This window comes from Daucus carota, chromosome 7 (assembly GCF_001625215.2).
Source record: "Daucus carota subsp. sativus chromosome 7, DH1 v3.0, whole genome shotgun sequence".
NCBI lineage: Eukaryota > Viridiplantae > Streptophyta > Magnoliopsida > Apiales > Apiaceae > Daucus > Daucus carota.
Window position 1 is genome coordinate 25,178,854 of NC_030387.2, and position 70,732 is coordinate 25,249,585.

At 35.5% G+C, this 70,732-nt stretch overlaps 8 protein-coding genes and 1 pseudogene across 11 annotated transcripts in view; 8 read left to right on the top strand and 1 right to left on the bottom strand.

Annotated features, from left to right (window-relative positions):
• The first annotated feature begins 10,472 nt into the window (after window positions 1-10,472).
• On the top strand, window positions 10,473-17,316 carry LOC108193959 (uncharacterized). The gene is made up of 9 exons (XM_017360823.2): window positions 10,473-10,777; window positions 10,913-11,079; window positions 11,174-11,258; window positions 11,349-11,390; window positions 11,743-11,911; window positions 12,206-12,258; window positions 12,399-12,623; window positions 15,183-15,229; window positions 17,049-17,316. Exons 1-9 carry the CDS (start codon window positions 10,712-10,714, stop codon window positions 17,101-17,103), a joined length of 909 nt encoding a protein of 302 aa, XP_017216312.1. The 5' UTR covers window positions 10,473-10,711; the 3' UTR covers window positions 17,104-17,316.
• Window positions 17,317-18,494: 1,178 nt separating this feature from the next.
• Window positions 18,495-22,847, top strand: LOC135147819 (G-type lectin S-receptor-like serine/threonine-protein kinase B120). The gene is made up of 7 exons (XM_064081449.1): window positions 18,495-20,581; window positions 20,964-21,074; window positions 21,161-21,387; window positions 21,469-21,679; window positions 21,755-21,992; window positions 22,078-22,225; window positions 22,327-22,847. Exons 1-7 carry the CDS (start codon window positions 19,291-19,293, stop codon window positions 22,630-22,632), a joined length of 2,532 nt encoding a protein of 843 aa, XP_063937519.1. The 5' UTR covers window positions 18,495-19,290; the 3' UTR covers window positions 22,633-22,847.
• Window positions 22,848-22,989: 142 nt separating this feature from the next.
• Window positions 22,990-26,680, top strand: LOC108196814 (G-type lectin S-receptor-like serine/threonine-protein kinase At4g27290; annotated as a pseudogene).
• A 370-nt stretch (window positions 26,681-27,050) lies between these two features.
• Window positions 27,051-31,305, top strand: LOC108194781 (G-type lectin S-receptor-like serine/threonine-protein kinase At1g11410). The gene is made up of 7 exons (XM_017361720.2): window positions 27,051-28,604; window positions 28,889-29,014; window positions 29,120-29,334; window positions 29,419-29,629; window positions 29,742-29,979; window positions 30,074-30,221; window positions 30,524-31,305. Exons 1-7 carry the CDS (start codon window positions 27,284-27,286, stop codon window positions 30,833-30,835), a joined length of 2,571 nt encoding a protein of 856 aa, XP_017217209.2. The 5' UTR covers window positions 27,051-27,283; the 3' UTR covers window positions 30,836-31,305.
• A 3,945-nt stretch (window positions 31,306-35,250) lies between these two features.
• Window positions 35,251-35,890, top strand: LOC108194782 (serine/threonine-protein phosphatase 7 long form homolog). Its single transcript, XM_017361721.1, has 2 exons — window positions 35,251-35,346; window positions 35,435-35,890. The coding sequence occupies exons 1-2, from the start codon at window positions 35,251-35,253 to the stop codon at window positions 35,888-35,890; spliced, it is 552 nt and encodes a 183-aa protein (XP_017217210.1).
• Window positions 35,891-41,330: 5,440 nt separating this feature from the next.
• Window positions 41,331-45,321, top strand: LOC135147865 (G-type lectin S-receptor-like serine/threonine-protein kinase At1g11410). The gene is made up of 7 exons (XM_064081880.1): window positions 41,331-42,769; window positions 43,404-43,529; window positions 43,615-43,835; window positions 43,917-44,127; window positions 44,209-44,446; window positions 44,529-44,676; window positions 44,810-45,321. Exons 1-7 carry the CDS (start codon window positions 41,467-41,469, stop codon window positions 45,119-45,121), a joined length of 2,559 nt encoding a protein of 852 aa, XP_063937950.1. The 5' UTR covers window positions 41,331-41,466; the 3' UTR covers window positions 45,122-45,321.
• Window positions 45,322-45,851: 530 nt separating this feature from the next.
• Window positions 45,852-49,305, top strand: LOC108194783 (G-type lectin S-receptor-like serine/threonine-protein kinase At1g11410). Of its 2 annotated transcripts, none has more exons than XM_064081881.1 (7): window positions 45,852-47,292; window positions 47,460-47,585; window positions 47,682-47,818; window positions 47,889-48,099; window positions 48,202-48,272; window positions 48,370-48,439; window positions 48,529-48,669. In XM_064081881.1, exons 1-6 carry the CDS (start codon window positions 45,996-45,998, stop codon window positions 48,427-48,429), a joined length of 1,902 nt encoding a protein of 633 aa, XP_063937951.1. In that variant the 5' UTR covers window positions 45,852-45,995; the 3' UTR covers window positions 48,430-48,439; window positions 48,529-48,669. The 2 variants fall into 2 exon arrangements, with proteins under 2 accessions (XP_063937951.1, XP_017217211.2); XM_017361722.2 differs by adding an exon at window positions 48,796-49,305 and having other exon boundaries at window positions 45,863-47,292; window positions 48,202-48,439; window positions 48,529-48,676.
• Window positions 49,306-50,727: 1,422 nt separating this feature from the next.
• LOC108194197 (small ribosomal subunit protein mS79 (rPPR3b)) lies at window positions 50,728-51,912 on the bottom strand. Its single transcript, XM_064082006.1, has one exon. It carries the CDS (start codon window positions 51,910-51,912, stop codon window positions 50,728-50,730), a length of 1,185 nt encoding a protein of 394 aa, XP_063938076.1.
• Window positions 51,913-60,699: 8,787 nt separating this feature from the next.
• The window catches only part of LOC108196445 (sphingosine kinase 2), a 13,927-nt gene continuing 3,894 nt past the window's right edge, over window positions 60,700-70,732 (top strand). The window contains exons 1-5 of one of the 3 annotated variants that reach the window (XM_017363740.2): window positions 60,700-61,260; window positions 63,184-63,306; window positions 63,387-63,487; window positions 65,467-65,539; window positions 70,590-70,676. In XM_017363740.2, the coding sequence (XP_017219229.1) occupies window positions 60,933-61,260; window positions 63,184-63,306; window positions 63,387-63,487; window positions 65,467-65,539; window positions 70,590-70,676 (712 nt within the window). In that variant the 5' untranslated portion in view covers window positions 60,700-60,932. Of the gene's footprint in view, window positions 61,261-63,183; window positions 63,307-63,386; window positions 63,488-65,463; window positions 65,540-70,589; window positions 70,677-70,732 lie in introns of those variants that run through there. The other 2 variants (XM_064081483.1, XM_017363741.2) reach the window with 2 other exon arrangements.

The following is a 70,732-nucleotide window of genomic DNA, read 5'->3' on the forward strand; positions in this document are numbered from 1 at the left end:
ATAGGACTTGTGAATTTTTCTTCAACTTTTCCTCGGGCTTGCGAATATCTTTGTATGATTGTCATAATTTTAGTTGTTATATGCTGATCTGATAATTATATGATATTGCGTAGGTAATTATTATTTTATCTTAGTTAGATTGTGATCCATGACAATTATATGCTTATTTGTTTCATGATTGACTTTGATAGAATAATAGAAGCATGATTAATTCATCTTTGAAATATTTGATTGGTATCTTTTCTTGATGCTTTATTGATGTTTTATTTGTGAATTGATTGTGATGTATTGGCACTGGTGAAATATTGTTGCATATTTCTTAAAACCACTAGTGCAAATATATATTAGGTGTTTAATATTCTGAGTACAAGGGAGACAACAAAATCTTTATTTTGTCTCATATTTATGTTCTGGAGTGGTGAGTTTCTTCAAAGAAATTTTCTTATCAATTGATTTCAACAATTGGTATCCACTACTCTATTTCATAAATATTTCTTAGAATATTTTGCATCTATACATGTAGCGTCATAGGACGAGACATTGATTATCTTGTATTTGTGTACTTGGTGATCTTTGTCACTTGCAGCGTCTGTTTTGACGATGTGCTAGTATGAGGCTTTTTCACTAATTAGTGTGGCGAGTGCTTTATACACTGTAGCGCATAAATTTTCTTGTTTCCTTTTTAAATTGTAGTGAGAAACAGGAGTCTGTGTCTTTTTCAAAGACAAGTTCATCTAAACTTTTTATGCATAGATTGAGACTCTCGTACTCAAACTAGTTTTTTAAAGGAAAACTTTATTTCTTTCATCGGTTGTGATTGTCATTCTTTATGTAAATCATTTTACAGTCACAGCTGATTCATTTTTCTCAAAAGATTAAATGCAATTGCTTTCATTCAAAATCATAGATTTTCAAAAATGCATTTATATCTCTTTCTGTTCTTCGGAACTTAATCAGCCTTTCGGCTTTCCTAAATAGTTATAAGGTTGAAAACCAACAATCTTTATCCCAGACTATAAAACCAAATTCAGAACACATCCCAACTTTCCCCCTGGAGTAATAAGGAACTTATTAGACTAGAGGTCAATGAGGGAGAAACTGTACTTGTTGCAGCAAATAAGGATGTGAGGGATAGTGTACCCACAGCTCTACCTCTCAAGGAGAAAAAGGTGTTTTTGAACTTGAGGTAACTGTTGCTCATCTGTATTCTCTCAAAAGAATATAGAGCTGAAAAGGCAATAAAACAGTCTCTGGAATCATTCTCTCAACAGGATGAGTCCATTGAAATTCGCTCGTCAGCCAGAGCATCTTGTATTGAGTCAAGCACATCATCAGTAATCACTCTGATGAAGAGCCTAAACAAAAAATCTTATGGACACGATACAAGAGAATGCACAGTGAGGTTAAAGGTTTTGTTCCAGAAGCAACTTCTTCATTTACCATTTTACGGTAGATAAGATGGTTGATGCCTTTACAGGTGTAAGGAGGAAACGAGGATCTCAATTGCCAAATCTTCAGGATTCTCGTCTCCCTCCCCAGATAAGAACAGATCTGGATCCAATCGGAATGGATTTCCTATTTATAGGAGATCGGCAACTCTCTGACTATGAGTCAATTTATTGATGAGTCAGTTGAGGATCGGGGATTTACGAAACCCCATTGCACCGCCAGTGACCTCTCTTGAAGGGGCTATGGTGATTTTCTCATGCAGGTACAGAAGACCAAACTTTGAGTGCTGCGAGAAACACTATGAGCCAAACACTGAGAGTTAAACACTTGGTGAGATTCTGAGAAGAACTAGTGAGACATCAGAATGAGAAATATGTGAGCATGAGTGAGTGCAAACACATAGGACTTTGAGAAGAGTGAAACACTTGTGAGGTACATATAATAATTGGTATTGAAAGCTCACAAGTTGTTGAAAGAATTGACGGAAGCAACTATGGTTCATTCCATTTCACGGTGTGAACTTATGGTTGATGATTCACTTGAATCAAGTGTCTTCACAGACATTGAGGAGGACTTAGGCCTTTGCCATAATTAAGCCTTTGTCTAACTTCCCAGAGCAAACAACTCTGGATCCTTAATTGGATAAGCCACTTAGTGGTTGGCAACTTGTGGACCATGATTCGGATTTATCTGATGAGTCTATAGGGACTGGGAATTACGAACTCCCATTGCACCACCGGTGACCCCCTTTAAGGGTAGCTAAGGTGATTTTCTTGCAGGTACTCAGCATTTTGGAAGCTCAGTATTTGTGTGGAGGGATACACTTACAGAACTCGTGAGTGACACCCTTACCCAAAAAACCGAGAGAAAATTGAGTGTTGAGTGATACACCTGCAGAACATTTTAGTGAGACACCCACTAATTACCAAATTTATACCTAAAGACAAAGTGGATGTTGTTACTGGAATGTCAGTTCTTATTCCTTACTTTTCCGTTTGGAACCTATTCTTTCAGCATAGGCACCAACCCAATCAAAGTAAACCCTTCTTCTGAACTCTTTCTTCGAACCCAGCTTTAGCGTTGTTTAGTTCTCTACGGGGATATTATCTTTTGGTACAGGATGTATTGGACACGTTCCTTGACCATATTTGATACCACATATCCTCGGAGGATTCCACAACTAAGGGGGAGAATATATTTAGGGGGAGAATATATGAAAGGGGGAAGAAAAAGTAAGTTAGCTTTCTTCTGCTGTCTACAACTAAGGGGGATTAAACTACTCTTTAGATGTGTACTACTGAGGGGGAGATTCTTCTTTCAACTAAGGAGGAGGATTGATCTTTCATCTAAGGGGAGACAACTACTTATCACTAAGGGGTACCTGATCAAGGTAATGGGAGGAGAAGTAATAACAACTCATGTACACCTCACCACTGTGTTGTATCTTTATTCAGGTGGTACGTGGTATGATTCCTAAGAAACAGTGGTATTGGTTCACCACTATCTCTGACAGAGGGAGAAGCATAAGCAAAGACTTGTTCTTTACTTGTGAGGATTCATGGTGATACATCTATTCTTCAGTAAGTGGTAGACAGGAACTTATTCATTACCACTGGAGAATTCAATGAAGCTGCTGATTGTTCTTTGCATAATGGAATGTTTTGAATTCTCTTCAAGACAAACTATGAGGATGATCTGGCAGGTAAGCAAGAACCAGAGAAATAAAGGTGATATGCACATTTGTTATTTCTATTCATGAAATCTGGAAATGTATTATATGATCCAGAAACTTTGTAGCATTATTTACTAGTCCAGGATTTTACTTTTTCTAGTGTTAGTTGAGTTATCCTCCAGAGGATTTGCTTGTTATGATTAACAAACAAATAGGGGGAGATTGTAAGTCTAAATGTAAAGACAACCCTATCTGTTACATAGGGATGATAACTCAACAATAGAACAGGACAAGTAAATAACACTACGCCTGCACCGGAATCGGAAGATACGAAGACAAAGGTTGAAGAAGCCATCTACAGTCTTGAAGGAATAAGTTCACTGGAAGAAGTTCATTAATATGTTCATGCCTCGGTGAAGAATAAGGATTGAAGTATTCAAGATTGTGGAAGCAATGAAGATGTTGTCCAAGTACTCGAAAGATTTCAGTGCAACCCCTGAAGCAAGATATTTCTATATATCTTGGTTGGTTATTTATAATCAACAAACTGAAGCATAAACTAACCCGGAATGACTGATCAAGTATATTATCAAGCAAAGGATTCAAGGAATCATTTCAGTTCGAGTCGTTCGTGAACCAGACCAGTGCACAGGACGTCAGGACGTACGAAAGTATTCAGTGGATTCGATCAACGAATTAATTGATCAAGTCAATCGAGCTGCTCCAGGATATTGCCAAAGGAATTTATTAATATATATATATGTATATATATATATATATATATTAATTGTGAATTACTTGAACATAAATAAGTCAAGTAATTATTTAAACACAATTAATTCTATATATATATGTATATAAATATATATATTTTAATAAGTGTTGCAAATGGAAGTCTAAGGCAAATTCTTCTAAGTATACAAACAATGCATATACTGTGAATGAATCAGGCGCCAAGTTTGACTGGAAGTCAAAACTTGCGCTTGGTTTATTCATCAGGATATTGGCTAAGTAGTGTTACCTGTATACTGAAGAAAGGAGCGCAACATTTGACCAAAAAGTCAAATGTTGCGCCTCCTGTCATCTTCCTTGGCGCAACTTCAAGGTTTACTTAGATTTCTCTAAGTCATTTACACTGTCTTCCTTCTTAAGCGCAACTGTTGACCTTTGGTCAAAGTTGGCGCCTCCTATACAAGGGAAGAGTCAAGTGCATCTATTACTTAGAATTTAATCTAAGTCTTGTCCACTGTGAAGCTCTTGGCGCAACCATTGACCAAGGGAAGGCGCCATGTTTGACTTTTCATTTAAGCATTACTTAGAATTTTATTCTAAGTACTACAAACCATATACTGTGATGAAGTCAAAGCGCAAGGTTTGACTATCACTGGTCAGTGGCGCATCTTTGGTACATTCTGGAGTTAGATTTATTTCTATCAATCTAATCCGTCCAGGACGAACTCAAGTCGTCCAGGACGAACTCGTTAACCATGGTTAGTTGTTGGAAAGTCTATAAATAGGGCTTTGTGTTTTCATTTGAAAACAACTACACACTTTGTAAAGTGCACACACTACACACATACGAGAGCTTAGATAGAAGATCTGTTTTGATAGGCGTTTGTGTGTAGAGTGTATTGTAGTCTCTGCAGCCAACCTTCGGGTTTGGATTTGTAGCACCCTTCGAGGTATTTATCAATATACAGATATACCTTGAAAATATTGTGTGTTGGTTTAATATTTTTATATCCTCAGAAACCGACCCAATAAATATCCGGAACACGAAACCCATTACAGGACTGCAATTTGTTTATCCGCAAGATTCGAAAGAATTTTAAATTGTAGTGAGTATCGTATTCAACCCCCCCTTCTACGATACTTTGGACCTAACAGCTTTGACTTTGGGCGCACACTTTTAAGTGCTTTGACCAAGTAGTTAGAAATATAATTTTTTTAAATTTTTTTCCTCTTAATAAAAATATATAACTAAAACTTTTATTCACAAAAAAATAACTTAAAATTAATAACTTTTACTACTCGGTCAATCATCTAAAGAATTGTGCCAAAAGTCAAAATGTCAAATAAAAAACAGGGGGATTATTAGTATTTTTTAAATTTTCTTTCTCAGAATAAAAATATATAATAACTAAAATTTTTATTCACAAAAAAATAATTCAAAAATAATAATTTCTACTACCCAGTCAACTCATCTAAAGAAGTGTGTCAAAAGTCAAAACGTCAAATAAAAAAACAGATGGATTATTAGTATTTGCTACATACTCCCTCCGTCCCCTGATAGTTATACATTGAGGGACGCGGACCCGAACGCGGCAAGGACTATAATGCTCCTGCAAAATGTAGTTGTGTAAATTTTTTTTACAAATTTTCTTTTTCTAAATTAAAGTTTGGGATATCATCAATAACATATATCAAATTAGTAGTTAATAATGTATAATGATTGATAAGATGATCTAATAATAAATAAATTACTCCCTCTATTTTTTTATTTGACACTTTGACTTGGGACACACTTTTAAGTGCTTTGACTAAGTAGTTAGAAATATTATTTTTTTAAAATTTTTTTTTCTCTTAATAAAAATATATAACTAAAACTTTTATTCACAAAAAAATAACTTAAAAATAATAACTTTTACTACTCGGTCAATCATATAAAGAAATGTGCCAAAAGTCAAAATGTCAAATAAGAAAACAGAGGGATTATTGGTATTTGCTAAATACTCCATCCGTCCCCTTAGATAGTATACATTGAGGGACGCAGACGCGAACGTGACACGGCCTTTAATGCTCCTGCAAAGTGTAGTTATTTTTTTAAAAAATTTTCTTTTCTGAAATAAAGTTTGGATGTTAAATTTTTATTTGGGAAAAAAAAATCCTCAAAACAAAGTTACGGAACTATATTTTATAAGAGTATTGAAATGCGTATCAAGCAGTTGAAAATAAATGTATAGAATTAAATGGGACAAAGGGAGTAAAGCAGTTGAAAATAAACGTATAGAATTAAATGGGACAAAGGGAGTATTAATTAAGACATAATAATTAGATACAATCAATGACAGATATTAGATATGTAGTTATTAGTAATTAATAATGTGTAATAAATCAAATGAAATAATTATTAGTGTAGATATTAATGATTAAATTGGCTCACCAAAACCCATGTTGTAGTATTATACTCCCTCCGTCCCCTTTTACATGTCCCTTTTGAAAATTTTTTTTGTCCCAAATTACTTGTCCACTTCTCTTTTCAAAGCAACTTTTTGTATGTTTTTTCAAAATGTAACAACTTCCAATGTTTGACTAGCATATATATATACACAACTCTATCTAATTCATTACATTTATTAGGGATATGTATGAAAACAAGATATCCACCTAACATTTTCTTAAGATGCGTTTTTTTTGCAAAAGGGACAAGTAAAAAGGGACGGAGGGAGTATATATAATAGATAGATTAAGCATTGTATGTTTAATTTAAAGAATCAAACTAGTGCAATAAAGAAAAAGCTCGTAGAGGTTAGCTCTTCAATAAAATATTACTCAGGCGGAGAAGAAAAAATCCACCTGAAATCTTGAAAGAGCCTTTATTTATTTTTATTTTATTTGTTCTTGATTAATACATTTATCTACCTATAAAAAAAATTTAAAAATTGTATTCAATCCTTCTTCTGCAATCTTTGTATTGTTAAATAACATATTACATTTAAACAATATTTAAACATTAGTATATGATTGTATTTTACAATTTAATTATTATTTAGACATAAAGATCTATCAACTTTAAAAACGTCAAAGCTCATTTTAAGATTGATCGATTATAAAATTAAATAAATTATTGTCATGGGCAATTGAATTGGATTATCACTAAAAATTATATCAATTTTAAATCAATTAATATAGAGATTAAAACACATAATGATAAAGAATTAAATTATAGAAATAGGACATTGTTTATTCAAATATAAAATGACAAATACAACAGCATTTCCTCCTCTTCGTTTCACATGTTATGATTTTTTTCACAAATTGAAAACTTTAATTTATTTAAAAGGAAAAAAAATTCTATTACAATAATATTTTGTACGACGGAGATTTTTATATAATTGGAATGGAATAATTAGAGTGTTGGCTCTCTCTATCATAATTTTAACAAATAATATTCCAAATATCACATCCAGTAAAAATGAATCTAAATATCGTTTCAAAACGCAACTTTAAATTGTGTTTATAAAAATTGCTAGTATTTTTTAAAAAAACAAAAATCGCTACTTAAAATGATTTTATGGGTGAAAAAAGTTATTTTAAATTGTATTTTGATTACAAAACGCTATTTTATCTTAAATTACTTATTTTTTAAGTTCGAAACGCTACTTAGGTTTTGAGTTCAAAACACTGCTTTAAGTATGTTTTGGAAGTAGAACGTCACTTTATCCTGTATTATCAATTTTTTGAAGGTTATGACCGTGAGAAGTTGAAGTTGCAATTTTTTTTATTTTTCTAAGTATAAAATATAAGTTAAAGTTGCTTGCGAAAATTTTTGATAATTTTTTGATCGTGATATGAGGACATTTTAATCCACAACTATGATATTATGGACTCTTCATAAAATATTAAGGATGAAATAGTGAACAGTGTTCCTAAAAAAAATACTGCTAGTGTATAAAACCCAGAAAACAAAAAAATTGCAAAAAGAAATACAGGAACACTAGTGAAAGTGAATAACATGAGTGATTTGGGTGAAATGTGAATGACAGTATTAATTTAAACTAGTTGAGAAACCGCGCGTTGCGGCGGCCTATAAAAATTATATTAATGATTCAGTATTAATATTTGTAGAGTACAATAATTTTGTGGTTGTTTATAAAAAGTATATTAATGATTAAAAATTAATATTTGTAGGATAAAATCAATTTTATATTATAAAAATCTTGATGTAATATCAATACTAATATATAAAATTGCAAAATTTGGACTATTCACAGTGAAAAACTGAAAATAAATTTCTACACGTAATTAACAATTTAAAACACGACGAATCTTGATTTTATTTGTGTTTCTTTTTTGAAAAGTAATCATGTTCTTACATTGTCACCTTCCTTCAATTTTTTTGGATTGATTGTGCACAAAAACATCTAACTTAAATCCGTGAGATAGCAGTCCATAACTACCCTTGCGTATAACAACCTTTATTTTTTTAATATTATATAAACAGCATTCATTTAAAAGTTGCTTGAACGGAGCAAACAGATAATGCATGAATAATATTTTCATGTGTACAAAGTAAATCATAAAAAAATTAACAACAACAAACATGTCCGATGGACAAAACAAATATTATAAAATAATAACCAATAAACATACATCATTAATAGTTAATTTATTGATATCATCCATCAATATCATGTCAAGACTATATTCTTCACCCGTGTTTGGATTTGTCGACTCCCACGTAACGGTCTGTAACTACCTTTGCTTGCAACAACCTTTATTTTTTTTAGTACCGTATAAACAGCCTTCACTTATTATTGTAGAAGAACGGCACCACCGAGTTAGAAATCGAGCCATAGAACTATCACTATCACCAGAGAGAGGTAGGGTTGTGATATTGAGAGAGAGGGTTGTGTTGAGATGATCCAAAATCCTACAATCTATAGGGGTATTTATAAGTGCAGAGAGACTTGTATGATACTCTTTCCCATAATTACATAATTTGAAACAAAATCAGGTTAAAACTTTCAAGCTGCTATATTCCATAAATAATCTGAAACAAAATCAGATTCTAAAATATCCGAAACTAAAAAAGATAGTTCTAATTTTTGATATTTTTCATCCGAAAATTCCAGAAAATTAGAAAAATATAACGGAGCGATGTGAGAGGCGCCACCTACACGCCCGTCGCTTCTCCTTTATATAGAAATGAAATCAGATTAAAACTTTCAAGCTACTATATTCCCCTGAAACAAAATCAAATTCTGAAACTTGCTTCTAATATATCTGAAACTAAAAAAAGGTAGTTCTATTGCTTCTCCTTTATATAGAAACAAAATCAGATTAATACTTTCAAGCTACTATATTCCATAAATAGTTTTAATTTTTGATATTTTTCATTCAAAAATTCCAGAAAATTAGAAAAATAGCACGGAGCGATGTGAGAGGCGCCACCTACACGCCTCTCGCTTCTCCTTTATATAAGTATATTCCTTTATATAAGAGCATCTCCAAGAGATTCTTAATGCTCCTAACTTGAGATTTGAGGAGGGAGAGGAAAAATGTTGCTCCAAGAGACTCTTTAAATCTTAAGAGCCTCTTGTTTCTCTCTACTCTCCCCTCAAAGTTAAGAGCTACCACATGACTCCTAACTTATTTTTTCACAATAAAAGAAATCTTTCCTTCCAATTCACCTCCATCTTTCAATCTCTTTTGTTGTAGTAGAGTCCAATATATGAATAAAATATGAAATAGAGAAGAGATGTAGAGAGTATTGTTGGAGTTTACGCTCTTAGAGCATCTCCAACGGTGCTCCTAAATCATTCCTTAAACAATAATATAAAATGTGGCTCCTAATAAGTTAATACACTAAAAAGCATGAGAACTCCAATGGTACTCTTTATACTTGTTCCTTATTCATATTTTATATTTATTTTATATAAATGAGAGGAAAAAGTTAACTAAAAGAGAGAGAAGATTGAAGGGAAATTAATATAATATTGGGTTAGGAGCTACTAGATACTCTTTAAAAGAAAGGAGAGAGAGTAAGCTCTTAAATTTTTAAAGAGCATCTAGGAGCCCATTGGAGCACTAAAATTTGATTTGCTCCTAAAATTTAGACTTAGGAGCTTGTTTAGAGAGCCCCTTGGAGTTGCTCTTAACTTTGTTCTAAATTGCTAAGAGTCACATTTTTTATATTATATTTAGAAGCCAACAAGGAGGGTCTTGGACATGCTGTAAGTATATTGATGATTGAGAGCAGCCAAACAAACACGAAAGCATGGAAGGCAGTGAAAGAGCCATCTTTGATTCTCTGAGAGCAAGTCCAACAATGTCCTAGTTAGAGCCCCAAATATAATATAAAATATGATGTCCTAGTGATTTAGGACATGGTTATGTAAGTTCAACTCCAACAATGTGCCTTATTTTCAATATATGTTTAATATTTTATTATTAAAGTATTCCTTTCATCATTAAAACACAATATAAAGTAGAGAGAGAAAGAGGGTGGATATAAAATTTTATATTAAAATATTGGATAGGACAAGGAGAGAGGTGCCCTATTAATAGGGCTTGAAGAGGTTGTCCTAGTGATATAAGGCATCACTAGGACACTCTTGAATCAACATTTTTCATCAAGTGCCTTAAATTATAACTTAAGACAAGTTATAGGGCTTCTCTTGGACTTGCTCTAAACCCCAAACCCCAACTCTTTCTCGGCGAGATTTTCAATCGAGTCGACGATTTAGTCGATGGATCCTTCCATTGCTTTCATCAGTCTCTCTCTCTCGCGCGCGCACACACTCAAACACAAACACTTTCAGCACAATTTTGCCTAATTTTACGTCTAATTTGCATTTTCTTGATTATATGTTTAAGGAGGCTTCAACTGTACTCAAAACTGAGGGCACTGATAGAGCAGATGAGCTGAAGAAAGTGAGATTTTACGTCAAATTCTCATCCCCCCTTTTTACTGCTTTCGATGTTAATAGCTATACGGTGCAAGTTTTTTTTTCCCCTGGTTTTTGTTGGGAGTTGTGAGTTCTCATGGGTGTTTGTTTTAATTTTTAGGGTGTAGTTTATTCTCCATCAGCTTCAAGGCTGTGGAGACCAGCTGCTCAGAGAAATCTCAGAAACCAGTGGGCTAACTTGTCTTCTTATAAACACAAATGGGCCTCTCTTTCTTCTTCTGCTCGTTCACATGCCACTTCTTTTGTTAATTATTCCCTTTCCTTAAGGTATTATTTTCAATCTTACTTTTATTTAATCAAACCCCAAATCATCTTTGTATTTTGTGTATGTATATCTGCTTGTTTTCTTCTTGTTTTCTAGGTATATGGATGCTAGGGATTTGGGCGTGTTGACTGATTTACCTGGTATAAAAAACAAAGCTTCTCTTAAATTGTTTAAGCAGCAGGTCATTTCTTATTACTACTTTTTTTTTCTTTCTTTTTTTTCTCCTCATATTTAAGCTTTGAACTACATTGTATTTTTTTTTGATGTTTAGGAGCTTCATAGGAGTAAGCTTTTAGCTTCTTACAGGAATATGGTACTGGTTCTCTACTTGGATTTTTATTGATTATGTGAAAATTTCAGAGCTTTTGTTTATCTTATGATCGTGGAAAACATAAACAGTTATGCTTGCATTGTATGTAATTGTTATGCAACAACTACTGCATTTGCATATTGTATAGTTAGAGCTGCTTCTTCAATAAACAATAGGCTATAAATCATAATTTCAGTGCCACATTTTTCGATTGGCATGTTAGATTAAAGGGAACTTGCAACACGTGGATGTCTTGCTTCTGTTGCATCTTATCCTCTCTTATATTTGTATCATCATTTCTTAGTAAATTAGTAAAAACCAATACATGTATACTCATTTGTGTAAATATATACAGGTCACTATAGTGAATCAAATGGTGAATTCTGGTGCTTCGATGAGATGTTTCCTTAAAGGGGTTGACAATAGCTCAATTTTACAATATTCAAATTCTTCTTTGAACAGTACCGATGTTGGTGATGGAGGGGGAATCCCGGCCTTTACATTTCGGTCAATTTCTTCTTTCGGCATGTTCTTTAACTTTAAGTATATTCGAGCTTTTGTTACTATTTTCCCATGTTACTATATTAGTTATTATACCAAAGACCTAATATACAAATTACTTACAGTTAAAGTCTCCTGGAAAAAAAATAGGCACAGATATATTTGCCATTATATTAGAAACACAATGTCCAACTTGTCTAAAATGGTGGTTTTAATATAATTCTAGCCAATACCTTTGTAATTAGCTCATTACTCTTAAAATTCCTTAAAAATTTCTTATCAATTTACCATTCTAAGAATACATAATTTTATTACAGAGGAATTAGCAGAGGAGCTTATACATATGTTTATTCTGGAACTCAATTTAAAGGTATATTGCACCTTTCGCACGTCGCTGCAAGAATAAAATGTCTTATATATGAATTGGGCTGGTCAGTGTGGTCACTTATCCTTCTTTTTGTTAATGGTTGTTGTCGTTTGGGGTGTTTAATTGTTGCTATGGAACCGCAGCGGCTGCTAGTTATAGAGTTTATTTCCATCATTAATGAGGATGTCCAAAAAGATAATGAACTGTGCTGGCTGGACGAACTATATTCTGGCGAGTTTGATGACTTGAGTAAATGCAATTTGTACTCAACAGAAGCTTGTGCACCACTTCTTCCAAATATAAAGGGGAGAAAACCAGGTAAGCTAAAGCTGCAAGCAGAACACCAGCCAGATGAAGATGTTTTACAGGTAATGTCATCATTTCAATTTTTATATAAATTGTCTATCATTTCCACAACAAGAGTTGCACTTCAGATATAATGTACTTGGTATGCACTTCAGATATAATGTACTTCAGATATAGTATATGACCAAGTACCAGCACCTGAGTAATTCGATTAGTTGCAATAATAGAGATAAGTTCAATAAACTTATTTGGAGTAAGACCCTACAAAGTAGTTATTTGTCAAAAAAAATTCCTATTATGCCTATGAAACAGAGATCCTTCTTAAGAAAGTAAGGATAGTATGTAACGATCTTTGGAAATCAACTAACTTCCAATTAGTTATCATTTGAAGTGCTCCACACACAAGGAGCAGCCGCTGGGATCCAAAGGATTGCATGAATCAGATATTTGTTTCCCGCCATAAAACCTTAAAATTTAATTAACAAAAATTCAATTAATTAAAAAATAGGAAACTGGTCCACAGCCACGGGTGGATAGGGACCGGTTTCCAGCCATCAGATCACGTCCCTCCATTTTGTGATCCTACGGCTAAAAAAAAGGCTCCCCGCAATGAAACATTGTAACCCCGCAAAGAAACATTGCGAGTATGAAAGACCCCGCAATAAATCATTGCGGGTATACAAGTCCCCGCAATGTTTCATTGCAGGGAGTCTCTTTTTTTTTTCCCTGGACCCTTTTACCCCTCCCTGGACCCTTTTACCCCTCCCTTCACATATCATATGCCTTGTAGAGTTTATTATATTAAATTGTTATCATTTAACATTTTTAAATTAAATTAAAATATTGTTAAGGTTAGAAATAGTGAGAAAATTTTGATTTTTCTTAGTACAATATATGAATAATTTTTCTATCTAATTTCTATATATTTTTATCTTATTAACTATTTTATGTCTTTTTGTTATACTAATAATTTTACTTATTTGAATACTACTGCTTGTTTTTTAAATATATCGAACACATGTTTGAACTATGTAGTTCACATGCTCTTTTAAGGTTAATTAACTTTTTGTAGCTAAAGTTGAATTATTTTATTACGAATTATTCACTTTTTCCAATTCTCTTTTGTACTGGTAGTGTTTTTAAATGTACTCAAACATATTCAAATCCAAGATAAATATCGAAATTATGAATAAACATCACTTAAATTGGTTGAATATTAGTAAGAACACATATAATTGGTATTTTTTGCTAGAATTTAATAATTTTTGACAAATTATTAACTTTTTCCAATTCTCGTATGTACAAGTAGTTTTTTCAAATATACTCGAACAAATACAAATCAAAGAAAAATATCTAAATTATTATTAAATGTCACTTAAATTGGTTAAATATTAATAAGAACACATATATTAATATTTTCTAGCTAAAATTGAATAAATTCTTACAATTTATTGAACATTTTCAAATATTTTGAATAAAATAAGTAATATTATCTTCCCCGCAATGAAGCATCGCGGGGACAGTTTACCTAAATTTCATACCCGCAATGAAACATTGTGGGGATTATGTACCCCGCAATAAATCATTGTGGGGTGTTAAATCTTCATTTGAAAGGTGGCTGTGTGAGGTGGATAGTGTATTTGTTTTAAAAGACACCCGCCATGAGTCATTGCGGGTAGTTTACTTTTTAAAAGATACCCCACAATGAATCATTGCGGGGAGTATGTTATACTTCAAGCCACATAGCTCACGATTCGAACACTTCACCTTCCAGTTCTAAGACAGATAGTAATGCCAGTTGTGGGGTGATATAATGTATTAGTATAATAATTAAAATTAAAATTTTAAACAAATATAACATATAAAATAATTAAAATTTTCAAATAATAGTGAGAAAAAATAATTTTGTAATTTAAAATTATAAACAATTAAATATTTTAAAATATTTGTGATATACAAATAATTTAATATTAATGTACATTCTAGTGATATAATTATTTTGAATAATAATCTTTAAATTTAAATTTTAATATATATATCTTGAATTAATGAAGTTAATCGTATATTTAAAATGAATGAAAATAATTTAAAATGAAAGTAAAAATGTTAACTAAATCTGAAGTAGTGGAAGGATAGTTTGGGGAAGTAAAATGTTTCAGAGTTCCCCGCAATGAAACATTGCAGGGACTTAAGTACCCGCAATGTTTCATTGCAAGGACTTAAGTACCGACAATGAAACATTGCGGGGTCTTGAATACCCGCAATGTTTCATTGCGGGGAGTCTTTGTTATCCAATGGCCCAGATCTGGTGGTTCCCTATCCAACGGTGGTTGTATAACAGTTTTTATCATAAGTATGAGGATAGAATCTTATACAAATATATAGTGTCACCTGATCCATCTAAGTGTATAACAATATGTCAATATATCTGTCTCAAGAATAACGACTTTTGGTTATATGGTCATGTGGAGAATTGACAATTTCTATTTTACTCTTACTACCTTATTTCAATATCAGAATCCAATCTATCCCCCTTTCTCTATTTTATTGAATGACAAATATCAGTATATGTATGTTGTATATGATACATTCGATTGAACAGTTGAGTGTTTGTCTTGCAGGTGTACTTGACAACTTGGCTTGCAGATGTCAATATGGATAAATGCAGGTAACATTTTATCTGTTATTATTACAAGAAAGATGAATTTTGAATAGACGAAGCCATGGTTGTCACGTCGATAAGTCGAGTTGAGTCGATAAAGGTCCAGCTTATCGACTAGTCGACTAGTCGTAGACTAGTCGAAAAGTTAATTAATATTTAATTAAATAATATATGTGTTATATATGTGGTTTCCTCTTATTAATCATATGTATATCAATCACAAAATAGATATGTTAGTTACAAACATATCTTTTTTCCCCTTTCATGTACACACATTAACACACTACACACATTAATTGTACCAATATATAAACAGATTATAATACATGTATATTCAATTTAATCAACTTATGCATACATAAGCACATACACACACAAAGATCTATAAACTTAGATTAACATATTGATTATTGTTGATTTTGAGCAGGTTCATATAATTTATTTTTTTCATTTTAATTTTTGATTGAATTTTGCATTTGTCAACCGACTAGTCGACCAAGTCGAACGACTAGTCGATAAGTCGACCGACTAGTCGACGATTCGCAAGTCGACCTCTCCAGTCGATTTTCTCAACCCGACTAGTCGACTAGTCGCGACTAGTCGAGCGCCGTGACAACACGAAGGAAAATAATTCTTCTTTGAAGATTAAATATGTATTAATTTTCTCATATAATAGAGTTTCTTTTTACCAAATTCCTTTTTTGGTTCTCTATAACTTTGTGTGTAATTTGAAAGCATCAAACTGATAAAACCAAGAACTCTAAATTTTCTTTTGTAGATATTACATGGTTGTGGGAATAGAATGGGATGGTGTGAAGGGATAGTGTAGGGGTTAGAGATGGACTAGAGACGGTGACTGGGAAGAGTTTAAAGGAAATGGTGTAGTGTACAAGTAAGACAATGGAGTGGACAAACTAAAAAGTAAGGACAAAAGCAATGTAAATTATGCAGAATGGTCTTTCTAGTATCAGAGACGAGTGTTACTTTAATACGACTGCTAACTTTGTTGAGATGAGTAGTACGTTAATATGACTGATAACTTTGTTCTTCTTTCTACAAAGAAAGTAGTAACCACAAGCATCATAAGTAATGAGAAAGACATTACTGGATTCTGTGAAACACCAACACTAAGTTGTCTAATGTACTGGATTTATATATTAAGTTTGGGTGTTTCTTTAGTTGTGACGGTTAGTCAAATCTATGCTAGAGTTTTGACTTTTGATAGGTGGCTAATAGAATATAGTGGAACTACAGTCGGATTGATAGTGACGTAGAATGGGAACTGGCCCTCAATCTAACACGAGGCTTCGTGGAAAGAGGCCAAGAGGGTGATGTGCTTGAGCTCTTAGTCCATAAACACTAAACACATACTTGTAAATTCTTGTACACTAGCTTTTAATATGCTATAGTACCTTGTTGAGGTTGGGATTACACTTTAAGTCAAGCATTACTTGAAGGACTGTCTATTATCTTTTTGTCTAGAGTCCTTTATAAGCTACATTTCTAAATTCTTCGAACATCAATGATTTGGCTCCTGACTATGATTCCCAGTTACCAAGATTTCAGGTTTTGGCATAAAACATGGTGGTTATTATTTGGTGCAACTAAACTGCTCAGTTCCCACAAAATACTTGTGTGAAAATCATCAAGTTCCCTCATGTTTGCATTTCTCTTTTGTATGAATTTGATGAATATGATGAATATGTATAAATGAAACATAGAAGAATTTACCTACTTATTATGGAAGCCATTTTTCTTTTTGTCACTATTTTGGATATTACATTCTAATTGACTATTGGTCATCTGTCTTATTTTTTTTAATCAGGGTGGATGAAATATTTACTTCTGTTGCGGAGGAAATGAATGTTACCCTTGTGTGAAACTGGTGTTTGTAGCAGGTAGAGCAACCAGAAGCAACATATGACGAATTAAAATCCTTTTTTTGGGAGGCCTCTATTCTGGATTTTGAGAGGCTTGGTTGGGGGTTAATATATTAACAGGATGAAAACTCAGGCTTAACAAGAACCTTTATATCTGTACATGTAAGAATGTTGAATCAAGATGTGTGAATGAATACGAATTAGTGATATACACACTTGGGGTCGGTGTCAGTTATGGAAACTTCTCCTATCAGCCTGACAGATAAAATCTCAAAGAAACTTTAGAGTCTGATTTAATGGACTCAACCAGAGAATTTCACAACAGACTCAAATCTGTATAAATGCTGGCAAGAAGAACAGGTGCTAGTGCAATGCTTCCGATGAATAGCAACATGGAAACTCTTCGTAACTATGTTACTATCACAGATATACAAGCTTGTTTCCATGCTTGTTGATGCTTGGGCTTCAAATTCTGTACCCAAACCTTCCATTTTTCTGGGGTTTCCCTTGTGTAACCTCAATTCATATTTTTGGACTTGATGAAATGTGGGGTTTGATGGTATTAGGCTATTAGCAGTGGCCAAAACCATATGCAAAGATTATTACAGTATTGTCATAATTTACTCTCTTTACTTATTGTTTTATACAAAACCAAATCAAACCAAACATACTCAGTATATCCCGCTTAGAGCAGGGTTTGAGGAGGGTAAGATGTACGCAGTCTTGCCCCTGCCCTTAAAGCAGAGAGGCTGTTTTCGTGAAGACCCCCGGCTTAGTGTACAATAAATAATATAGTGTGTGATGTAATATTAATATACCTTAGCCCATAACTTTCTTCACATGGGACTTATCTAAACAGTTCTCGTTTGTCGATGATGGGTGACAATGATCTGAAACGGAGATATCAAATTGGATAAGAACTGCCACTATTTGCACAATCTTTTGAATTAACTTGATTTCTTCTTGTGTAATCCATCTATGTCGGTTTTGCTTCATCAAATCCTTCGACGAAACAACATATGTGATGATCCATTAGTACGCATTAAACCTTATCAAATCCTTCGACAAACCAACATTCGTGATGATCCATTAGTACGCACTAAACCTTATCAAATCCTTCGACGAACCAACATTCGTGATGATCCATTAGTACACACTAAACCTTATCAAATCCTTCGACGAACCAACATCCGTGATGATCTATCTTACCAAATCCTTCGACGAACCAACATCCGTGATGATCTATCTTACCAAATCCTTCGACGAACCAACATCCATGATGATCTATCTTATTGTTTTATACAAATGGTTCACTAATATGGGCGGATTAAAATATAATTTACTCTCTTTGCTTATTATTTTATAGGGTTCACTAATATGGGTGGATTATTGTCATAATTTACTCTCTTTGCTTGTTGTCTTAATCCGCCCATATTAGTGAACCCTTTGTTTCCTACAAGATCCCTCTACCAATCCATACATGCAACTCCAAAAATTATACCATTCCTAAGTCGTGAGCATTTTTTGCTACGTGTCTTATTAAAACATCGTATCTTGTCGAAATTTCAGGACTATTTTCTAGTACTAGGCGAATACTTGCAAGTCAATCTTCAATCTGTATCCAATTGCTTGTCTTCACAGACCTCCCAAATTATGTTCTGTCAAAAGGGACGAATTCTTGACCTTTATATTTTAATTTATACTTTATCTTGCATTTAAACGTTAGTATCGAATAAAATCAATCTCCGTTTTGTATTTCTGTGGATTCCAGTTATCTTTAGTATCTACTGTTGATTGTGTTGTTATTTAAATTTATAAATTCCGCATTTCAGTTAACGGGATGTCAAGAATTCGAGTGTGGATGTGAGTAGTTATATTTCGAGATCACTCTATAATGATGTTGTTTATTGTCATTTATGATCTTAATGGTTTGTTTCATATTGATATAAACTATGGTACAGTTGTATAAACTATAGTACTGAATTGAATTCACTGTTGTAGATATATATCATGGTTCATTTTGTGTAGTTTATAATTTGTTGACCAAGTTTTGTGCACATTAGACAAAAAATTAGGATAACTTGTAAAAAGAATGATCCATTTCTTTGAATCATTAGCATTATTTATCTTTATTAGAAACATGGCTCTCCCTGTTCATCAAGTATGCACTGCATCAGATTGTGAATTATGGGAACCGCATTCAAGAACCAGATTAGTATTTGTCTATTCTTGCACTTGCTGCTCCTCCATGTTTTCCCTTTAGTTTCACAAGATGCAAGCAGTGATAGAATTACGCAAGGGCAGTTATTGCTTGATGGCCAAGTGATCATCTCTGCTGCTGAGAATTTCGCGCTTGGGTTTTTTAGCTCGGGGAATTCTACTAATAGATATCTTGGAATATGGTATAACAAAATTCCGGTGCAAACTGTTATTTGGGTAGCAAACAGAGATAAACCAATTTCTGGTACAGCTGGTATTCTGACAATTGGAGATGATGGTAATCTGATGGTTTTTGATGGAAGTGCAAGTATATGGTCTACCAATATTTCTTCTGCAACAGCTAATTCGACTGCAGTGATTACAGATTCGGGTAATTTGATTCTCTTGAGAAGTGAGAATGTTGGTGATCAGAGTAAGGCATTGTGGGAAAGTTTCAGACATCCAACTGATACATACTTACCTGATATGAGAATTTATACGAATGTGGTAACTGGAATTGGTACTTCTTTCACTTCGTGGAGAAGTGATGATGATCCAACATCCGGGAATTACTCTATATCTCTTGATCCTCGCGCTTCACCACAGTTAATAGTTTGGGATGGACACAATCGACATTGGAGAAGTGGACACTGGAATGGTCTATTGTTTACAGGGCTTCCTCGCATGACAGCCCTTATATTGTATGGCTTCAAGCTTACTAACGAGGGCAATGGAAACATATATTTTACTTATGCTATGAAAAGCAGTTCAATTATTACTAGGTTTAAACTTGGGTGGGATGGAACTATTGATCAGTTTGTTTGGGATGAAGGACTGAGGCAATGGAATGTATCACTGTCAGAGCCTTCAAATGATTCCGAGATTTACAATTACTGTGGGAAGTTTGGAGTGAGTAAGGCAATGGGTTCCCCTATATGCAGTTGCTTGGAAGGATTTGAAGCAAAATATGCAAGTCAATGGGAGAAAGGTAAGTTTTCTGACGGATGCATTAGGAAGACTCCTCTTCAGTGTAACGTCAATGGTACAAGTGATGTGTTTAGGGAAGTTCGAGGCCTGAAATGGCCTGATTTTGCTGATACTGCAGCAGCGGATAACATTAATAAATGTAGAGATTTATGCGTGAATAATTGCACTTGTCATGCATACACGTTTGCTTCTGGAATTGGGTGTATGATATGGAGTGGTGATTTAGTTGATCTGGAGCATTTTGGTGAAGGTGGGAATTCATTGTATGTTCGTCTTGCCAAGTCTGAACTGGGTAAGCATAAACTCATTTGCTTTTGCATTCTCTTCTTTTTAACACAATTTTATTATATATTCTTTAGTTTATATGAATAATATGGTTTTGCATTTGAGCTGATTCTGTTAATTTTGTCTTGCCTTGATTAGACAATTTGTGAAACGAACTTTTAGATGAACTTTGTCTCTTTCCTCTAATGAGATTTTCTTATATTTCTCGTCATTAACATAATGTAAATGCAGTATGAATGCTAGTGATGCTATATTTCCTGCAACAAATACCATCTTGAAATGGCATATTAACTGATCTATCCATTATCATAGTGGTGAAATTTGTGATGTTGGTTTCTTCCAGTTCTTATTCCTTTTATAAATTTGAACTTGGTTATTCATAACCTCAGGAAGTCGGAAAAAGATATCCACTGTCTTATGGATAGTAATTGCTGCAGCAATAACAGTTTTCGTAGGAATGATCATTCTGATATTATGGAGGTTCAGGGGAAAACTGCTAGGTAATTACTTTAACATAGCTTAAAATATTTTATGTTCTTTCAGTACCGCAACAATATAAGATCATACTTGTAACCCATAATCACAGGAATCACGACGTCAGACAGGAAAAACAATAAGGCTATACATGACATGAGCTCCACTGTCAGAGGACTCTCTGCAGTTTTCTCAGAAGCTGATGATATTGCATTTGATGGAGAACACGGAAATGTACCACAGTTGCCCGTATTCAGTTTTAATGACATTGAAATTGCAACCAAAGACTTTGCCAACATGAATAAGCTCGGAGAAGGAGGATTTGGGTTGGTATACAAGGTATTATAGTATATTAAGCATGCTGTTCAGATTGAAGTATGCTAAGAAGTACATGGTATAAATTATTAATTCCTGTTTCAGGGGACCTTACCGGGGGGAGCTGAAGTTGCCGTTAAAAGGCTTTCAAAGTGGTCTGGTCAAGGTTTAGGGGAATTTAAAACTGAATTGACACTAATAGCAAAGTTACAACATAGGAATCTAGTTAGACTACTTGGTTGTTGCATTGAAGGAGAAGAGAAGTTGTTGATTTACGAGTTCATGCCTAACAAAAGCTTGGATTCGTTTCTATTTGGTATGACAAACTTATAATTCTTCTTTCTTATGTTACATATTCTACTCTGTATTCTAATCACTTGTCCGGTTACAGACTCATTCAAAAAATCACAACTAGATTGGAAAACTCGCTTTGCAATTATTGGAGGCATTGCACGGGGGCTTCTGTACCTTCATCGTGATTCTAGACTACGGATAATTCACCGAGATCTAAAAGCTAGCAACATTTTGTTAGACGAGGAGATGAACCCGAAAATTTCTGACTTTGGCATGGCCAGGATCTTCGGGGGGAACCAAAATGAAGCAGCTACAGTCCGGGTTGTTGGCACATAGTGAGTATCTTTGCCATCTCTTAATATCAAATATCATCCCTTTTGTCACCAACAGTAACATTAGTTATAACTTATAAACTTGCAGTGGCTACATGTCCCCAGAGTATGCGATGGAAGGTTTGTTCTCAGTTAAATCCGATGTGTATAGCTTTGGAGTATTACTACTAGAACTTGTCAGTGGTCTGAGGAACAGTAGTTTTCACTCACCCGAATGCTCAAATCTTATTCGACATGTAAGTCCAATCATTACCTTATTTTCATCCCCCCCCCCCCCCCCCCCCCCCCCCCCCAACCTCAGTCCATGGATAACGCAACCTTATGAAACATGTTTCAGGCTTGGAGCCTTTGGAAAGATAATAGAGCAGCAGAGCTGATAGATCCTTCCATTGCCGGATCATGCTCAGAAGATGAAGCGCTGAGATGCATAAATATAGCAATATTATGCGTTCAGAGTGGTGCAGCTGACAGACCAACAATGTCGTCTGTAGTGACCATGTTGGAAAGCACAAATTTAAATATGACAATGCCAGGAGAGGTGGATGTTTGTTTGAAAAGCTCCAAGAGTCTGGATTTTATAATGGAATGTCACGAGAACTCGTCATCCATTGAAGTGCCAATAACTGAAGTGACCGGAAGGTGATGGTCAGTGTTTCAAAATTGTGTCCCAGACATCTCTTCATCTGCAAGTAACCAAAATCTTTGACTTGTATGAAAATAATGCTATATAATGATCATCAATATAGCCTACAAACCATTTTCAGTTATAATAAGCATCAATATGAACTTGTATACATGTAGAACTGTACAAGTAAGAAATACAATATCGCAGTTAAAAGACTGTTTGTTTTTTTATCTTTAATGTTTTGTCTTTGTTCTATTAAGTTACTACTATATTATTAAGTTCTGGTTCATTTTCATGTTGGGATGACGATATCGTAGAGTGTTAAACTTATGCAAAGACTTTTGATAGTCTACTGCAAAGACTTTCCTGTCATGTTATCAACAAAAGATAAGTAGATGTGGTATGAAAAAATCTAATTTGCTGTTTAAGGTCGGCTGGTCTTTGAGTTTTATATGTTCAACTTCAACATATCGAGCATCTGATTGACTAGAAAGAGAGAAATGCATAGCCAGACGAGCTCTCAGACCATATTTCTACAATTTCTTTTTCTTCTTCTTCTTCTTCTTCAAACTTGCAGTTCCACCAGCATCATCACCTCAGATAAACCTCTAAGTGATGGCCATGTTTTGGTTTCTGCAAATGAAAGATTTGCTCTGGGATTTTTTAGCCCGGGAAATAGTAGCAGAAGATATGTGGGAATTTGGTACTATAAAATCTCTGTGCAAACGGTTGTTTGGGTTGCCAACAGGAATAGCCCTATTACAAATACATTTGGTGTTTTATCACTAGACAACACTGGAAATCTTGTTTTATTTGACAGCCAGAAGCCAGATGTTGTCATGTGGTCGAATAATGTTTCAGACTCATCGTCTATGGTTATATCCAACTACACAGCCCAGCTCTTGGACACAGGGAATTTTGTGGTACCTGAAGAGAATAGTAAAAATGGTTTTGTGTGGCAGAGCTTTGATTTTCCAACAGACACTCAACTTCCGGACATGAAACTTGGAGTAAACCGTAGGTCCGGTCTCAACTGGTTCCTGACTTCTTGGAAGTCACCTGATAATCCTGCAATCGGGTCCTATTCACTTATGATTGATGATAACGGATCTCTACCTCAGTTGTTTCTGTATAGAGATGGGATTCCTTTTTGGCGCGGAGGACCTTTTAATGGAATTCGATGGAGTGGTGTGCCTGAGATGAATACTAGTAATTCCTTGTTCAGTGTGAAATACTTAGATAATTCTGAGGAGGTATCCCTAGAGTATAGCATGCGTAACGCCTCAATTATGTCGAGACTAGTTGTTATAGAGTCGACTCAGAGGATTGAAAGAAAAACATGGCACCAAGATGTCCAGAACTGGGATGACTTCTACCATGCCCCCAAGGACAACTGTGATTCTTTTAGTCATTGTGGTGAATTTGGTGACTGTAATAGTTCCAGTGCGGGTGACTACGAGTGCAAGTGTCTTCCAGGGTACGAGCCAAAGTCTCCCCGTGACTGGGACTTATGGGATAGCTCGCAAGGCTGCGTTCCAAAGCGAGAAGGCCTAATGTGTAAAAATGGGGAAGGATTCATAAAGCTGACTGAAGTGAAGCTACCAGACACAACTAAAACAAGGGTAGACAAGAACATGGATATTAAAGCCTGTGAAAACTTGTGTCTAAACAACTGCTCCTGCACGGGTTACTCCAGCGCTGATGTGAGTAGAGGAAGTTTCAGTGGATGCATTACATGGTATGATAAACTGGTAGACTTGAAAGAGTATCCAAGTGGTGGCCAGGATTTCTATTTACGTGTGGATGCTGTCGAGTTAGGTATTCTCTTTTATAATGAGTAATCTTTGAATGACAAAATGTTTAGAACATCATATTACAAATAATTGTTTCCTGTCAAGTCCTGCTGGTTCGTGAATGCTGATAACTTAACATGGTAACAGATTCAGATTAGCTCCTAGTAATCCGCTCTTTTCTTAACCAAGTCTTTGTCATATGCTGTATTTTTGCTTATTCTGATAACGAGTTTCCTTTTATGCTATGCGTCTACTTGCAAACTGAAGAAAGTTGGAAAGCCGGGGCCTCAGCTCCTACTACTCCTCCAGCTAAAAATTCAAAGAAGTCGAAGAGATTCCATGGCAACATCAAGGTCTTGGTTATTGTGCCGCTATGTGTTGCCATTTTGGTATTGCTTACTGTCACATATTGGTTAAAAATGAAGAAGACAGGTAATTTTTCCTGTAAGAATAAAGTTTTGTTCTATATTTGATCAATTTCCTGCACTCACCACATCATTGATCGTATTTATGAATAGTTCAGCGAAAGCAGAACTTAAGCCTGATCAGCAGTAACATTCATAAACACGCAATACCTGTCCTTGACTCTCCAACTGGAGAAGAGGACAACGAGATAGGGACAAGTACCACAGATGTGAGAATCTTTTCTCTGAGCAGTATAGTAGCTGCAACCGAAGATTTCTCCCTTTTGCACAAAGTTGGAGAAGGTGGTTTTGGTTCCGTGTACAAGGTACTCTACAGTTTGATCAATGCACTTGTTTGATTTGTATTAAATGTAAGTACAGGTATTATGCTCAAGATTCATCGCAATTTGCAGGGTAAATTGGATAACGGACAAGATATTGCGGTGAAAAGGTTGTCAAACATGTCAGGGCAAGGAATGAAGGAATTTAGAAATGAGGTTACGTTGATAGCAAAACTTCAGCACAGAAATCTTGTCAGACTTTTTGGATACTGCACTCAAAAGGAAGAGAAAATGTTAATATATGAGTACTTGCCAAACAAGGGCTTGGATTGCTTTCTTTTTGGTATGATTGAGCCTGAATCTTTGAATTTAGATGGTATATTTATCATCATAGTAATGACCTGTTTTAATTATACTGTTCTGAGTTTAAGTTACTGTTAATTTTGTTTAGATGAAGAGAAAAAATGCATGCTTGATTGGGGGAAACGGTTTGATATAGCTCTGGGCATAGCACGGGGAATGGTATATCTTCATCACGATTCAAGATTACGAATCATTCACAGGGATTTGAAAGCAAGTAATGTTTTACTAGATGCCAACTTGAAACCAAAAATATCAGACTTCGCCACTTCGGTATGGCTAGAATAGTTGGAAGTGATCAAATTGAAGAAACGACAAGGAGAGTGGTTGGAACATAGTTCGTATCACTTTCACTTATTTATATCAAATTGAATGATGAGGGAACTCAAACCTTCACCATTTCCTAACTAACCTGAATAAGTAACTTTGACAATTCTATGTTGCAGTGGTTATATGTCACCAGAGTATGCAATGGAAGGACATTTTTCTATAAAGTCCGACGTTTTTAGCTTTGGAGTTCTACTATTGGAGATCATCACAGGAAGAAAAAACAGCAGCTATTATACCGAAGACACAGTTAATTTAATTGGACATGTAAGTATCAAACATTTGTACGCTGTTGACGTGAAATCAGAACATGTTGCATTAGTTATTCATGAAATGTCCTGTAAATAATTTCTCCCAGGTTTGGGATCTTTGGAAGGAATCTAGAGTTATGGAGATAGTTGATAAGGCGCTTGGTGAATCACATGATCATGATCCTCAGATATTAAGATGTTTTCATATAGGACTATTGTGTGTGCAAGAATCTGCTACTGCAAGACCAAGTATGTCAGAAGTGGTGTCATGTTATGCAATGAGATAAGTCTTCCACCTCCTGGCCACGCTGCGTTTATATTTAGAACATCAGATAGAGGTCCTACAAGCACGAGTTCTACCAGTGTTGGAGCCATTTCTAACAATGAGCTCACAATTAGCACAGTTAAAGGTCGCTAAGTCTCATTCAACTTGGCGACACTTGAGCATTAAGAACACATATGTCTGTTGTAGTTACCGCCCAATAGTTTTGTGTAGTTTAGACATGATTATGGCATAGCTTTGTTCATCAATAAGCAAAGTACTGTACTTCAGGATTTTTATAGGCCCGTAAACAATTTAGATTGTAAAACTATAGCGTTTTGTGGATATATATAAGTTATGACTTGTGCCATTGGAGATGCTTAAAATTCTACCAAGCAGTAGACCATGTCAGAAGGAGACCTCTAGGAAGCTATCAATTTTGGAGTAATTATGAACATGACGAATCATCAGCCTTTTATAGTTGATCAAGTCACTGCCACGAGGGAAATTTTTCACAAATACTTTACAGAGCATAGATATGTATTACAAGTACAGTTTTCAAACACAGTAAACATGAAATCCAAGTGCTGAAACTTCTTCATCTGATGATGTATTGGCATTAAACTTGATGGACATGATGACCAACTTGCACATCTGTCCTTGTTGCCCCGAACATTAAATCAGATACTAATATCACTATGTGATGTTCCAATCTATCTAATTAAGGCTTCACAACGGTTGCACATACATATTCAGAAGATGCTAAAGAGATTCAAATGCAAACACAACACGAAACATACAATACTGCAGTGTAATTTTCTCATCTGCACCACTCGTTTACATCCACTTATCTGTGACCGCGTCATTAGGCCCCTTTTCCATTATATAAAGGCGACGCATAAATATTTTTTGGTTGAAAATAACTTGCAACCGAACATGATCACTTGAGAGTACTTGATCACAGAAAAAATTTGCTTTTAGTGTCTGATAAATGAGTAAGCCTAATACTGTAAGAACTATGTTTTGCTGCCGACATTTGTTTTTCATATTTCTTCTCCTTGGATCCTGTACTTCCACCAGCATCATCACCGTCGATGAACCTCTTAGTGACGGTCATGATAATGTTTTGGTTTCTTCTGGAGAAAGCTTCGTACTTGGATTTTTTAGCCCCGGCAATAGTAGCAGAAGATACGTGGGAATTTGGTACAACAAAGTCTCGGAACAAACGGTAGTTTGGGTTGCCAACAGAAACAATCCAATCACCAATAATTCCGGTGTTCTGTCACTAGACAAGACTGGCAATCTTGTTTTATTCGACAGCCAGAAGCCAGACGTTGTCGTATGGTCCACGAATGTTTCAAGCTTGTCATCTTTCGGTGAATCAAACTACTCGGCTGAGCTCTTGGATACAGGAAATTTGGTAGTTCATAACAGCAAAAATAAAGGTTTTGTTTGGCAGAGCTTTGATTTTCCAACAGATACTCTGCTTCCGGACATGAAGTTTGGAGTGGACCGGAGGTCTGGTCTGAACCGGTTCCTGACTTCTTGGAAGTCATCCGACAATCCAGAAGCCGGATCATATTCATATATGATTGATATTAATGGCTCGGTGCCTCAGCTGTTCTTGTATAAGGATAAGGATCCTTTTTGGCGCGGGGGATCTTGGAATGGTCTCCGATGGACTGGTGTACCTGAATTAAGGTCTAATTTTATTTTCAAGGTAAGTTATGTTGACAATGCAGAGGAGGTATCTATAGTTTATGGCATGCTTAATGCTTCAATTATATCGCGAATGGTTCTCAATGAGTCCACTGGTACGATTCAAAGATCAACGTGGCACCCGGGTGACCACAGATGGGATAACTTCTGGTCTGCACCACAGGACCAATGTGACTACTTTAGTCATTGTGGTGTGTATGGGGATTGTAGCCTGTACAATTCAGGTGAATATGAGTGCAAGTGTCTTCCGGGATTTGAACCAAAGTCACCGCGTGATTGGTACTTGAGGGATGGCTCACAAGGTTGTGTTCAAAAGCAGAACAGCCAACTGTGTAGAAATGGGGAAGGATTTGTGCAACTTGCTGAGGTGAAGCTGCCTGACACGACGAAAACAAAGCTAGACATGAATTTAGGTAATAAAGCGTGCGCTGAATTGTGCTTGAAGAACTGCTCGTGTACAGGCTACTCCGGGGCTGATGTCCGGGGAGGTGGTTTCAGTGGATGCATTACATGGTACGACAAGCTGGTCGACTTGAGAGAGTATTCAAGGGGTGGCCAGGATTTCTACATACGTGTTGATGCGGTTGAGTTAGGTATGTTGTTTTCTTCTATTCATTGGTTTAGTCATTACATCATATTAAATGCTACTAGGTCTTTATCAAAATAGTTAAAAGTCACAGATCAGAATCAACACATGATGCACAACTACATCCACCTGCAACAATCAATGCGATGACTACTTCAGCTAAGAACTACTCCTACGTTATACCACACGACAAGTCAAAGTGACACGTAAAAGGGGATGGAGGGAGTATGTTATGTCATCCGGTTACAATTTACTTTATTTGATAGCAAGTTCTTCTTCTTTTTTTATCAGCTAAAAATACAAAGAAGTCCAAAAGAATACAAGGCTATGTCAAGGTCTTAGTTCCTGTGCTACTCAGTGCTGTAATTTTTGTTCTGTTTGCTCTTGCATATTGGCTAATAACAAAGAGGAAGAAAGGTAAGTTTCTAATTACACTGCTAGTGCATAAGATATGTTTTATACTTGCCCTTTAGAAACATTTCAATAATTTGACTGGACCACTGACTGAAATTTGGGATATAGCTTTGAGAAGGAAGGAGGGTATGATGTGGTTTCAGAATGATACGAATAAGCGAGGTATATCTGTGCACGGATCGTCAATGGAAGAAGAGGTTGATGAAATAGAGACAAGTAATGTTGATGTAAAATTTTACACCCTAAGCACTATTATAGATGCAACAGAAAATTTCTCCCTTGCTAACAAAGTCGGAGAAGGTGGTTTTGGTTCCGTGTACAAGGTACTCTGTAGTTTAAATTTTGCATCCATTTGATTAAGAGTAAGTACATGTACATGGACTTATGATGCTTATAAAATGTTGCAGGGTAAACTGCGTAATGGCCAAGAAATCGCGGTTAAAAGATTGTCAAACACGTCAGGGCAAGGAATAGAGGAGTTTCGAAATGAAGTTACGTTGATAGCAAAGCTTCAGCACAGGAATCTTGTCAGACTTTTCGGATACTGCATTCAAAGAGAAGAGAAGATGTTAATATATGAGTACTTGCCGAACAAGGGATTGGACTGCTTTCTTTTTGGTATGGCTCAACCTTCAGAATTAAATTTATCAAGCTTCTTTATCACCAGAAAGATTAAATGTAACAATACTGACATTTACCTAATTTTATTTTACTCTTATGTTTGTTTCAGACAAAGAAAAAAAATCCGTTCTTGATTGGAAAAAACGATTTGATATAACTTTGGGTATAGCTCGAGGGATGGTATATCTCCACCATGATTCGAGACTAAGAATCATTCATAGGGATTTGAAAGCAAGTAATGTTTTGCTTGATCTGAACTTAAATCCCAAAATATCAGACTTTGGCATGGCCAGAATATTTGGAAACAACCAGGTTGAAGAAACGACAAGAAGAGTAGTGGGAACATAGTACGTGTTACTTCACTTATTATTATATATATATATTCAATAAAATTCACATCAAAGCTTAGCATCCTTAACATAAACATTTCACTGATTGCAGCGGTTATATGTCACCAGAGTACGCGATGGAAGGACTATTTTCAATAAAATCCGATGTTTTTAGCTTTGGAGTTATGCTGCTGGAGATAATTACAGGAAGAAAGAACAGCAGTTACCAGTCTGAGAATTTTATCAACATGATTGGACATGTTAGTAACAATCTTTCCCATATTCTACACTCTACAGAATAAAGTAATTAATCATGTAGGATTCAAATTATTTATGAAAATTATCTACAATAGTTACTATTATTTAAAATATAGTCTTTAGAATTTGAAAATAGTAAAATAATAGATTTTTAAATATAGCTAACCATTATAGCTAATACCACCGGAGACCAGAAGCTTACAGCTAAAAGTTTTACATATCCCCGTTGGAGATGCTCTAAACTACCTGTAGAACATTCAAATTAAATATATTTAATAAGAGGCATGTAAAAAATTTCTAACAGGTTTGGGATCTGTGGGGAGAATCGAATGCCTTGGAAATAGTTGATCCGGCGCTTGGGAATACACATGAATATGATAGTGAAATCCTTAGATGTATCCATATTGCGCTACTGTGCGTGCAAGAATCTGCGGCTGCAAGACCAAGCATGTCGGAAGTCGTGTTTATGTTATGCAACGAAATAAGTCTTCAGCCTCCAGGCCAGGCTGCATTTTTGTTGAGAACAGCGAATAGGGGGCTCACAAACACGAGTTCTGGTAGTGTTGGAGGTGTCTCTGTTAATGACTATACAATTAGCACAGTTGAAGGTCGCTAAATCTCAAGGTAAGAAGTGAACCATTTTTTCGGATTTTGCACTGAGAATTCGCCTGCTTTTTGTAGTCCCCTGCTGGCAGCTGCTGATCTTACTCTTGAACTGCCTGAGATTTTGCAATTGTATTATAAGGTGCAGTTGGTATCAGAAATCACCAAATGTATAAAATAATTACCGAGTGTGTGATATATCTAGAGTGGATTTTGTATACATATAGGTCTAGGAAATTGTTTGTACGTGTTAATGATACTAGCAGGTGCATGAAGTACTTATAGTTGAAAATTATGATAGATCAAATGTGTGATTTTGTTGCAGCGAGAATTCTTATTGTTCGAATCTTGTTGGATCCATCGCTTGATGCTGCTACAATATCACATTATCACGCAGAATAAGGAGATTGATACACATTCAAGAACTCATAATGTAAACCTGGAGATGAACTGTTTTACCATTGAAGAGTCAGTTCTGAAGGATGGGATGTATTGTCCGTTTTTTTTTACATTTTTCATCTTCTTACAATAGTGTAAAATTGGACTCACAAAATTTGAAAATATATTAAAAAGTTTGACTTAACTTTTGAAAAATGCATAGAGCATCTGCAACTCCAAAAACCCTCGGCTAAAATTTCCTAGATGGCATCGGCACTTATAGAGATTATCTAAAAATTATACAACTCCAACCCTTCATCCCCTCAGCAAAAAATATAGCCAACCATATTTGGTTGGCTATATTTGTCGACCAAGTGCACTCTTAGGTATAATTTACACAAGCACAATTATAAATAATTTCATTGGAGCATATACATGTCCCCTTAGCCAAAAATTTACATAATCAATTTAGCCAACTATTATACATATCCTTTTGGAGATGTTAAATGAGTCGAGCCGAGCCGAACTCTTAAGTGCTCGTGTATCGTTTGTTAAAAAATTAGCGAACTCGAGCTCGAGCTTGGATGGAGCCAAAAATATTGTTTGAGCATCGACTCATTAAGTAATAACTCTGTTCACGATCGGCTCGCGAACCGCTCACGAACATGTCTCACGAGCTTTTGCTCACGAACCGCTCATTAACATACGCTCACGAACATGTCTCGCGTATTTTTGGTCACCAATCGGTCATTAATTTTGTTCACGAGCTTGTTTAATAAACTTGATAACGAGCTAGCTTATGCTCCTAAATTTATTTACGAACTTGTTTGTTATTTAATTTAATTAAAAATATAAATTAAAATTCTAACAATATTTTAATTTATACTCTAAGGAATCATAAATTCATAATAAACAATGTTCACGAGCTAGTTCACGAACTACGCTCCTGAGCCAAATTCACGAACCATGTTCACAAACTCATAATTCGAACTTGTTCGCGAACTATCGAGTCGAATTCTACTATGCTCAAGTTCAGCTCGTTTATAAAACGAAACTTAAAATTGTGCTCAAGATCGACTCGTTTATGAATCGAACCGAGTTCGAACCGAGCTTTTTTCGAACCGAACACCAAGCGGTTATCGAGCATATCAACTCATTTACAGCCCTATTTATAATGTGTAGTAACTTTTAATACACGTGTTTGTTTTGATTTCACAACTTAATGGATATAATAAATAATAAATATTTTTAATTATTTTTAAATGATTATTTACATTTTTGCAAAATTGATTTTTAAAAAATAACTAAATTTTCTTAGGATTTTCAACTTCTAGCTTATAAGCCGAAAGTCGACTTGTAAATTCTTTATGATATAAATAAGCTATTTTTGATGGGTAGTGCTACATGCATAAAATTGGGGTACATAATATTGCATAAAATGATATGGCAATTGAGGTGGAAAATTTTAATTGGTGCTATTAATACATAGGTTAACACATATTCATTCTGCGAATGTTTTTTTATCCAATTATACATCGAGCCTTTTCCATTTTTGATACACAAGTCTAGAACTTTGAAACTGTCAGCCAAACACATACAAAGATATTTTCAAAAGATATGGTTGCTGTGATCGGAGATTTTGAATCCACATCCGCCACTTCCACAGTGCCTATATCCACTTGTATTGTCAACTTGTTTGATCCAGTTAAGCTCATTAACTTGCCATTTTTAATTTCCCATTTATAACTCTACCGAGGACGCCACCTAGTGGGCTCTGGGCTATAGCGCGCTCTTGCTTACCGAACAAGAAGATAATGTTCGGGGGTTTCTTGTATATTGTATGTTATGACAGCATTAAGTTATCTGTTCTTGGGGTCATGGATGGCTGTGGACTGGTTAACTGGCCTATGGTTTTCTGACTGTTGGATGCATATCCAGCAGTCAGGATCAGCGCTTTTTAACCGCTAGATGGGGATAGTACCCCTGTTCTTGTTGCCGACAATACATTCATCCCACCCTGAGTTTGCAATGGTAAAACACTACTGTCCACAATGACAAACTCAGGCTCCGTTTCATTTTTAACCAATTTGTTCAATCACTTTTCAAAACTAACCAGTTTTTTTTTAGTTTTCAAAACTAACCAGTCTAATTCATTCGAAAAATGGCGACCTGGACGAATTTTTTTTTACAATAAGGGGCGCCCTACGAAACGGCGACCCAAACATAAAAACTTCCCCGTAGGGGTCGCGTTTTTAAAGGGCGTCCCAAGGTTTATAAATGGTGTACCCTAGTCAGCCTCACGCATAAAACAGAGGCAGAAAAAACAAGTTCAGCCGAGTGAAGGAAGAGGCGGCTGGCCGAAAGAAAAAGAGAGCAGCTGGTTGGAACGGAAATTAGGGAGGAGAGGATCGTCAAGATCAGAAAAAGAAGGAGAGGGTCACCAGAAATCTGATTTCAAGCTTCAAAATCAACCCCGATTAGCACTAATTTGAAGGTATTAACCTAATCTTCTCTCAAAAATAGTGTATGTATATATATATATATATATATATATATATATATATATATATATATATATATATAATGCTTTCATTTTGATTAATTTTTTGTATGATATGGTAGATTTTGCATGATTGAGGCTTGAGATTTGATATGAGATGTGATATGGATTTTTGAAATTTGAAATAGTTTAATAATTTTGAGATTTATGTTTGAAACTAAGGGTAATTTTTAGGAATTTTGAAATTAGATCTTTAGGCTAATTTCATGATTTTAAGATTTTGTGGTTAGAAATTAATAAAATAATGTTGGAAAAAGTCAAAATAAGCATAATTTAAAATCTAAATTAAAAATTTTAACATAATTCGAATTAATATATAGATATAATATTAAAAATTTTAACATAATTCGAATTAATAAAATAATGTTGGAAAAAAGTCAAAATAAGCATAATTTAATAATTTAGAGATTTATGTTTGGAATTAAGGGTACTTGTTAAGAATTTCTAAATTGGATCTTTAGTCTAAGTTCATGATTTTAGGATTTTAAGATTTTTAAATTCGAATTAAAATATACGAATATAATATACAAATATAATATATTTGGAATAAATATATTAAATATAATAATCGAATTAAAATATATATAAATGTTAATATTCGAATATAATATATTAAAATATTAACATATAATATAAACATGTAATATTCGAATATAATAAATTAAAATATGAATATAATATTCATAATAAAATATGAACATATGATATAAACATGTAATATTCGAATATATATATATATATATAAATAAAATATTCGAATTAATATAAAACTATAAAATTGGAATTAATATATATATGGGATTTGATATGAAATTTAGGAATTTGAAATAGTTTAATAATTTAGAGATTTATGTTTGAAATTAAGGGTACTTGTTATGAATTTCTAAATTGGATCTTTAGGCTAAGTTCATGATTTTAGGATTTTAAGATTTTTTAAATTCGAATTAAAATAAAAATATTTTAAAAATTTATATGCTATAATATACGAATATAATATATTTGGAATAAAAATATTAAATATAATAATCAAATTAAAATATATATAAATGTTAATATTCGAATATAATATATTAAAATATTAACATATAATATAAACATGTCATATTCGAATATAATAAATTAAAATATGAATATGATATTCATAAAAAAATATGAACATATATAAATACATTATTTGAATTAAATTATCCAAAAATATAAATATATCGAAAAAAATCACTTTTAACATATTCGAATATATATATATATATATATATATATATATAAAATATTCGAATTAATATAAAACTATAAAATTGGAATTAATATATATATGGGATTTGATATGAAATTTAGAAATTTGAAATAGTTTAATAATTTAGAGATTTATGTTTGAAATTAAGGGTACTTGTTAAGAATTTCTAAATTGGATCTTTAGGCTAAGTTCATGATTTTAGGGTTTTAAGATTTTTTAAATTCGAATTAAAATTGAAATTTATTTGTTGGCGCAGATGGATCCCGTAGTTTACCGTCCCGGCCCAGTCAATGGCAACTTGTTGACATTGCAGAAGGATCACAGGTCCGAGGCGGTGTGGAACAGGAGAGAGGTAATGACCTGACTTATTGCTATTTATTAGAATAAAACGTCTGCTTTATGATAAACTACTGACACATTTTGCATTTTAATTGTGCCAGGCACCGGAGGATTTGAGAGTGAGGGGCAACTTCGGTGAATATTGGAACACAGTTAAAAATAACCGGCCGCATGACTCGATAGTGACTACCATCACGGCCGCAGGTTTCGGATGGATTTTCAGGCTGGGGAAGGTCAGGCATGACAGGGGGGTGATCACAGCCTTCATTGAGAGGTGGCGTCCAGAGACGCACACTTTCCACTTATCATTTGGCGAAGCCACCATCACACTGGAGGATGTTCATCACATTCTCGGCTTACGGACCACTGGCCGACCACTTATCCTGCACGGGTACACCTCCACTCCAGCTCAGATGGTGGCTTTGGTACGGGATTTACTTGGACTGGCTCCTGAGACCGATGATTTGAGGAAGGACAACTTGAAGATCCAGTGGTTGATTACACACTTTGGCAGATGTCACCAGTTGGACGAGTCGGCTGAGGATTTTGGTGCGTAGTTTATCTTTCACATTAGGGCACACCTACTTTGTGTGATCGGATCGTTGTTTCCTAGTGGCAGCGGGAACTATGTGCAGCTAAGCCTTCTTCGGTTACTAGATGACCTGGAGAGCCTGGGTGGTTATAGTTGGGGTAGTGATGTTCTTTCCTACACATACAGGAAGATGTGTGATGCGAGCAGAGGAGTCAAAATCGACTTCACTGGGTATGCCACATTACTTCAGGTACGCATGAAAGTACCCTCTTTAATCCCATTACTGTCATTTAGTTTTAACAAATTGTCTTCCCATACAACTTGATGTGCAAATTTATGTACTTAAATACCAGGTGTGGATATACGAGCGGTTCCCTACGATAGCTCCACAGCACAGGTCTCAACCCCAGTTCACTTACCCACTTGCGCTTAGGTATGTAATATGCTACTCTTCTCATAAACACATTCAATTATTGCACATGCACTACTTCTCGTCTTTAATCTAAACATTTTGTTGTAGGTGGGTGGCTTCAGTTACCCGTACTCAGGTGCCGCACATGGGTGTGGAACAGTTTTTGTGGTGGCCGTATGCAGCTTTAGATGATGAGTTTCAGTCCGATCAGACATTGTACTTGCGGTGGACAGCTCCCACGCCTTTGATGTACATGGCATATGTCGAGTGGTGTTATACTGACAGGGTGACGAGGCAGTTTGGGTTCGTTCAGGACATACCCACATCCTCCCCACGTAGGAATCATCAGGAGTTGCACGACGTCGTCAACGAGTCCATTGACTGGCAGGGCGCCAGGGAGACATACATTCATTTTTGGGATACGTCCCTTGACCGAGCTATGACATCTCCTCCATTCATTTTGGGCAATGGTTGCTCTCCCACATACATGCCTTGGTACCTCCAGGTTACATGTAGATACATGGTTAACCCAATATTCTGGGGTAGAGCGGATGCTTTTCAGGGGACACAGGGCGCCACACAGTCATTGGTAAACAACTTTCTTATTAAGTTTTTTTACTGTCTTCCACAATTACTTTTGTTCTACTGCATATGTTATGTCATTTAGAATGTATTCTCGGCCTGACTTTTCTTTGCATGTTTATGTTTAGTAACAGGAGGAGTAGCTTCTAGAGGTGGACTCTGCCATTGACCCTGCTGCTCCCGATCTTAATCGGGCACAGAGTCTGCTACAGGGGGTGATTGCTCGTGTCAGGGGTCACCGAGGCCCTCCGACACGCAGAGGTCGGCGTCCTGTCACACCAGTTGAGCTGGAGCCTGGCACTTACTACACTCATGTGGCCAGATAGGGATGCACGGGGTCCTTCAGGGGCGGGGGAATGGCCCCGTTGGCCCGAGGTGGCAACTGAGACTGCAGGGGATGACTACGTAGGTGGTGAAAGTGGTTTTGCGGTGAATTTAGAGGATGACGAGGACACCTCTCCTACTGGTGGGCACACACAACTCCTCCACTTCAGGAGTCATACCACCAGTTTGCTGATCGAGATGTTTATCGTCCTGACATGTCATTCCTGGCCGATCAGTACACCACACCTCCGCTACAGGCCCCGGTCCCGTCATTTGGTAGCCCATCCTACTCTTTCAGCATGCTTCGTCTCCATTTCTGCAATTTCCACTGCCTGCGACCATTTGAGGTCACTTATTTTCTCAGAAAGTTTGTTGATGACCACAGTTGACCGGGTGTCTAGCCGCTCATCTAGCCATACTAAGTAACCACAACCACTAGCGCCGTTAGGACATTGCAACATCCGTCTACCAACGTCGGGACTGTTGTCATGACAAACTCTCTTAACAAGGACTTTGTCACAGTAGCACTTATCGACAGCAACGGAATCCATAAATGTTATAATGTGTTTGAGATAGTGATGAAGGTGAGATGATGAGGGAGGGACTTATTTATAGGTGAAAATGATAAGTCCATCAGTTTAAAATATTAAAAAATAAACAACTTAATACATAAGACTGGGTTCGTAAAGTGGGGAAGGACAATGTATTATTGTACGTACATAATAAGAAACACAACAACACATGCATGTTACTAGGACATGAACTTAAATCAACGTTCGTTTTTATTTTTTGAACAACCCTCCCCTTTCTTTTTTCCCTTCACAGATTTAAGGTCTTCATCATGCCTCTCCCTAATCCTCTCCTTTGCAAAGTGATGATCCCATATGAGGTCGCTCATCTCCTTAGCCATCTCAGTAAGCACTGCAGTAGCACGCGCCTCAAGTGGGTCATCGATCCAAAACATGTATCCGCACCCCTCTAGCCATAGTGAACACCGGGACATCATTCTTCCAGCATTAGGCCCAGTCCCTCGATAAGTACTATGAATGGCAAGCCTTTCACAGTAGCACGTATCCCCTTGAACAACCTCACCTATTGGATCCATGTAATTAAGATTTGTTTAAAAAGTGTGAACAAGTTTTCCACTATTTATAAGCCCAATTTCCCAAGTAGGCTCCCTTCATACAATTGTTTACTCACCAGATTACCATTATTGCGGAAGAAAATAATGGAATCTCTGTCATGGGTGCATTATAGGCTTCACATGGCTACAGTCTTGTAATCTAACCCCGAAGGAATCTATGCAGTTTCACATGGGTGCATTATAGGGTTCACATGGGTACACTTTCACATGGCTACAGTCTCCGAATTTCTGCAAAAAATAATTCACATAGGTGCATTATAGAATTCACATGAGTACAGTCTCCGAATCTCTGCCAGAAAGACCATGTCATTTACTTTTATCATGGTTATAGTAAAGGAATCTATGCAGTTTCACATGGACCGATTCAGACACCTTCACCACTATACTCAAGTAGCTTCACATGGCTACACTCCATGAAAGCTGTGCAACCCTAGCCTTCCAACTCAACTACTTCACATGCCTACAGTGGATTATTAGTCTATATGTACTCATGTTTATTGAAGGTGTCTACACTTACAACTTCAAACTTAAATCTTCTCATCACGAAATGTTCTCATCCTCTAGAATTTGGTTGCTACGACAAATGGATGACGACTACTATAGTTTGAGATACACCGATCCCAAAGAGTATTTCGCTGGAGTGCGGCGCGAGTGGGCATTCCGTCTTGAAGAATCGAATCAGTTGCGAAATGATCTGATTGGTCTTGGTGCAAAGCTCCCCGTCCGCGATTCTTTAGGCGTGTATCCGGCTCGTAACTTCAACGGTAGTTGGGGTGATTATCGCCGTTTGGTCATTGAAGCTGTGGGACTAATAAGGGAAGAGAACAACAGAATGTTGTTGCGTCGTTGTCGTTTCTACATGCTTAAGTTGGTAAAGGATTCGGCAGCTGCTAGCGGTAGAGAAATGACTTTTGAAGAAGAATGTCAACTTCTTCAAAATCCAAATTACTTGTCCGATGAGCCGATGTCCGATGAAGAGGCAACTGATGATGATGATTCCGAATAATATATTTTGTTCTTGCTTTTATTTCGATAAATCTAGTTGTTTGTACTTGCATTATATTTATTTCAATGAAATTGCACTTAGTAAGAGCATAAACACAACATTACAACATTATATTCATCACGGATGCTTTGCATACTCGTCAAAATTCGATTTCACAATATCTATCACTTTTGCATCGTATTCTGCCCAGCTCTCTTCCAACAATGCTACCATTTGCTCCTCCGTGATCTGTCCTCTCAAGAAAGAAGTATTTGTATCTCTATCTTTTTTGAAGTGATATTCTCGCAACGCCCTGCCTACTCCATACATAACCTCAGTGTCGGTCTCATCCTTGGTCGGCACCCAATGTCTGCCCTTTCTTTCTTCTCGATACTGCAACAACCGCATCTCCGCAACAAACTTCATCTTCATCGATGCCCTTTCCGCAGCAATTGAAAGCTCGCCTTTCGTTTGTTAATAAGCCCATTCTTCCATCCCCTCGTCTTCCTTTCTCGATCTTTTATGGTTCTCCATTCAGAGCTTCGTTTGTACGAGTCGATCTAGAATATGTGTGTATGTGTGAGAATGGCTAAAAACCTAATGGTATTTTATAGAAGCATATAGGTTACAAAAATTCACAATTTTATTACTAGTTATGTAATTACAACATTATTAATTAGATACTTACTAAAACTTGAATTACATATATATATATATATATATATATATATATATATATATATATATATATATATATATATATATATTTATTTATAATTAATTACCTTTTAAATTATAATTCAATATGAGCTTAAATATTTAAATATTACAATCTATAATATTATATTATATCATTACATAATATAATAATATAAAATATAATATCACAAATAATGTATAAGAATTATCCGATTAATGATTTTTTTTAAAAAAAAATATATCACAAATAATGTATAAGAATTATATGATTTTTTTATATTATATCATTATATAATATAATATTATAAAAATATAATAATATAAATAATATATAAGAATTTTCCGATTTTTGATTTTTTTTTTTAAAATAAGCCAGGGTCGCCCGTGTATAGGGCGACCCATATGGCAATAAAATGAAAAAGGGGTCGCCCTTCCAAAGGGCGTCCCGTGCTGTGGAAATGAAATGGTTTGGGTCACCATTTTTCGAATGAATTAGATTGGTTAGTTTTGAAAGCTCGAAAAAAAACTGGTTAGTTTTGAAAAGTGGTTGAACAAATTGGTTAGAAATGAAACGGAACCGAAAAACTCACTCTTCGCGCTTATAAGTGCTGAACAAGCATGTTCCAACGTGAAATTCATACTATCTGGTAAATGATCCAAGGAAAGGACAAATAATTAACAGATTACGACTCCTGCTAATCTTCTTCCTGCCAAACACCTTCTTTCTTTGTTGTTATAATCACATTATAAATATCATCACAACTTGTACATTGACTCTAACTGCGCTTGCGTGAAAATTAATAATATGGGAATTTTTAGATTTTGCTATTGAAAATGTTTCTACGAAAATTTCAAATTCATCAATTTATTTATTTCTTTTGAGTAATCTTACTTTGCACGAAAATTATATAAATATAACTGGATACATAAATTTTCATTAAATAAAATAATACCATGATCCAAAAAATACTTGCGCATTCTGTCATTTATAAAAAAAATTAATATTTATTACAGTGAGATATATGTAGTACACATGTCTTATAATTGAACAAAAAGGAAGATTAGTATTAATCAAAAAAATCATTAATATTTCCTCTTTATATCATCTTCTAATAAATTTTTCTATTCAATTTGAACAAGTTATTTTTACATGATTGTATATGCAATCGAATTTATTGGAGGTGTTGTTAAGAATAAATTCTTTAAATGATAAAATTATAAGTGATAAAAAAGAATATAATTAATTGGGAAACTGATTATAAAGAATATAATTAAAATATAAATGACAAAAATATAAAAGAAATTTGGACTTTCAAAATTTAAATCAACTTCGAATAAATGATGAACTAATAAGACTCGCATATCAGTTGATGAATAAATTATATATTGAAAAGTATATAAACAACCTATATCCATTCCTAAAGTTTATATTCTTTTTTAGTACCAGGCACACCAATGTTTCCCAATAAAAAGTCCCTAAAGTTTATTTTCATGCTCCTTTTTCTCGGAGCTTGCATTTCAACTAGCATCATCACCCTGGATAAGCCCCTCAGCGACGGCCATACACTGCTTTCCTCCGGACAAAATTTTGCACTGGGATTCTTTAGCCCCGGTAATAGTAGCCGGAGATATGTAGGCATCTGGTACAACAAAGTCTCTGTCCAAACACTCATCTGGGTTGCCAACAGGGATCATCCCATCACCAACAAATCTGCTGTTTTTTCACTTCACAAGACCGGAAATCTTGTCTTATCTTACACCCCAAACGCCCCTGTTTTATGGTCCACCAATATTTCGAACTTATCAGCTGCTGGTGAGTCCAGCTACTCAGCTGAGCTAATGGATACAGGAAATCTTGTGGTGTATAAGGATAATAACAAGAAGGATTTGTTATGGCAGAGCGCAGATTTTCCATCAGATGCTTTGATTTCCAATATGAAGATTGGAGTGGACCGGAGGTCCGGGCTCAACCGGTTCTTGACTGCATGGAAGTCCCCTGATGATCCTGGAAGCGGGTCGTATACAATTATGATTAATGCGAATGGTTCGGTTCCCCAGCTGTTTTTGTATAGGAATTGGGAGCCGGTATGGCGCGGAGGGCCTTGGAATGGATTAGGATGGAGCGGCGTGCCTGAAATGGCAGTCCTGGGATCCGCTAGATTTATATTCAATGTAAGTTATGTTGATAATGCTGAGGAGGTGTATCTTGTGGATTACTTGCGTAACAAGTCAGTTATATCGAGAATGATTGTTAATGAGTCCACTGGAACTCTTCAGAGGCTCACTTGGCAAGAGCATAAATGGGTTAATTTCTACTCAGCACCTAAGGATACATGTGATCTTTTTAGTCATTGTGGTCCTTATGGTGTTTGTAGCATCTTAAATGTGGGAGAGTATGAGTGTAATTGTCCTCCGGGATTCGAGCCAAAGTCGCGTCAGGACTGGTACTTGAGAGATGGCTCACAAGGTTGTGTTCGGAAACAGAAAGGCCAGATTTGTGGGAATGGGGAAGGGTTCGTGAAGCTGGAAAGGATGAAGCTGCCTGACACGTCTAAGGCGAGGCGCGACATGAGTTTGGGTATGAAAGCGTGTGAAGAGTTATGCTTGAGGAATTGCTCGTGTATGGGCTACTCCGCGGCTGATGTGCGTGATGGAGGTTCGAATGGGTGCATTACGTGGTACGGTGAACTGGTGGACTTGAGAGAGTTTTCGAGTGGTGGCCAGGACTTGTACATGCGATTAGATGCCGTTGAGTTAGGTATGGTTTCTGGAATTATTGGCTTAGTCTTTGATGATATTTATTAGACTTGTAGGTGTTAGTTGAGTTCATTTATTTGGCTCCACCTCTTTATGAAACAAATAATCAGTATAAGGCTCCTAGAGTCCCAGCACATACGTGACGATCAGGATTAATGAATGAAGCTAACTGATCCTGTATATAAGTTGAACATAGTGAACTGCTGGTAAAATAGCAATTTGGCAAGAAAGTCGCTTTATAGTGCAATCAGTCAATGAACTTAACACAGGCTGTTGGAACTTGGAACTGATACTGCTAGGACGATACACGCCATTGTAAAACCATTAGTTAGGTAATCCGTCATCCAAAGGGGATATCGTGTAAACACCAAGTAGACAAACTTGACTTGATCAGACATATTACTCTATTAATCCAATTACTCATTTTTCAAGAGTGGAAGTGAGTCGAACTGATTTTTGATTTTTAGAACACTGCTTAAAATAAGATTTTCTGTTTCTTTCTGTTAAAATTGTGTAAACATAAGATATACACTACATCTTTGTTTCATAGTCAGTGTATGCTGAATTGCTGATAAATTTAATGTCATCTAGTTTCAATTTCCTTAATCTGATAACGAGCTCTCCTTACATTACAGCTAAATATTCAAAGAAGAAAAAGAAATTTCCTGGCTTCCTCAAGATACTATTCATTGTGCTTCTGAGTGCTGCAGTTTTGGTTCTTCTTAGTATCGCGTATTGGTTAATGATGAAGAAAAACAGAGGTAACTGTATGATGAGTATGCCCTTTCTAATCCTTATGTAACCACATTTCACAAATTAAATGACCAATTTACTGACTTCATTCAGAAAAAGCTCGGAGAAAGCAGGAGGGAACAGGATTGTTTAGTAGTAATAGTCATAATCTCAGAATGTCTGTCAACGATTCTCCAAAGGGAGATCAGGTTGAAAATTTAGAGACAAGTACTGGTGACGTGAAATTTTACACTCTAAGCACTATTATAGCTGCAACTGGTAATTTCTCCCTTGCTCACAAAGTCGGAGAAGGTGGTTTTGGTTCTGTGTACAAGGTACTTTATAATGTAAATATTTCATCTATCAGATTTTTAGTAAATATGCACGAGTACATGTGGATAATGCTTGAGTTGCAGGGTAAACTAGAAAATGGCCAAGAAATTGCGGTGAAGAGATTGTCACACACATCAGGGCAAGGAATAGAGGAATTCAGAAATGAAGTCACATTGATAGCACGGCTTCAACACAGGAATCTTGTCAGACTTTTTGGATACTGCATTCAGAAAGATGAGAAAATGTTGATATATGAGTACTTGCCCAACAAGGGACTGGACTGTTTTCTTTTCGGTATGACTCAGCTTCATAGTTGATTTTAGTAAGCATATGTGAAGATGGCATGCTATACTAACAGGTGTTGATTTTGTTCAGATAAAGAAAAGAAGTGCATGCTAAACTGGGAAAAGCGGTTTGATATTATATTGGGCATAGCTAGGGGGATGGTATACCTTCATCACGATTCAAGACTGAGAATCATTCACAGGGATTTGAAAGCAAGTAATGTTTTACTTGATGCTCAAATGAACCCAAAGATATCTGACTTTGGGATGGCTCGAATCTTTGGAAATGATCAGATTGAAGAAACGACAAGGAGAGTAGTCGGAACATAGTATGTATCACTCTTTTTTTTTTCTGCTAAGCTCTAGTACGTAACTAAGCCCAAATATAACATGATACTTGTATGATTGCAGTGGTTACATGTCACCAGAGTACGCCATGGAAGGTCTATTTTCAATTAAATCCGATGTTTTCAGCTTTGGAATTCTACTCTTGGAGATCATAATGGGAAGAAAAAACAGTACCTACTATGCTGAAAACTCCGTTAACTTAATTGGACATGTGAGTATAATGCTAGCTTCCACACCTTTCAATCCATTCGTGAAGTACTTAAAAACCTTATGGCTTTACTATTACTACTAATGTTGCAGTTCATAACAAATTAATTGAGGGTCTTTCAAATCAATTCATTCAGGTTTGGGATCTTTGGAAAAAGTCAGAAGCCTTACAGATAGTTGATCCGTCACTAGGCACATCTGATGAACGTGATCCTGGAATTCACAGATGTATCCATATCGCTCTATTGTGCGTACAAGAATCTGCAACAGCAAGGCCAAGCATGTCGGAAGTAGTGTTTATGTTAAGCAATGAAATAAGTCTCCCACCTCCAGACCAGGCTGCATTCATTCTGAGAACATCTGATAAAGCTCTTACAAACACAAGTTCTAGCAGTTTAGGTGCTATTTCGGTAAATGACATCACAATAACTACGGTTGAAGGTCGCTGATCTCAAGGTATAAAGTTATGCGTTTAGGTACTGTTCTTCGTGGTTTCCTCTTTGCAGCTAGTAGATACTGAAGTTTTATTGAACAATGTTCGTGCAAACACATTTATATTATTGGACTGTTTGAGGATGTACTATTATAGTATGTCCCTGTGCTACAAAGTATTACCAAATATGCGACGTTTTTATTGTTAGTTTTTAAACTGAGCTGGAAACAATAGTGGCGTTTCAGTGAACTTCTGAGTTGCAAGCTCAGTGAAAGTTGCGTTGAGTCAAACTAATCTACTAAGCTCAGCTCTTGGATTCAACTAATTCTGTTCTACATGAAGATGAAGATGATGTTTTCTGAGCTTTGATTTTCCAGCAGACACTTAAGAGATCACACACTAGAAAATTGGTAGACATAAATATTTGAAATTCAGACTCAAAAACATCCAAAATGTCGATAATTTTAAGAAAATATATGATTAAATTTGGTAATATCCATTTCCTCCGATTAACTTTAGAGATATTGTCAAAAATCCAAACGAAAAACACCCAAAAATTTGAAAATATCGGTTGACTACTTCAAAGTTGCCCGAGTAATTTTGTTGAAACTGCTGATGGAATACTTGCAAACTTATTAATACAAATCTCACACCTATTCTGACACTACACTCTACATAGTGCATGTCTGCAGACACATAATCTCTGCCCCACAGTACCTTGGCCACTTGATGAGGCCATAAATTTGCTGATCAAAACAGTGTAATGCAAGTCTTACTATGACCATAATTAGAGCAACTTGCAGATCTTTCAGACTGGAGACTTGGTCTCACAGAATGGACTCCATAAATATAACAACGCAACAAAACAAAACACGTATCACGTATCAAGTATGATTTCCAAGATAAACTCCCGATTCTTCGTTTTTACATGCCTTCTCTTATCTTGCACTTCCACAAGCATCATCACTCCAGATAAGCCTCTTAGAGACGGCCATGTTATCGTGTCTGCACAAGAAAATTTCGCCCTGGGATTCTTTAGCCCGGGTAACAGTAGCAGCAGATATGTAGGTATTTGGTACAACAAAGTGTCAGTACAAACGGTGGTTTGGGTGGCTAACAGAGATAATCCTATTAAAACTAATTCGGGTGTTCTGTCGGTAGATGACAGGGGCGGTCTTGTTCTGTATGATGACAACCGAAAGCCACCTGTTTTCGTATGGTCGACTCATGTTTCGAATAAGTCATTCGTTGTAAGTTCAAATTACTCCGCGGAGCTCTTGGATTCAGGAAATTTGGTTGTGCGGCAAGATGATAAGGACAAAGATTTTTTGTGGCAGAGTTTTGATTATCCTACTGATACTCTACTTTCCAATATGAAGATTGGAGTGGATCGAAGGTCTGGTCTGAACCGCGTCCTGACATCCTGGAAGTCAGAAGATGATCCAGGGACAGGATCGTATTCACTTATGATTAATGACAATGGATCAATTGCCCAGATGATTTTGTACAGGAATCGGGAGCCGTTATGGCGCGGAGGACCTTGGAATGGACTCGGATGGACTGGTGTACCTGATATGACAGCTGATTTCATCTTCAATATAAGCTATGTTGACAATCCTGATGAGGTCTATTTGATTGATTATATTCGTAATGCTTCGATTATATCAAGAATGACGGTTAATGAGTCCATGGGGACGCTCCAACGACTCACCTGGCAGCAAGGCGACCGCAAGTGGTTTAACTTCTTTTCAGCGCCCAGGGACCAATGTGACATATTCAGTCACTGTGGTGCATTCGGTGATTGTAATGTCTACGATGCGGGTGTGTACGAGTGCAGATGTCCTCCAGGGTTCGAGCCAAAATCACCGCGGGACTGGAACTTAAGGGATGGGTCACAAGGTTGTGTTCGAAAGAGAGAAGGCCGAGTGTGTGGAAATGGAGAAGGATTCATCAAGTTGGGTAAGATGAAGCTACCGGACACTACTAAAGCAAGGCTAGAAAAGAAGTTGGGTTTAAAAGGTTGTGAGGACTTGTGCTTGAAGAATTGCTCGTGTATGGGCTACTCGGCGGCTGATATACGTGGAGGATCAAATGGATGCATTACATGGTACGATAAACTGGTAGACTTGAGAGAGTTTTCAGGTGGAGGGCAGGATTTCTACTTGCGTGTGGATGCTGTGGAGTTAGGTATGTTGTTTTAATCTTAGTATTTATTGATCCTTGTTGTTGGTTGAAATATACCATCCACCTACATTAGTCCTCCGCTGATTCAGAGAATCACTGGGATACTGTTGGAGCACTGTTTTACGTTAACATTGTTCTCACTCTGATAAGCAGTTCCTTTTATATTACAGCTAACTATTTGAAGAAGCCGAAGAGATTCCCAGGCTTCCTCAAGATTCTACTTTTTGTGCTTCTGAGTGCTTCAGTTTTGGTTCTGCTCAGTCTCGCTTATTGGTTAATCATGAAGAAACAGAGAGGTAACTGCACTGTGAGCGTATTTTGGTTATATTCTTGTTAATCAATCTCATTTCATCAAGGCTTTTCGTTAGCAATATTAACTATCCCCTCCCCAGATGGAGAAGAGGTTAATGAACTAGGCACAAGTACTATTGATGTCAAGTTCTATCCTCTGAGCACTATATTAGCTGCAACTGAGAATTTCTCCCTTGCTCACAAAGTCGGAGAAGGTGGTTTTGGCACTGTGTATAAGGTACTGGACACTTTCCTTTCAACTGTCAGAAAAATGAGTATATGAATAATGCTCAGATATCACGTTGCAGGGTACACTTGATAATGGACAAGAAATTGCGGTGAAAAGATTATCAAACACGTCGGGGCAAGGGATCGAGGAATTTAGGAATGAGGTAACGCTGATAGCAAGGCTTCAACACCGGAATCTTGTCACGCTCTTTGGATTCTGCGTTCAGAAAGAAGAGAAAATGCTGATATACGAGTACTTGTCGAACAAGGGCTTAGATGGCTTTCTATTCGGTACAACTCAATCCCTAGAGTTTAATATAGTAGTAGGCATATTCGCATTAGATAGCGAGTTATGATAATTTCATTGCCCTCATTGTGTTGCTGCATTTTCAGATAATGAAAAAAGATACATGCTAGACTGGAAAAGACGGTTTGATATCACTTTGGGCATCGCTCGAGGGATGGTATATCTTCATCACGATTCAAGATTAAAAATCATTCACAGAGATTTAAAAGCAAGTAATGTTTTACTAGATGCTCACTTGAATCCAAAAATATCAGACTTCGGAATGGCTAGGATATTTGGAAGCGATCAAAATGAAGAAACAACGAGGAGAGTAGTCGGAACATAGTATGTAAATTTTTTACCTATACTTATAAGTACGTTGAATGGAGGAGATTGAACCTTACCACTCTAACACGATCCTTGTATGATTGTAGCGGTTATATGTCGCCAGAGTACGCAATGGAAGGTCTTTTTTCGATAAAATCAGATGTTTTCAGCTTCGGAATTCTACTCTTGGAAATCATTCTGGGAAGAAAGAACAGCACTTACTATGCTGAAAACGCCGTTAATTTAGTAGGACATGTAAGTAACTAACCTTTCTACATTCCATTGAATTATTGGTTAATGCCAGTTTTAACAGTTTTCAGTCCATACACTACTAGTCCTAGGAAATGAACTAAGGTCCTGTAAATATATCTTAGGTTTGGGATATGTGGGGGAAATCAAGAGCCATGGAACTAGTTGATCAGTCGCTTGGTAATGATCCCGAAATTCTCAGATGTATCCAGATCGGGCTATTATGCGTGCAAGAATCCGCCACAGCAAGACCAAGCATGTCAGAAGTAGTGTTTATGTTATGCAGTGACATACATCTTCCTCCACCAGGCCAGGCTGCATTTATTTTCAGAACTGAAAATTTTGGTCCTGCAAACACGGGATCTGAGAGTGTTGGAGCACTCTCTGTTAATGAGCTCACAATTAGTATGGTTCAAGGTCGCTAAATCCAACGATGAAGTGAACAAGTTATGTAGTTTCCGACTAAGAGCTGTCGCAGTAATGTTTCGAATGTAAAGTTAGGATTTGATGTGAATGCATATATGTGCTCTCAGTATATCTAATGTGTGCGCCTGTTAGATAGGCAATGAGTATGCACATATAAATACAGTTTCAGATCACAATTTGAATTCAAAAGGATTCAAATTGTTGTAGTATCTAATCCAACAAGGTACCGAATCTTATAAGGTTTCACAAGTCATAACAATTTCAGTCTGCAACAACTAGCTACAATGTGTAGACTTCAAGGTTATCACGGCGCCAAGTCGAGACTCGGCGCCCGGGTACCTTGAAATCGACTAGTCAACAAGTCGCCTGACTAGTCATAAAAAGTCGACAAGTCATTCATATACGTAATTTTACTAAATTTAATAAATATAATATAGTTGAATAGAAATCAGTTATAGTTTGAATCAAAAGTAAAAGATAATAAGCAACAACGAGATGCACAGGACGTAAAAAATTGTTAGTTCACATCTAAAGTGAAGCCTGACATTAAGGAAATAATAATGTGAAGTTGAAATGATACAAAAATTAGGGATATTCTGATATGATATGTTGAAAATGATACAAAGATTACGTAGCCGGAACAGATATTCGGGGCCTACACATTGACGACAAGTCTATTAGTCGGACCTCATATAACCGCCCAAAGCCTTATCTTTCTCTTCAGAACATAATCACATAAGATTTTGTCTAAAATACCTTACTTCTGAAGTTTCTGGACAGACTAGGTACCGGATCAGGTCGGGTAAAACTCATAAGTCGCCAGACTAAATAAGTCGATGCTCGACTTTTTCTATAAAACAGTGACTAGTCATCGACTTGATAACAATGGTAGACTTATTTCTAAGTTATTTTGTCTAAACATGCTTAGCTATTGATGACTGCAATCAGCATTGGCGATAATTATCTACCATATAATTCGCAAAATGTACGGAATATACAGAGCGTATACCTAAAGTAAAGGCTATTAGCTGATTACTACCCAATATATAACATGAATACTAAGCGAACAATCCTTCATAATATGCAACATGAACAGCAACAGAAACCTTCCCTTTACAACCATTTCAATTAAGCGGTGCGAAAATGTCAAAGAGAAACTAATTTTTCCTTTACAACCATTTCAATAAAGGGCAGCAAAAATATCAGAGACGAACTACCTGATTCATATTCGTAGTTATATTTATATGATAATGAATATGAAGGCAAAATCTAATTATGAACCCAGCTGCTAAAGTTTCACTAGGAGCTACACAAGAACTTAGAATATGCCTCAAAATTTTAAATTAGATATACCATTACCTACCAAAGAGTTTTAAACACACAACAATGCATACATCGTCAAATTTCAACACCACAGGTTCAATCAAGATATATAGGGTGAGTCCATAACTCAAGAAATCAAGGGAACTGCAAAAATTCAAATTAGCTTGTCAAAAAATGAAACTGATTATCAAGAAAACAAAGGAAAAAAGATAACGGAAAAGAAGCTAGCTTGGTAATCTTAATATATTGTACGATATACCATGATGCAAAGCAGTAGTTAATAGCATCAAAATTATTGTACTAGTCGACTACGCAACTGGAAGTTTCAGGTTCTTGTTGTAGTAATGAAGATAATTAGTCAAAGCTATAAGATCCTTCGCCTCGTCAATCTTCGACTCCTTGACCAGTTTATCAACCACATCCTGCAGTACTTTTACATTAACAATGCATTTCCACTTGACAGAATCCTTAGCCAGCTTGACAGCATAATCAAGGTCACCTTTCTCACACACAAATGGGAGAACCATTTTAATTATCCGACGATCAGGACGAACCATATCTAGTGATAGCTTCTCATACCACTTCTTTGTCTCTTCTAAATTTCCTTTTCCACAAAAACCTTTGATGAGCAAATAATAGCTAAGTCTATCGGGTTTTATATCTCTACTCCTCATTTTATCAAATGCTATAACAGCTTCTTCAATCTGATCGGTCTCAATCAAATAATTAATCTTTGGGTCATAACTCCTTACAGTCGGAGCAATATTTTTGCTTTCCATTATCGACCACAACTTCTCAGCTTCAACTATCTTCTTATCCCGATACAACCCGACCAGCAGAGTATTAAATGTGACCGAATCCGGTTGAAACCCATTACTCTCCATCTTCTCAATCACTCCTAAAGCCAAATCCAACGAACCCGACTGACAATACGAACGCGCAAGTATATTATACGAAACAAGATCAACCTCAAAACCATACTTCTCAGGTAACTCCCTGAACAGCTGCTCAGTCATGTCAAATTTCCTAGCATACACACAAGCAGCAAGAAGGCCATTAAAAGACCTACAACTCTTCTCAGACATTTCATCAAACAGTTGGAGTGCCTTATCAAACATACCGCCTCGTCCATAACTAGCCATGAGTCTAGTCCTATACACTTCATCATCATCATTACCATCTCTTAGTGGCTCCTGTTGCTGCACAGCTTGTTCGATGAGTGAGTGCTGATTGGCAGCAGCGAGTCGACGGACATAATTGTTGACCCTGTATATACGAAACTTGTCGGATGAGGAAGCAATCTTAAGTTTTTCTGCAAGCCGTTTGAATTTCTTGGGGGGTTGAGTTGAGGAAGGCTCTGGGGTTTTAGCGGGGGGTTTGGAGGACTCTGAGGTGGGCTTTGGAGGCTTAGGAGAGGAGGTGGGTTTGGGTGGCTTGTTGGCGGCGCTTGATCGGAAGAGATTGCTGAGTTTGCTCATTGAGGAGGAAGACATTGCTGAGGGGTTTTCTCAAATCACTAGTTCATTTTGATTTTTCCGCTTCATTTAGTTAAAACTACAGAATTTATCAGAAGAAAAATGTCAGGGGCGGTTTGGTCAGAAACAATCGGTTTCATCCGATTTATTATTGTTTGTTTTATGAAAACTGTTATTTTTTTGGGTTTTTTTGCCATGAGTTTATTCCATATCTCTTCATAATCCATTGTCCAATTCCATGAGGTATTTCTTCCCCTTCCTGGATTCTTGTTTTATTTTCATTTAAAATTTATTTTAGAAATCATTAACATTAAAAGTAATATGTAAAATATTTTTAAAATCAAAAACAATGTTTAATTTAGTTTTTTAAAAATTAATTAACTTTTTAAACGATAAAATGTATCAAATTAAAAACATAAATATAAGTGACTATTTTGATATTATTTAATATTAAAAAATCAAATACAGGGATAATTATATAACTTTTCATTCTATTTTCATATCAGAACCAAACACGTAATACAATTCAGCATCATTCTCTCCCTTTTTCTTCGTTTTCTCTTTTGAATTCCATTCCATTTCCCGTTGAACCAAACGGCCCCTTACACTTTTTGAAACGGTTTAATGATGCAAGACTGGTTGTCTGTTTGTTTGTTTGAGAATTTTGTTAAAAATTGTTGTGATGTCATAAAAAGTGTTGTTATAGTAATCAGACAGTTGTTTGATATTTTTTTTGATAGTTATATGTTTGGAGATATTAAATGAAAAAGATAATATGTTAGGTACTGATTAAGGCGTTGAATTAAGCTAGAAGGGGGGGTTGAATAGCTTAATGTCCAATTTAAAATTATAATTGCCTTTTAAAAATATTTTCCAAGTTTTAAATATTTTTACCGTGTTGTTTAGCAATTATATGTGCGGAAGTAAAGAGCAAATATAACACGGTCGATTTTATCCTGGTTCGCGATGGAGCAACCTCTAATAGATTCTCTCACCCCTAGTCCAGTCCCCGAGCTCCTCTCCGGACTCGAGATTTTTCACTATAAGAAAGATGTACTCCTTATAGCTGGCGGAGAAGCCGTTACAATCTAAACTTACAAATATTTATCTTGGTCCGTAACTACCCGTTACAACCTCACAATAAATATAAAACTTCTACTTGACTTATCTTAGAACGTAACTCCCCGTTACTTCTTCAAAGTCGATGTAGAACCTTGGTGTAGTCTTTGTACTTCTACGCTTTTGCCGGTCTTGGATCTTAGGTCTTAGATCTTGGGTTTTTTTCTTTTCTTCACGGTGCGAAGACGACTAACTCCCCGTTAGTACGTCTAAGACTTGGGTCTTAGAACAAGAATCACCTCACTTCACTTCAGCTCACTGCAAAAGTTAGAAAACAATATCTACGAAAACAAACAAGTTGTAAAAGATATGTTTTGAACTAGTATGTTACGGTACTAGTTCGGAGATGACAATAATATTCAAGTTAAAAATATTATAGTCAAGTTAAGTATACTTGTGAACAAGTATACTTTTGATTACTCCAAGTTAAGTTAATTTGGGGAGTAATCAAAAGAAATCTTTCTTTTTAAGCTTGAGATCTTAGGACTTCACTAGTATTCCTTTTCTTTTAGATTAACTCTTTGTGATCGAAGAATACTTGATTTACAAATCTCCGTTTTGAGATATATTTGAAGATCTCGGAGATTGTATAATATCCTCTCTTTTAACTTGATACACAAGCCTTTGAGGATATAAGAAAGCTTTCACGAACAAAGTTCGGAATATTCAATATCTTTCCCGAGATATATAAAGTTAAGTTAGTGTGGGATCGAATAAGATTTCTTTTGCTTCTTCAAAGTTTAGCAAGGATAATAACAACAATAAAAATGTTGCTAAACTTTTCTTTTGAAGCTTTCGTGTATAAAAGCCGTTAGAATCGTATCTTTCTCTTCCACACAACGCTAAGGCGATAGACGGAAGTACGATCTTGCTTTTATAACGAATTTGACTCTATGTCAAATATCTCCCTTATTGGAGATAAGAACTTTTGAACTTTAGTTCAAATCAAGTGAGCACTTTCACGGATTTTTGTTTGTTCTTTTTGTTCTCTTTAAAAGAGAAAGATATATCTTTGATATCTTGAACAAATCCGGATTTTTTGGTGTCTTTTGGGGAACCTTTTAGAAGAACTTTTAAGATGAAGAGAAGTTGGGTACAAAGTTCTAAAACAAAATGGTCGGTTAAGACACAAATAAGAAGCTAAGTAGTAACCACTTACGAGAGATGGACCGGTAAAGTTCGTCGGAAAAATTCGCCGGAGGTTCGGCCGGATTTTGGCACTATGAACTTACTTGGGCAGCCCTTACAAAGGCTTAGAAGTGGTTGTGGTTGAGCTCGGTTAGTGTAAGAAAGCTTGTAGATCAAAACCTTGAATATATGAATATATATTTGAGAGAGAGAAGGTTTTGGTGGAGAAGTATATTTGAGAGAGAATATAAACTTGTATTCCTTGATAACTTCTCAAAATCTCAGCACTTTCTTGGCTCTTAGCTTAGAAGTATTTGTTGTGTGAGAGGTTGGTATTTATAGAGAGAAGTGGGTGGAATGAATGGTTGAGATGAAAGGAAAATGAAGGGTGGAGATTGAAAGGGTGTGGATTGTGGTTTTGTTGTGTTAGTTGCCCACTTGTATAATAAGACAAACAACTTTATGGGAGAATTCTCAGCTGATTTGTGTCACTAGAAGACAAGCACGCTTCCCAAGAATTTGATTAATAACGTAACTTTGTATCGTTATTAAATGCGACGATTTTTCGAAACCTCCGATAAATTACACCAAAAATATGATAAATCATAGAATATTGGAAAATGGTGGTCTGGAAATTTTGGTCAATTTTGGTCAAAGTTGACTTGGTCAAACGTCCAGTCAAAGATCCCAGTCAGCCCCTAAAAATAGCGTCCGGACCAAACTTCTCAGAAAATTACAAAAAATTTACTATGCACCAAAAACATTATTCAAATGATTTATCTCAAGTTTCAAGTCATTCTAGCAAGTAGAAGTATTTTATTTGGATTTAAAACTACAAAACCAGTCTCCGGTTTTGAATAAAATAAGATTAGCCTTTTTCTAGTTTGAACAGAACTTTGGCTAATGTTTTGACTTGAGTAAAACATTTAAAATATATTTCCTTGAAGATAAGATATTTGAGATTTGAATGAAATATTTTTATGATGTTAAAAGATTTTATTCCATAGAAATACTAAAATATTTAATGAGGAATAAATCTTTAAAATCTGAGACTTGAATAAAATATTAATGTCTCTTTAAATAAATGTCAAAAGAGTGTTCTAAAGAATATAATGGATGTATATTCCTTGTTCAAATTTCTTTTGCATTTTGCTTTTGCAATTGTAAAACAAGAAGATATCATTACTAGATATTTCTCGTCCGATAAATTGCGATTATAAAACCTTTGAATACTCCTTAAACAGATATTAAAAATCTTTTTGTAAACATGGAGCATCACTTATATTTATGTAAATAAATACATTTTGGAAATCCTTTTTGAGCTAGAGTTGACCATTTGACTTTTGATAAAATCATTTAAATAATATGTCCTATTGGAGAGGATTCTAAGTGTATTTAAATTTTATGTGAGTTATACAAATACCAAAATAATCATTTATCGAAGATGTCCTTTCAATCTTCCCCTTTTTGGTATTTGCCAAACAAACATAAAATTTAAATAATTATAAGTGTGTGCTTCCCCTATGTGTATGCATGATTTAAACAAATTAAATTTTGCACATAATACTAAGGGTTAGTCATAAAAATCCTCTAATAGTTGCTTCCTGCAAAAATAAATTAGCTAGTCAGTATGTGCTCAAAAAGATTTAATTAGACTATAAGAATTTTAAAATTTTAAAAATTGAGTCAATTTTCTTCTTCCCCTTTTTGTTTGGTAGAAGACCAAAAAGCATTGTTGACAAGTGTGCGAAGAATTTGAAGCATAAAAATTTTGTAGTGAAAACAATTCTCGCTATGGTTAAGATTTTGAGATAGTTTTGAGGAATCCTTGTAAACACGCTCATAGAGGAATGTAGCCAGTTTTGGTTTTAAAACATCTAAACGAGTGAGTCAACTTAAAATATGTTTTGCTGAAGAATCAATGGTACCAAGTATCTGGCACGAGTGTACATATAATGGTGATATGTGTTATAAATTTTCATATACATGGTATTAATCAACGGAGCAGTTATATAAATATATATCCCTTAAACATATAAATTGTAATCGTAAGAATTGTCCAAAGCTATACATAATCTATTCTAGATACAACTGATTACCTTGACCTAAAACAAAGAGAACTTGTCAAGAGATCTTATACACCAACTAAGTTCAGTTTTTAACACTCTAGATATATGGCATGTCTTAGATTTGCACTTTACACAGGCTAATCTAATACATGTTGGGATTCAGGATCATTAATACATGGACTAAGCTAGTACAAAAAAAATTATATGGCCTGACTGAGTTCTGCAATTTACATAAGCTAATCTAATACATTTAAGACCTGGAATACAAATACAGAGACTAAACTATTACATTCTAACTAATCAGCAATTACTTTAAACAACAATGGAAATTATCAGCCCTGCAAACACTAATATAGCATCTATTCTTTGAAATATGCAGATAGTATATAAATGACAACTGTCTTGCTGGATTGGCTTTCCACAATTATAAATGCTATGAAAAGATAAAGTAGTATATTTTGCTCACCTGAATATTTGACTTCAAAAGAAATGATGCATAAAACTCATCCTTGAAATTTGATCACCAAAATTTCTTGTTTGAGTTTCATGACTTAACCTGTATACAAGCTACATAGAATCTAAAAAGTTATAAGAATTAGCTGCAAGACAGAAGATTAACAGGAATGAATTAGATATATTACAACTTAAAAAACAGTTTCTACCAATCAGTGTGGTTCACTGATTAGATGAAACTAGCATCCATCCATGTTTAAGTACATAACCAAGTCTTGTAGCTTCAAGTACAAAATATTCAAAGTTAAATATTACAGTAATCCAGCAAATTAAAAGCAAATTACACTTCTTGAATTAAAATTCAAGAACCAAAAGCAGACAGCATCAAACGAGCAACATACCAACAGGAATCACTTAATGGATTCCTCCATTGCAGCAACAAAACCAGCAGTTCCAAAGCTTAAATGCACAAAGTCATCAGGTCCTTGACCCCCAATACCAACACCAACAGGTTCAATAGCATGAAACATATCCACATCCCTAATCATATTACCACTCATTTGAACTTGATACAGATTACCTATATCAATATCCATTTGCCTATTTCCATTTAAAGAAGCAGCAGCTATCCCCTCTAGGTAAGTCACCCTATTTATAATGTTCACATTTTCTTCCTTAAGTCTTTTCATCTCAATTTTCTGTTCTTCTATCACCTTAAGCACAGAGTTCTTATCAGCTAGGAACACATCTTCCTCATCTAAGTAGGATGGCATATTAAAGGCAACAGATTTCTCAGGTTCACATTTATCTAAAGCAACTTGAGCCCTAACATGAGTAACATCAATGTAGGCAGTAGTCTTAGTTTCTAAGGCAGTAGGCAAGGGAATGTGAAACAGACTAAACACAGCAGTCAAGACATGAGCATAAGGCATGTAATCAGTCAAATGAGCATTGATCATGTTCAAGAGAATAACATAAGATATGCTGAACTCTATCCTATTAATAACAAACAGGAACATCAGCTTCATATCATAGAAATCAAAGTGTTTATCTTGGTTAGACTTAGGGAGCACATTGGACCTTATAATCAAAGCAACCAACTGATACACAGGAGTAAAATGCTTATAGTGTATACCACAGTTAGAATCACACAGACCAAATGGCACATCAGAATCAGTGAAGAAACCCACATAAAGTTGAAACTCTTCTTGACAGAACACAAAGTGAGAGTAGATGTCAAAACATGGCATTCCAGATAGTCTTTGAGGTAATTTTAAAGCTTTGTTTAAGATTTTCTGGTCAACTAGTATAGGTTTCCCTCCTACAATTGTAGTTAAGTGCATTATCCCATCCAATCCCCTTATAGGCTTCATGTTACAGTAAAACTCACCAATTAAGTGCAAGAAATACCTATGATCTAGGTCATAAATCAAGCTTTTTCACTCAGCAGCAAGCACTAGTTTCTCAATCTCTCCCTTGGCTTCCACAATGGTTCCAGGTTGAACATTTTGGTTCATAAGGAGAAGCTTTTTGGAATGTGACAGATTGGCTAGTCTTGGTGGAGGGGGTCTGATTTTTATGAGATCAGGGTAGTTTTGATAGTTTGAGGCTCTTTTGAGAGGTCTGATAGGCTTTTTGAAGATAGGGCTTTGGTAGAAAGGAATGGCATTAGTGGAGGTAGTGTATTTAGGCCTTCTGTGATAGGTTCTTATAGGTTTAGGTTTAGTGTATTGATGGAGTTTTGAAGTGGTGGATTGTTTAAACTGAGTGGATTCCATGGCTTCAAGAAGGTAAGGATGATCAAAGGTGTTTCTTTGGTAATTGGCAGGGAGGGGAGTGAAATCCATGGGAGAGAGTGAAGTTCTTATGCTTGCTGTGAAGTAGAAGAAGACATGAGTGTGTATATATATAGACAGTCATGCAACTCAGATACATATACATATATATATTTATGCTGTATAGATACATATACATATATGTTTTGCAAATCAATCATGTAATACACACACACACACACACACACACACACACACACACACACACACACACACATATATATATATATATATATATATTAAAATATTAGCATGCAAGCCACCTATTTTCATGCAAGCATGGGATTCAAGTCAGTTAACTATCTCAGCCACGGAATTATGCAAATCATGACACAAAAGTCCACAGATGAATAGTGTAACACAGTACTTGAACAGTTACAAAGGACTGCACATGCCAAAACTATATGCTAGGTGTGTAAAAAATAGGTGACATGTATTTTTCAAGTAACTAGTGTAGTGACAAAAAGAAGCTCTAACAAATGCACATGCATTTAAGAATTTTAGTGTTGGCAGAGCATAAAAGAATGTGCAGCATACATTTATTCAAATTTTTGCTTAAAAGGTTGATTTGATAGTGTCAGAAGGTACAAACACTTCACTACAAAGGAATGTTTTGACTTGAGTAAAACATTTAAAATATATTTCCTTGAAGATAAGATATTTGAGATTTGAAGGAAATATTTTTATGATGTTAAAAGATTTTATTCCATAGAAATACTAAAATATTTAATGAGGAATAAATCTTTAAAATCTGAGACTTGAATAAAATATTTTTGTCTCTTTAAATAAATGTCAAAAGAGTGTTCTAAAGAATATATAATGGATGTATATTCTTTGTTCAAATTTCTTTTGCATTTTGCTTTTACAATTGTAAAACAAGAAGATATCATTACTTGATATTTCTCGTCCGATAAATTGCGATTATAAAACCTTTGAATACTCCTTAAACAGATATTAAAAATCTTTTTGTAAATATGGAGCATCACTTATATTTATGTAAATAAATACATTTTGGAAATCCTTTTTGAGCTAGAGTTGACCATTTGACTTTTGATAAAATCATTTAAATAATATGTCCTATTGGAGAGGATTCTAAGTGTATTTAAATTTTATGTGAGTTATACAAATACCAAAATAATCATTTATCGAAGATGTCCTTTCATAATATTTTCGTCAAGGTTCGGTAATGAAATCTATGAGTACTTATAACAAAAGCTAGAAAACATTTTTTCATAGAAAAATGAGAGAACACATTATTTCAAAACACAATTTTTGAGCTTAAAATTGTTGTTGGGAAGAACTGATTTTAGATTTATCAATTTTTTTTTTGTTGATATTGCTCTCTTCCACGGTGATACCAAACAGTACCAAATAATATTCGCATTTGTTGACTTGTATTTATAAAGGAGAGTTTTTTTATAATAATTTAGAGATAACAAAAAATATAATCAAAATATCAAATTATCCTTACATTTATTTATTATTAATATATATATATATATATATATAATGATAACCGATACTCCTACTCGAGCATCTCCGATAAACTCTTTATTTGAGCTCTTAAATTAAAAAATAAAAAACCATGCCAAATTTTGAGCTCCAAGAGACTTTTAGAGGCTCTTTAAAAGCTTAAGAGTGTCTTCTCTCTCCTCAATTGTAGGAGCCCCTAGAATCTAGATAGCTCTTAACTACTCCCTCCGTCCCTATTTACTTGTCACTTTGACTTTTTGCACGTAACTTAAGGTGATTAAAAAACATAATTCCGCTCATTATTTTTAATTTTTTTTTCTATGAATAAAAATATAAACTATAAACTTTAATTCAGAAAAAAAAATTCTAAAAATAATAAGTAGAAGTATGTTTTTAATCAACTTAAATTACGTGCAAAAAGTCAAAGTGATAAGTAAAAAGGGACGGAGGTAGTAATATTTTATTATAAGTTTGTTCCATTTACTCTCTTTCTTTCTACTTTATTTTGTCTTTTTATGAGTTCAATGTACTTTTAATAATATAAAAATAAATAAAGAGTAGATATAAAGAATATTGTTGGAGTATATGTAAACTAAATTGCTAAGAGCTAATAATTTAGTATATTATATTTAAGAGTGATTCTAAAAGTTTATTGAAGATGCTCCTGCTCTCGTTTAAACATGTACTCCACGAAATATAACTCAGAAAAGTGGGTACCGCAAAAAAGTGGGTACCGCGTCATTTTTATTCATAATCATCCCCTCTATATATCCCGTCTCGGCATTGTCAAAATTCAGTTTCTCGATGCGTACATATCCAACAAACCAAACAAGAAAAACAAAGCAAAGCAGCCCCAGTACGCAAAGTCAAACAAGAATTACACAAATTTAGAAAACACATAGAAAACACATACACAAACAAACTCAATTCAAACAACATTACACACATCTCAAACACCACCATGGAACAACAAAATGAAGGCGGAGACATCGTGTCTGAATTGGTAAAAATAAAAGGTGTAGACACGACGTTGACGTTAACGTGCGCCGGAATGCTGAAGTGGCACGACGGTCAGCGCCTCCGGTGTTTGACCGTGGAGAAGGAAGTCCTTGGTTTCTCCACCGTGGGGTCGCAAGTGTTTGTGAAAACTGTGGTGGAGACACCTGGGCTTTGTTGTGTTGGAGGTGGCGACAAGGGGCTTACGAGGAAGACGTTTGTGTTTGAGCCTCTGTCGGAAGGGTCTTTGCAACTTTGGTCTCGTAAGCTTGGTCAATATATTGATTCCTTAGGTAATTTTTTTACATACGGAATATGTTTAATTTATTTATTTTTTTGCATGTGGAGTGGTTTGAATTTTTTTTTTTTTTTTCTGAAGCAGGGTGGTTTGAATTATTGTTAATGATATGTTTCTTTAATTTATTCTGTTACGGTAAATTAAATTGAGGGAGTGAAAATAGCGGGGTCTGGGGAAGGTGAGATAGTTACCTTTGGTGGCCGCATTTATTTTGGTCCTGGTACTAAAGTCAGATAGTGTTATTTTCACTAATTTTTGTTATGTTTGAAACTTAATCACTTTGCTAGTGACTTTGAAAGTGAATAATTCTAATACTAGAAGGACTTCTGTTTGTGTGGGCAGAATGAACGAGATTCAAAAAATATAGACTTTGTTAATGGTGTCTTGTGTAAGGTGCTTGTTCTAGCATGTGTATTGTAATTTATAATAAATCAGGGAAACTCTCAATGTAAGGATTGGCTTTTTCAAATGCTACCCAAAATGATTTTGATTTTCAAATGGTACCACTCTATTATTATGTTATGTCCTCTTGCACCCTTATAGCCCTATAGGTTCCGTTAGACAAACGTCATATTTTTGGGACCATTTATAAAAGTCAATTCTAAGAGGGTCCCATTAATCATTTTTCAAAATTCTGAAGATCTAAATTTATTATTTCATATATAGTATTAGCCTAAAAAAAATTAGGTGAGTCACTAGTGCAAAATAATTACATAATAATAAAACAAAAAAGAACATATGACTGCACAAATGATTCACTTTAATACAAATAAATACATGTTTTATAACAGATCAATACTTATCATGGAAATATATTGTTAAAGAGATTTTTTTTTTTGAAACAAATTAAAGAGATTTATTTAAAACATCAATACTTATCATGAAATCATATTTTGTGGTTTATATAAGATATTATATTTGTTTGTATCAAAGAGATATATTATAGATAACTATATGTTTTTTGGGAGATGGTCCCCGAGAGTTGATTGTTGTCATTTGTCAACAATCTATACACGGTAAAATGGGCCCCTGCACGGACATAAGAAATCTAGGGTCAATTTCTTTCCCGTATAAGAAACAGGGGTAGTTTGCTACAACAATCACTTGCCAGGTGCTGAATCCATGTTTTTTTGTTTAATGTCTTAACATCGTGGGATCGATGACCACCAAACCACCAAAAATCTTTACAATAATTTTATATAAGATATCAAAAATATACCGACAAAAAAAAAGATATTAAAATGTTTGACTAACGGATCTTAATTCTATATTATGTAATGACAAAATAGTAGATTGGTACTATTTAAAAGTCAAAACTATTTTGGGATACCATTTGGAAAAACTTGCGAATTTCCCTGAATCAAATTAAACATACTCGGTCTGTTCTGCTGTGTAGTGTGCGGGGAAAGGGTAATATAATGAACTAGTATGTTACTATCTTGCTTTTAACTTAATGGTGAGCAAAAACATGTATAGTGTTAAACAGGAAGGAGTTGTTTCATGTTTGAAGTAATAACCTTGGAAGTACAACTTCCCTAGGATATATAGTATTTTGTCCCTTAATTATCTTCTGGTCATGTCTCCGGGTCTCAAATGGTTAATTTAGGATAGATTCTTATACTTCTTCTAATAATGACTATATGATTATTTTGTCTTTCTCTGAGTAAGAAATTACTTTTTCTTTTTAATTTGTTATACAATTTTCTCCATCAGTTCTCCATGACTTAACAGTTGTTTTGGTTGCTATACAATCAAACTGAATCATAATTGTTTTAGATCATTCAGCACATACATGCAGCAGCCCCCCCCCCCCCCCCCCCCCCCCCCCCACACACACACACACACACATGTGAATCATTTATAATGAACTACTGGTGATTTGTTATTTATCGGTTTTCATCCTCTGTTCTTATTCCAGGACGGCCAAAAAAGTTGCTCATATTTGTTAATCCATTTGGAGGAAGGAAATCTGCTACAAAGATCTTTGCTGCAGATGTAAAACCCTTGCTCGATGATGCTAATATCCTATATACGATGCAAGGTTGGTTTTTGATCTTATCTCTGTTATAACAACTCGCACATATTTGGTAGCGGAGTATGATGGTTGTTTGTCTTTCTCAGAAACTAAACATCAGCTCCATGCTAAGGAGATCACATATAAAATGGATCTGTCGATGTATGATGGTATTGTTTGTGTTAGTGGGGACGGAATATTGGTTGAGGTTTGTCATTTCTCCTCAACTGTTTATCTAATCAGGTGGACAACCAAAAATTTAGAAACCCATTTTTGGCTTTTCCATAAACATCTTGCAAACTCTTGCTGCTTTTTGTGTCACTCCCTCCGTTTTTTATTATATGACGCATTGAAGTTTGCTGCACATCTTTAGGTGGGTTGACTGTATAGTAGAAATTATTATTTTTAAATATTTTTTGTGAATTAAAATTGGATTAAATACTTCCATTCAAAAAAGAAAATTTTAAAAATAATATCTTTAACTATGAATGCGGCCAAAACACCTAAAAGTGTCAAAAAGTCGAAGCGTATAATTTTAGCACATGCAGACAAAAGTTCTGCGTTAAGGTCGAACGGGTTCCATTGTCATTTGTTTGATTGAAACTCTTTGTTAAACCAAGTTTAGAGTTTAGACTATAGAGTGGTTGGCTTACCAGACCATCTGTTAAACCAAGTAAACTACATAGTGAAAGACTGGTTCACACACTATTGGTTGAACCAGGTAAAACTACCAAGTGAACAACAATTTCGGTAAGAAACTGTATGAGACTTTGTGGAAGTTTACATATTAGTCCTACCTTTTGACGGGCTTGCATGCCATACACTTTTTGCATTGCCCTAGTACTTTTTCTGCTAAATCTCCTGAAACCAAAGCGAGTCAAATAAAATAACATATCCAAGTACTGTGTTTTTAGAGAATGTTGCCAACTTGTCAAATAAAATAAAAAATTTGCCTGATTACCTGAGCAATAAATAATTGAAAGTGGGTTTTTTAAGTCACGCTATAAAGTTCAAAAACGCCACTTTTGACCATTAATTATTTATGTCAAAAGACCTATCCATGAGACTCAATTAAATTTAATTAAATAAGAATGAAGATTAAGTCATAATGAGACTAAGCAATAATGAGTTAGTACAACCATAATTTGGCCATTTTAATCCTAGAATTTGTTTTTAGTTAAGGACGGACTATGAAACAGTCAGAACCATAGTTACATAAGACTTGGTTCGATTCGAAACGGGGAACGAAATCGGGTACGCGGGACATTAGTTTTAGTGAATCCGGTACGAGGGAACGTATGGGTACGATGGAACGTATGGGTACAACTGGTCTTTTAAAAAGAATTCTATAATCATATATATAAATTCCATTATAATATACAATTTTAGTTGATAATTTATACATTTATAAATTTTTTTAAAGAAAAAGATGTTGAATAACAAATAAAAGTACACATTTATTGATAAAATAAACTACTTATCATATGACATAGACATGGATCTACTGTTGAGAACAAGAATGAAGTGTGTTCTTCCGGGTCGTCACTTCCGGCGATCTAGGTCGCGACCCCGAACGTTTCCGTTTGCGTTTCGGGTACGAACGATTTGGATCGCGGTACGTGGCAGCGTACCCGTTTCCTTGTAACTATGGTCAGAACTTCTTATGATATCTCAATGAGAACATCGTTGCTAGAAATCAAGTAAGGTTCAAATTTTTCCCATTGGTCGAGGTATTTCAATGCAATGTCCTAAAAGGTATATTATATACTATTTTTTAGTATTTTAAAATAATAAAATACTGGAGATAATCATCCTCAAATTATCATTAATTATATACATAACTTTTGTTTTTAATATTTTTGCTGTGTGTCACTATTATTGAATATGCATTCGCCAGTCCTTGGGATTTGTAAATTCCACTTGTTAGGCGAATTTTGCATTTTTTTTATATACTCAGACTTAGATTGTTTACGATGTAAATCATATAAATAACAAAACCAGGTTGATTTTTCTCTATACACATTCGTATGATGTGATATGAACTCGTCAATAGGCAGTGCTAGAGCTCTTTTGGTTTACAAAGTGATGCTTCTGGACTATCATGTTCTCTTTTTAATCTTTTGATATTTTGTTGACATATGATCATAAATTTTATCTCTTCACTCTATGGTTTGTACTTTTTAGTAGGTTATAAATGGACTCCTGGAGAGGGAGGATTGGGATTCTGCAATAAGGATGCCTCTTGGAGTAGTACCTGCAGGTGTTGTATCACTTCCACTTAAATAGTTCAATATATTACTTTTTTCCCTACATCTCAGTGCATGGTGTATTTAAAATACTGGTACATTGATACTATAAATATCATTTGTCACATCATTGGATACTATATATTCGTTTTATACTTTCCAAGTAGATTTTTACCTTTACACTGATTAAGTAGAAAAACTTATGCTGTCGGCTCAGTTACTCAGGAAACCTTTCAATTATTGTTATAAGACCATTTAAACCCCAATTTTTTATTGACACTAATTTACTACAGTTATTATTAAGTAACAACAAAATGATCAACTCATAATATAAAACAGGCAGCAAAAGTTAGCGGAGTTGTTAAACATATAGGGTGAATAGTTTTCTTCTGGATAAATAATATCTTATTAAATCTCAGATGCCAATTCTGTTCCAACTCATGTTCTAGTCAGCTGCTACCTTATATTTAATCATAACCGGGATACTAACCATTGTATAACACGAAGGTATTTTGGATGCATGTAATGACGCCAAGAGTGTTAGCTAGTGAGACTAAGGAACCAACATTGGTCACATATGCAAGAATAAAAAATTCTGCCAGCAATAAAAAAATATTTTTGTGATAGGCCCCGTCTGCAACGTCTTCCCACGCCTTTTTTTTCTTCTCTTTTTGACAAACGGAAGGAAAAGGCTGCCCCCTTTGGGCGTTCTTGCGACACTAGAGCCGAAAGAAGAAGCAGGAGATAGAAGCAGATGGGGCAGGTCATCTTGCAGGAGGAAGGATTGGCATAGAAAACCCCACTTGTTGCATCAAACTTTGTAGTTGGGCTACCATAGCCGAAATTCATAAAGTTGAAGGGTATAATTAAAGGGAAGGAAGTAATGGTTATGATTGATACAGGAGCTAATTATAATTGTGTCTCTATCGATGGTGTCGAAAGATTGGGAATGCCAATCAAATCAAAGAAGGGTTCTGTGTAATATTGGAAAAGGAGGAAACGGTGAAAGTGACATGAGAATGCAAAGAAGTACTTTTACAGTTGGGTTGGGTGTACGTCTTGGCTGCCTTTTACCTTGGGCAACTCCAATATTATTCTTGGAGTCCAATGGCCAGGAAAGTTGGGGTTAGCAACACTGAATTGGAAATTGCAAGAGACGAAATTCAAGGTAGGGCACCAAACAGGAATTGTAGAGGGAGGGTGTGGTATATTAGTGAGTTGAGGCAGTCCCGTATCTGGTGAATGATTTTGGGAGGAGAAAGTGGTGGTATTTTTAAAACCTATTTTGTCCAGGTGCAAACAACTTTCAAATTGCCTAAAGGACTACCCGAAGGAGGGACCATGAGCATGCCATCATCCTGAAGGATGGTAGTAATTTAGTATATGTAAGGCCCTATTGATACCCCAATGCTAGGGAAAATGAGAACAAATATATAATCCAGGAAATGCAGGGATCATAAGGCCTTCTTGCAGCCCATTCTCGATATCGATAATCTTGGTCAAGAAAAAGAAAAAGGATGGATCATGGCTATTTTGTGTTGATTATCGAGCCTTGAAGAAGGAGATGATGCCGGATAAGTACCCAATTACAATCATTGATGAGTTTATAAATGAGTTATATAAGTCAAAAGTTTTTACATTGTTGCACGTTAAATTAGAATATTACCGAAAACCGGGTTAGAGGCCGGTTGTGAACAAGAACGTGTTTCACACCCACGAAGGTCACTATGAATTGTTGGTGATGTTGTGTGGACTTACAAAAGCCCCCTCCACATTTCAATCCTTGATGAACGAGGTCTCCACATTTCAATCCTTGATTTTCGAGATGTTCCGTCCTTTCTTTTGTCAATTTGTGTTAGGTGTTTTTTTGATGATATTTTAGTTTAGGCAGCTGGTCCAGAACAGTCGAAAAAAAGTGCTAGATGAGAGAAACCCTTGAATGAGTCATTTTTCTGCTGGATGACACTATAGACCCCTGCATTCACATAAAAAATTCCCAGCTGAAATAAACCGCCGGTAGTATGGACCCGGACCCTTTAATTTATTTTCCTAACAAAACTAAAAACTTAAAGCACTTGGAGATGGTTCTGGAAACACTTAAAAAGCTTCAATTATTTGTTAATTATAATAAATGTGAGTTTGGAATGATGATAGTAGTATATCTGGGGCACATCGTAGTTTTGGAACATGGAGTGTCAGCAGATTGTTAGCAAGATTAAGGCAATGTTGGAGGGCCACAACCCACGAACATCCGAGGACTGCAGGGATTCTTGGTTTTGAATGGCTACTATCAAAATTTTATTGCCGCATATGCCCAAATAGCGGCACATCCATTAACGGAGCAACCCTTGAATGAGTCATTTTTCTGCTGGATGACACTGTAGACCCCCACATTCACATAAAAAATTCCCAGCTGAAAAAACCCGCCGGTAGTATGCACCCGGACCCTTTAATTTATTTTCCTAACAAAACTAAAAACTTAAAGCACTTGGAGATGGTTTTGGAAACACTTAAAAAGCTTCAATTATTTGTTAATTATAAAAAGTGTTGAGTTTGGAATGATGATAGTAGTATATCTGGGGCACATCGTAGTTTTGGAACATGGAGTGTCAGCAGATTGTTAGCAAGATTAAGGCGATGTTGGAGTGCCACAGCCCACGAACATCCGAGAACTGCAGGGATTCTTGGTTTTGACGGGCCACTATCAAAAGTTTATTGCCACATATGCCCAAATAGCGGCACATCCATTGACGGAGCAACCCAAGGACAATTTTGTAATTGGATAGACTTTTAAAGAACTCAAACAAAAAATATCAAGTCCCCGGTGTTAGCCATGCCTTCGACTGCATCTTTAATCTGTTGCTGCACTTGCAGATAGCCTCTTCGATGATCTGAAAATCATCCTCCCCCCATTCAAGACGGCAAGATCCATATCCAGCTGCATTAATTCCCTTACTCTTCCAAAGGACGACGAAAGATTCTGGCTAGGAACTGAGCCAAACGACTCTGGCTTTCCTGGATCACTTTAACTCAAAGTTCCAACGTTTTGTCCCTTTTCCTCTGGTTGAGCTACTGCACCATCCATGGGTGTCTACGATCCAAAAACCAGCTGCGGTCCTCCCATTCACACACTGTTTCTTTAACTCAAAGTTCCAAAGTCTTGTCCCTTTTCCTCTGTTTGAGCTACTGCACCATCCATGGGTGTCTACGATCCACAAACCAGCTGCGGTCCTCCCATTCACACACTGTTTTTTGCTCTTCGTTTCAGGTTGAAGTATGTTCGCGCTCTCTTAGAAAGCACACCTGAGGTCTATATGCATGACCGCAGTTTGTTTACTCTAGGTTTCAGATGTTGAATTGCTCCTGATACCATAAGCACAATGAACCCCTCACTGGCCCTTGTCACTACCCTATCCCTGAGGTGTAGACGTTTCAGAAAGGTTGATCCAAACTCACTGCATGAACATAGACCTTAACAAATACTGCATCAAGAATTTTCCATCCTCCATTCTCTTTCTTTTTGTTTTTCTCTCTTGGGTGGATGATACTCTTTATAAACTGTACATAATTTGCTGCCCCTTCCTCCGTTAAATAGCATTTGCAGGAGATGTCTGCTTCTTAGGCTTCCCTGTATAACTACCTCCCACCCCTGGCTGTTCATTGGCTGAGTTTTTGAATTTCGTAATGACCTTTTTGGAAATTAAAACAACATTTGGATTTTAATTTCCAACTGCTGCAAATTAGAATTCTAGAGAATCCCACTACCACCATTTAATTTATGTCTCAGCCCAGCTCAGAAAAATAGAAACTTAGCACTATGCATGCAGAACTTTATTTCTACTCTGATTTGTTGGGCTAATTTGTGGGCTCCAATTAAATTCTCCCTTTCAACGTACTGGAGTTTGGAATTATAATCCAATAAAAATCAACTATTACCTTCAATCTACTTTATCCTGCTCTAATTTCCTGGATTTCTTTTACTAGTGTTAAGCAGTCTGAACATTTCTGAGCTTCCTTTCTCGTTTTTAATAGCCTGACAGGCAAATAGGATGGCATTTCTCTCAGCTTCCATAGGAGCTTCAGCTACTGCAGGCCCTATATACCAAGTTATCCTCCTTATCTAGAATACATGCCATACCTGCTTCAATAACATTTTTGTTTCCAACTTTCGACGTTCCAACAACGTAAGTTATTAACTTAGTATTCCACCGGAGAAACTGTTCCTTCCTTGTGTTTTTGTTAAACAATTAAACAGCACCTACTGGGTTCAGATACCAGAGTAGCTCTGGTACCCAGTTAAAGAGTCTGAAGCAAATGCCCATTCACATGATCTGAATTTAACTTATCTATCTCCTTTACCTGGTTAAAGATCAAAGAATTCATCCTTAACCAAATGGACCAGAGTGGCTGCATCTTTCAGATTTCCTCAATTCCAGATCCATCAAATAAATCCTGTGCATCCCTGTAAGAGGCTCTAAGTTTAACCTGCTGTTTCCTGTCTAAGGACCACCACATAATGACATTGTTCTATACTTAGTCCTGGCTAATCCAAGAAAGGTGCTTTATATTTTCTTCTTCAGTGTCACACCACTAGCAAATAGCACTAACTTCAGGACCCAATCTTGAAGAGATAAGATTGGCAGTAAGTATTTTGACCCTTCAATATCAGTGATGACAAATAGATAACTAAAATTATTTTATATATATAAAAAAAAAAAGAATGGCCAAGATAGTATCACGAAGAAAAATATACCAAATAGTTTGTATTGTATTTATAATAATAAAAAAAAACCCGAGTGCTGGGGGTCATACTAGTATGACATAAGCACCATGTCAGCATGGTGTATGACAAGTGTAGTGTGTAGCTTCCAAGTATGTTGACATCAGCCATGTCATCAACAATACTGTTTAAGGAGTTGGGCATAGATTTAATGTGTATAGGCATTAATCATTCTTTGTTCAATAAATCGAGGCTTATCCTCATGTAATAATTGTTGCAGACATTATGATATTGTGAATTAAAGTGGTGTTAGTTTATAGTATCATGCAATCTTTTGAATACAGGTACAGGGAATGGTATGGCAAAATCTCTTTTGGACTTGGTTGGTTATCCATGTACAGCTCTTTATGCGGTTCTTGCTGTCATTCGAGGTTATATTTGGTGTTTATAGTTGTTTACTGATATTATTCATATACTGTGATTCATC

What these genes read in the sequence shown, in the direction of transcription:
- LOC108193959 (XM_017360823.2), top strand. Translation starts at nt 10,712, where the DNA reads ATGTTTAAGGAGGCTTCAACTGTACTCAAAACTGAGGGCACTGATAGA. An exon ending in AATTATTCCCTTTCCTTAAG is followed by an intron (nt 11,080 to 11,173) that starts GTATTATTTTCA and finishes CTTGTTTTCTAG; the next exon opens with GTATATGGATGCTAGGGATT. An exon ending in TTAAATTGTTTAAGCAGCAG is followed by an intron (nt 11,259 to 11,348) that starts GTCATTTCTTAT and finishes TTTGATGTTTAG; the next exon opens with GAGCTTCATAGGAGTAAGCT.
- LOC135147819 (XM_064081449.1), top strand. Translation starts at nt 19,291, where the DNA reads ATGGGAACCGCATTCAAGAACCAGATTAGTATTTGTCTATTCTTGCAC. An exon ending in GTTCAGGGGAAAACTGCTAG is followed by an intron (nt 21,075 to 21,160) that starts GTAATTACTTTA and finishes CCATAATCACAG; the next exon opens with GAATCACGACGTCAGACAGG. An exon ending in GTCCGGGTTGTTGGCACATA is followed by an intron (nt 21,993 to 22,077) that starts GTGAGTATCTTT and finishes ATAAACTTGCAG; the next exon opens with TGGCTACATGTCCCCAGAGT.
- LOC108194781 (XM_017361720.2), top strand. Translation starts at nt 27,284, where the DNA reads ATGAGTAAGCCTAATACTGTAAGAACTATGTTTTGCTGCCGACATTTG. An exon ending in GTTTTGGTTCCGTGTACAAG is followed by an intron (nt 29,335 to 29,418) that starts GTACTCTGTAGT and finishes AAAATGTTGCAG; the next exon opens with GGTAAACTGCGTAATGGCCA. An exon ending in ATTGGACTGCTTTCTTTTTG is followed by an intron (nt 29,630 to 29,741) that starts GTATGGCTCAAC and finishes TGTTTGTTTCAG; the next exon opens with ACAAAGAAAAAAAATCCGTT.
- LOC108194782 (XM_017361721.1), top strand. Translation starts at nt 35,251, where the DNA reads ATGGATCCCGTAGTTTACCGTCCCGGCCCAGTCAATGGCAACTTGTTG. An exon ending in CGGTGTGGAACAGGAGAGAG is followed by an intron (nt 35,347 to 35,434) that starts GTAATGACCTGA and finishes TAATTGTGCCAG; the next exon opens with GCACCGGAGGATTTGAGAGT.
- LOC135147865 (XM_064081880.1), top strand. Translation starts at nt 41,467, where the DNA reads ATGTTTCCCAATAAAAAGTCCCTAAAGTTTATTTTCATGCTCCTTTTT. An exon ending in ACTGGACTGTTTTCTTTTCG is followed by an intron (nt 44,128 to 44,208) that starts GTATGACTCAGC and finishes GATTTTGTTCAG; the next exon opens with ATAAAGAAAAGAAGTGCATG. An exon ending in AGGAGAGTAGTCGGAACATA is followed by an intron (nt 44,447 to 44,528) that starts GTATGTATCACT and finishes GTATGATTGCAG; the next exon opens with TGGTTACATGTCACCAGAGT.
- LOC108194783 (XM_017361722.2), top strand. Translation starts at nt 45,996, where the DNA reads ATGATTTCCAAGATAAACTCCCGATTCTTCGTTTTTACATGCCTTCTC. An exon ending in AATCATGAAGAAACAGAGAG is followed by an intron (nt 47,586 to 47,681) that starts GTAACTGCACTG and finishes TCCCCTCCCCAG; the next exon opens with ATGGAGAAGAGGTTAATGAA. An exon ending in CCGTTAATTTAGTAGGACAT is followed by an intron (nt 48,677 to 48,795) that starts GTAAGTAACTAA and finishes AATATATCTTAG; the next exon opens with GTTTGGGATATGTGGGGGAA.
- LOC108194197 (XM_064082006.1), bottom strand. Translation starts at nt 51,912, where the DNA reads ATGTCTTCCTCCTCAATGAGCAAACTCAGCAATCTCTTCCGATCAAGC.